Genomic DNA, 70646 nt, shown 5'->3' with positions numbered 1-70646 from the left:
GGACGAACCCCAATCTCCATTTCCGCCGGCGTCATTTATTCAAATCACCTTCTCATCTCAAGTCACCTTTCCTCTTGGAAGGTTCTCCACCGCTACTCACTTCATCACAGGTTTTCTTCCTCTTCAATTTTTTTCGACGGAGGGGGCGACCATGGCTTTTCCCAGCCAACCCTTAGGACATATTCGACCCTCTTGGACGCCGGGATCCGCCACCGGCACACAACTATCCTTTCTCGGCAGAGCTTTTTGGATGGGGCAGAAGCGTGGAGGTTCAGGTTCCGGAAGGGTGCTATTTTGATGATCAAGGAAATTAATTAATTAACGTTTTCTTCAAATGTACTCATGTGTTAGCTTTATTGAACTTAGAGTATATTGTTACCGTTCAACCCCAATATTAAAATATGAAATATTACTCTTGTAGCACAGTAGCAGTATAGCTACTGTAATTACTAGTACTCCCTCCGTCTCACATAATTTGGGACACTTTCACCGGGCACGGGTTTTAAGAAATGTAATGAAAAGTGAATTGAAAAAGTTAGTGGAATGTGGGTCCTACTTTTATATATTAGTTTTATAATTAAATGTGAGTATAAATGAGTTAGTGGAATGTGAGATTCACTACTAAAAATGGTAAAAGTGAAATGGGTTAAATTAGGTGGGACGGCCCAAAATGGAAAACTGAGTCAAATTATGTGGGACGGAGAGAATATTATTCTTGGTGGTAGCGGTGATGTGCAGAATTGGAGTAAAATTATTACAAATGTGGTGAATATATTAAGGGGTAATTTGGTCAATTTGTAAATATTGTGGGAGAAATAATAACAAAAAGGAAGATAAAAAAGATAAAAAATTGAAATCCCTAATTCTGATATATTCGTATGTCACGATCCCATATTCCTAAAGGTCAGTGAATTTAATCCCAAATTCTGAAAAACTTGCTAATTGTTCCTTTTTTTGAATTTAATCTGAAATTCCGAAAGACCCGTGAATGGTCCCTTTTTTTAAAATCTCTCTGGTTCTTGTTAGGGACAATTTTATATTTTTTGATAAAACCATAAAAAATTAAAGAGCTGATTCAACCGGTCACTGGTTTCCGGTCCAACCTGGCGGTTTACCCATTCCAAAACAGCCCGACTATCTACTGGTTTAATAGCACAAACCGGACCGGACAAGGCACCGGTTCATGGATAAACCGGTTGGACCGACTGATCCGGTTTTTAAAACAATAGTCGGCATCATAAAAATCAAAAGGTCTAACTTCAAGTACGACCAATTGATTTTTATAAGTAAAATATTGATTTGATTTTGTTTTAAGAAATTGTCAAACTGCTAATTTTTGGATCATAATTGCCAATATTGTGAGAGAAAAAAACGGCGGTTTTGAATTAGAACCGGAACTGGCTAAGCCCTTGTTGGGTCAGTTATGGTTCCACCATTGTGAAACTGGATTCGGATGTTTTTGTACTATGGGCTTCATATTAAGTCATTGTATGCGGCAAGTGCAATGAGGTTAGAACTTTGTCCTTTCTTGGTTAGAGATTCATGCATCTCTATTTTACCAATTCCAATTGTGTCGTTATTTAAGTGCATCATTTACAATTCATCTACTATAGACGGTCTATTATTTACTCCCTCCATCTCATAATAGTTGAGTCATATTTTTCTTCTGGTTGTCCCACTATAATTGAATCATTTCAAATTTTTTTAGTAAAAACAAAACTAAAAATTTATTTTACTTGGTTAGGTCTACTTTATTCTTTCTCTTCATTTAATTCATAAAATATCATTTTCTAATCATGTATTCCAAAAAAATGCCTAGTAGCGCAATGGGAGTATGAACTTCATCAAAACAATTCTAGTGCACCTACTTTATTTTCTCCCTACTTAATTCATGAAATATTATTTTCTTAAATCATGTAACAAAAGAAATGTCTAGTGGGATGGAGTGAGTAACAACTTCATCAAGCACTTGCCGTTTGAGTCTGGTTGTCGCGCTTTTCCGTTTCCTCGTGCAGCAGCTCCTCCTCCCGTTAAGAATTGTGAAATCTTGTTGGCCGTAGGCGGGTTGTAAGATGATCAAGCTTGGGGCGTCCTCAATGCCGAACCTTGTGTTCAAAGATCTCTTCGTCTCCAAGTCGGAAAATGGAATGGCGAGCCATGGCATCAAAGCACGGTGCTAATCAAAAGCGGGCAAGTCTTCATCACACGACACGAACACTACCTCAAAGCCAGGCCCACGGTCCTTGAGCTGCTTGTAAGCGTTGGCGAGTAATGGGGTGAAGTTACAGCACCAATTTGCAGAGAAGTAAATGTGCCTATGGGGACATAGGGAGTAGTTGATAATAAAATATGAGAGAAGTGAGGCTACTTACTATTTAGATTTTAAAGTAAAAAATGAAAATTGATGATAAATGGGAGACGGACGAAAAGTGCAAAAGTGGACTAAAAATGAGGGACGGATAGAGCAGTTGTTATGATAGAAATTGCAATAAGGCAGTAGAAAAATGCATTCTAAACCACAACTACTAAAATTCCAACTTCAAGATACAAGAGTTATGAACTGCACCTTAATAGAAATTCCAAAACATTGACCAAAATTAGTGCAATCACCTAATACATAAACACACCATATATAGTCAAGAATGAAAAAGTCAGCACACAAGTTGTAGTCTATCATCAAGATTGAGAGAGAGAAGAGGGGGAGAGAATAGATTACCCTTGTTCCAGTGGGGAGGGAGAGCAAAAAGTCACGATCTTTGGAGGCCAGGAGAGAAAAGAGTTTTGAAGAAGTCATTTCAGCAATACCCTTCTCTTCTCTTCTCTTCTCTTCTCTAAAAATATCTGTCTCTGCCCCACAAACACCAAAGTAGAGTGTTGTGTGTAATAAATGAAGAAGGAACTACAAAAGAGTAGTCGTACTGTCATGGATTTGCTGGTTCAGTAGAGAAGCAACACGCTGCATTAATGTGGCGTGTGAAGTCAACAAAGCTCCCCTGCTTTCATTTTTAATCTATGTAATGTGATGAGTAAGTGGGAATAATTATGCCCTGTTTTATAGTTTACCATTTTATATTCAAACTATGCCCTCTATTTTTAAAACAATTATACCCTGTACATTTCATTTCTATTTTTTATATAGCTCGTTCTTTTATTATTATTCATCTATATCTCTCGTTCTTCTATATTTTTTAGATTCATAGTCATACTAACACTTACTTATTTCGCTCTACTTGAACAAACTTCGTCAAAATTAGTTTGGTATACAATTGAATTATGGGGATATCATGTTGCTAATATGGCATTATTTTACATGGATTTTAATTGGCTCAATATTTAGACAAACATGTAAAGCAATACATATAATTTTGAATTCTGAAACGGCTTTGATTAAAATATTTAGATTATAAGCTTTTTTTTTGCAATTAGTTGAGAGTAATAAAAAAATTACAACCACCTCGAATTGAAAGATTTCGAAATGAATTTGGGGGGAGTATATGCGGATAACTAAACAGTGGAATGTTTTGATGCTATTTAAAAAGTTTAAAATTCTGTGTCTAAATTAGAGTTTAGGTAAAGCTTGTGATTTAATTTACATTAAATACCGTTTTATTATATTAGGTGTATCGATCGAGAAACATACATCCACTACACACATAATACATTATGGTGCATTATGTGTGCGCTAAGCAACGAATCCACGTGACATATTTCAAATAATTAGTTTCCATCATCATTTGCTTTAATGAAAATTGCGATTTAGATCATAAAAACCATTGTTCATTTAACAAAAATACATTATTAAAAAATCATGTTGCAAAAATATTTTAATTTAAAATGTACTACCTCCGTCCCACATTAAATATCACATTTTGTCATTTCGGTTCGTCCCACAATAAGTGTCACATTTCACTTTTACCATAAATGGTAAGTAGACCCCACATTCCACCAACCAATTTTATCGCATTTTATTATAAAATAAATATATATTAGTGGGACCCATAGACCATAGTCAACTAACTTATTCAACCGACTTTTCTTTACATTTTTTAAAATTTACACTCACACTTAATGTGGGACGGAGGTATTAATGTATAATTGGTAAAGTAAGAAAGAGAGGAAAATGTAATCAAATGAGCGTCATTGGATTGTAAGTTCATATAATAAATGATCTCTATGATTATTATTTTTTAAAAATATTTATATTTAAACTTGGTCTATTTTTTTGGGCGGCCTAAAATGGTAAACTAATTTCTTTTTAGTAAAGAGGAAATAGAATATTTTTGTTATTAATGAGCAGATACCCACTCAATAAACACATTTGCCATGTGTTAATAGTTTTAATAAAATATTAAAAACTATTTGGACGAATAAAATATCTCTTAACTATTACTCCAAAATGTATCTTTTGTTTTAAAAGAAATAAATATGTAGATCATATTTTGCTGGAATAATATATATTGAGTAATTAAGTGAAAATGATTAAGTTGTGGAAATTAAATGATATAAGTAGTTAATGCTTACTTGTCGAGCACACGCCAAAATGTTGCTTGCTCTTATAATTTAGCATAACTTTTTTGTGCTAGGGAATTTTTTTGTCGAGCATACGCTACCCCCTAAAAAACGATTTTTTCCTTGTGTTTTAATAGTTTAATTAAAATACAAGGACTATTTGAAATAATAAAAATACCTAAAGTATTTATTATAATTTATAAGTACAATAATGTACCCAAACTATTTAAATTCTACCAAAAATATTCCGTAGTTTGATTTCTAGGTGTTGTTCAAGACTAAAAACTCGACTTCATTAAATATTCCATGCCATAAAATACTATACTAGCATTTAATTTCGACACTGGAGACCAGTGAAATAATACATCAGAAATTCACTGGCTTAATTTGAGCAACAAAGTATTTTTGTTAATTTTCGTTAAGTATGGTCCATTATATTTAAATTTCGAAATTTAACAAGAACATCGATTTATATATAAATTGGGCATGACACGTTGCTTCATTATTTGGGTAACAAATTGTGCAGGTTAAATACTCGTCGGGTCGGGTCAATCTGATAAAAACAACTCAACCTAATAAGGTCTAAATCAAGCTCGACTTGTTAAAGGTTGATTTGTTATCAGGTTAATCTAATAACGACCCAACCGAATAAGACATAACACGTACCTTTTCACGAATTGGTTAATGGCTCGTTATAATATTGGTTGACACGACACAAATCTGATTTACATGATTACTAATATTAAACGGTTAAAATATGATACTACTATTACACAACAAAACATGATTTACCCGATTAAAATCTGACATTACACGATAAAATGTGATTTTATAAACCTATTTTACACTATATAAAATCCAACATACGTAATTTAAACCTAATTTACACAAATTAAGAGAATAAAATTGAAGTATTTTTAAAAAAATATCGTGACGTCTTAACTCCAATATCATTAATAACATTAAGAGAGGTAAAAGTAAGACGTAATCGTAGATTACAAACAAGATTTCCCAAATAAAAATGTTGGTTAAATGCTCCTATCTCCAGAGGCTAATTATGTCAACCAAAATGCAATTTCTCACGCAACCAAATTTGCCAGCTGCTTTACAATTCAATTCCACCTTTCTCATTTTCCATCAACCACAACCAATTAATGAATGAAACTCATAAACAAATAATAAAACTGATTGAGTAACTTGTTAATAGCAATTCTATTCCACTCGATCAAAAATTGGTACAAAATCGGAAAACGAATGAATCGATTGATTCAGCAGGGGCTGATTTGATCGGGATTGAAGAGGTGAGGGCCGAGCTTAGCTCTGCAGACAGGGCAAACGGAGTTTTTAGAGAGCCACGCGTCGGCGCATTCTAGATGGAAGCCGTGGTTGCAAGCGGGGACCATCCTGGCGGGATGCTCGGGCTCGATTTCGTCTAAGCAGATGGCGCAGTCGGTGTCCATGACCAGATCTTTGCCGGTCACCTTGGGGAGTTTCTGGAGATCGGAGGCGGAGAGGCCTGTGTTTTGGGAGGGCTTTACCGGCGCGCGGAAATGGTGCACGTGGCTGCTTCCTCGCGCAGAGTAGCAAAGCAAGCAGATGTAGATGAGGAAAATGACGGTCATTCCGGCGCATGGTAGAAACAGAGCAAGGAATATTGATAACAGCATTTCCGGAATTGTTTTTGGAATGGAAATGTGGTCTAGGCAGGTTGGAGAGTGAGGGAGACCATGATTTTTAGGGTGGCAATCAATGGAGTAACAAAACACTGGGATTTATATAGGAGGTGGACAAGGGTTTTAGGGGGTTTATATAGAGAAGCTAATTAGGATGACAATATTTTATTATATTGCATTAAATAATTTTATTTGTTTGATTGTGGTTTATATTAAGAAAGAAAGAGATGTAATAGAGATTTAAGACGTCGCCATGAAATTTTAAGAAAATTGATATTAATTGAGTTAAGCGAAAATAATAAAGTAAGAGATAGGATAAAGTAAAAGAGATAAAAGAGAGGGTAAAGTATGATGAAGAATTAAGTAATAGTGATTACTGATTAGATGTTTTATTGTTAGCTAAAAATGTAAATAAATAACTTATAGACATGGTTGGAACAAAAAATGGAAAATAGTCACATATAGTGGGACAGATCGTTTCACTGTCTATCGTTAATTGGGATTGGCGTCTCTTTTCTGTGACCAATATCTGATCGAGAAATGAGTTGATGATAGTATTGTGAAAGTAAGTCATATCAAGTCATGTTATCGTAGGAATTTTGATTGGTTGCCGAATAAAAAATTTAATAGTTTTGTAATTTACATGTATATTTTAAAGTTAATATGCAAAACCTTATTTTAGTGGAAGTTCGTCGATTTATAAATAAATATCCTTATTTTTTATATTAATATGCAAAATCAGAATTTAATAAAAGTTTATGACTTTACAAGCACATATATTTATTTTTATGTTATAATCTCTGCATCCACTACTAAATATCTCATATTTTCATTTATAATTCCATCATTATGGATCCCAATTTACTAATAGATCTCATATTTAATTAACTAATTTCACTCTTCTACATGTCATTAGCTTCTTTTTACCTATTTTCTTTACATTTTTAAAAAATTCGGTGAGTCAAACTGTGACCTTTATTCTTTAAAGGGCCCTGTATAAATTCAAATATTTTAATACCATTCATTAACAAACTATTAGTAGGTAAACACACTTAATTCGCCTTTTTCTTGTTTTAGGGTAACGATGTGAAATCAGATGGGACAAATATAGTAACACAAAAATTGTTTATTGTTTATTGTTGGGGAAAGGTGGTTATTGTGTAGTGGAAATCAATAAAATAGAAAGTATAAATGCAAATGATGCAATGGCAAAGTGATATTATTGATAGACCTGGGGCAGGCGCTTTCTTTCTAAAGAAAAAGCAGCCAAACATCTTTTTATGGGAGGGAAAAAAACATTGAATACTACATTTGTTAAATCAAAAAAAATTTATTCATGTATTCCATTCCAAGGAAAAACAAAAAAAAAAGTATCCTAGATTTTATAGCACTTGCTGTGGATTCAAATTGTGTGCGGAAAATATCTTTTGTTTTACCAGAAATAAATTTGGAGATCATTTTTGGTGGTATAACTATGTTGAGTAATTAATTGAAAAGTAGTGAATTTGTTGGTGCTTAGTTGTCTACATATTGTGACTGCAAGTTTTAAATGAATCAACTCTATGGGCACTTTGCCGTTGAATTTGTAGGATTTTACTCCGTTACTGATTTTCATAATTACATTCATTTATTCGAGCATTCTAGACGAATTTCGAAAATTCTACAATTTCTAGGGAGCTTTTTTTCCCTCAAGGAATCGAGATTTTTTATTTTTTTTATTTGGTGAGAATTTTGGCAAATATATTTTTGAAGAGATCATTTATTGTAAATTACATGACAATTATTCCTAGTTAAGAAAATTAAATGGCGAAGGTACGTAAATTAAATAACTAATAACAGAATCAGATTTTAGAATTTTACATTTACGAATATAAGATGAATAAAAAGTTGGTGTTTGTTTTAAAAATTTGTGAGAGTTATTTAGGGCTATTTACCAAATTAAATTGAATTTTAGCATTATTTTTTGATTTTTTTAATATAAATAAGCGAATTAATTAATTTTCTGATTTATCTCAACTACGAGCAATTGATATAATTTATGAGTATTATTTATTTTAATATTGTATCATTGCCACTAGCACTAAATTAAATAGTGAGCATAATTTAATTTGATTTTATTTTTTATGGTTTGAATATGACGAGTTTATTAAAATATAATGTGACGTAGTGTAAATGAATGTAACTGAATATTAGTATTTGAATTGCAATAAAATACAAATTATTTGTGGTTGAAGAATAAGTTAAATATTGGATTATTATTTGAATTATTTGCGAAACAATAGTTTTTTTTGTTTAACCACAGGTGTACCGAATCCACTTTTTGGCGGAGTCCAACTAATCCTGCTCGACCGGGCTTACGGATTATGGCCGAAAGTCTCTCAGCGGGTGGTGGGATTTGAACCCGTGGCCTCAAGGTCACCACAGCTCCACGCCGAAACAATAGTTTTTGAACAGTTATTATTCCCATTGGAGATATGCATATCATGGTTTCAGTTTAATTTTATTAATCTATTTAAAATTGTCAAATAATTGATAATGTCATAACTAAGGTGCTATGCCAAGCATAGGTTATATATCATCAATATTGAAATTGAAATATATGGATTTGAGTTAATATATAAACTTAAAATTCTTATTATATTAATCTTGAATATCCAAATTGTTGAAAGTTTGCATAGTTGTAAAATAAAATCGTCTTTGTTAGGTAAAGAACATACTAATAGCATAATATTAAATATTACAAAATGTTTACTCCCCATTTAGCATTTTTTTGCCAGAGAATAATATGAACATGTATATTTTTTTTATTAAATTAATATCGAATATGAAAGATATTTTCATTTGCACAAAGAATTTATTTTGTAAAAATTGGCTAATTATTAGTTATATACTTTACCTGACATAATTGCTCAACCGTTACTGAATCACTTAATCCCTTCAGTCTTCACCATCTTTCTAAATCACTTAAGCCCATCAAATTCACTTTAATTAAGGTCAAAATTCTTTGGTGTCCAACCTAAAATAAACACATGAAATATGGGCCGATCCATGTGAAGAGCCTATGGACTTAAAGCCCCTAATAAATGTAATTTTAATTGTTTTTCAAAGTGTTTTTAAAATTAAATTTATTTAAAATTATGTAAAGTGGAATGCCAAAGTCCCTACTCCCTATTAATAATATAAATTATTTAAAAATATAATTTTTGTACATTACTCTTACTATTATTATTCAAATTTTTGAATATTTATTCAAAATTTAAGAATGAAGTAGCCTTAAATTATTAGATCGTTATTCCCATCTTCAAAATGCTTATAAATCAGTATGCAAAATAATTATTAAATCTGCATGTAAATATCTTAGCCTAATAACTAACAAAAGAAGATAAAATTATTAAATGGGAATTACAAATCGGTCGTAGCGCAGTTGACAACACGGAGCTGTGGTAACCTTGAGGCTACGGATTCAAACCTCATCATCTGCTGAGAGACTTTCGGCCTTAATCTGCAAACCCGATCGAACTGGATTAGTTAGATTCCGCCATAGATGAGTTTGGTATACTATGGTCAAATTAAAAAAAATTAAATGGGCATTAAGAGCCGACATATCACAGTTATTACTGACTAGTGCAGAATGGACTAATGGTTCACATTGTAACCCTTGGTTAGACTTTAATCTTTTTTATAACGTTTTCAAAACTAGTACTCCCTCCGTCCATAGTAATAGAGTCATTTTATCATTTTGGTACGTTCCATAGTAATATAGTTATTTTCTTTTTTAGTAAAAGTCAACACATTTCTCCAAACCTATTTTACTCTCTCTTCATCTCTCTACCTTTTTCATTTTCCACTTTATTCTCCCTTTACTTACCTCACCTAACACAATTTTCTTAATCTCCGTGCCGAAAAAAATGCTTCCATTACTATGGAACGGAGGGATTACTATTAATTATTCTAATATCCACGTGTACGTCCTCAATCAATGCTGCATGTTGCACCGTCCAAAATTTCCTACACACAAGGTTAATTTTACGAGAAGTAGAACCACAAAAATGGCTCATAGACTTGCCGTTTGTACGTATCATCTATCATGTACGCGATCTTTAAAATTTTAAAATATTATTTGCTGATCTGAATTTTGATGTTTGCATGTTTTTGGTCTTTTTACATTTTTTTCAATTTTTTTTGAGCTGAAATGTCCTATAAGTCATGACATTTTTATACTCTCTCTTTCTCTCTTTTGCATTAAAATATATTAATTTTCTACATTTTATTAGTACTATTTTAGTACTAATATATTTATTTTGTATTATAAATTGAGTCTTTAATATCCTTTATTTTTTACTTTGATTCATTATGTGTAATAGTATTATAAATGTGTTAAAACGTGCTTAGTCAAATTTAGATTATCGTGCCAGGAACAATTATTTATTTATGAAAATATTAATTTAAAAAACTCATCTAAAAGGGGGAAATTATAGCCAGCTGAAATTGTTACAACTAATATTATCTCTCTCGGAACCGACATTTTTGAACGTCCATATTCATATATCTATAGCTTATTGGTAAATTATTGGTATATTAGTTTACAAAGATTTGTAGAAATATCATTGTCTGTTTTATTATATAGACACAATTGTGAGGGCAAACAATTCCCATATTGGAGAATGAACAAAAGTTGCAAGCATATATAAAGGGCTACCCCAACTCCATTAGTATGAGGCATTTTGGAGATTATCCCAAGAGCAAAACCGTGAAGGCTTTGCCCAAAGCGGATTCAATTCCATTAGTATGAGGCCCTATCCCATTACACTGGAGAACAAGAGTTGCAAGTAGAGTTGTCAACTGGGCCGGGCTAGCCCAGCTCGGCCCAGGCCCGACGAGGCCCGAGGGTGTTGAGGCCCAGCTTGGCCCAGGACCAGGGTCTGAAACGAGCTGTGCCGGGCCGGGCTTATTTTCATATATCTCAACCCAGCCCAGCCCAGACCCACTTGGTCAGTGGGCCGAGCTGGGCCGGGCCGAGCTGGGTTGGGCCGGTCTGAGTTAGAATCTCTCTTCCACTCTCTTTATCACACGCACACGAACTCACGAAACGGGATACTGAAAAGGGATGAGTTTGATTATGGCTGAAGCCGACGGAGGAGGGGACGCGAAAGCACTGTTAAGCTCTTCCATCCCTTCCGGAAAGGACACCGTCTGGTTTGATGTCTCGTCTCTCTTACAGCGCCTGCCACAGTCCGTTCCTCTCCATATCTCTTTCTCAATTGCGATCACTATATTTATAAATTGGACTAACAGGGTTGCCCCAGCCTTACTCCGTTTAATACATTCGCTGATTTCTTAATGTATGTAGTTAATTCTTTTCAATTGCTGTATGGATTCCCGTTTTCCGGTGTAAACGATGTATTTTCTTAGGGAATATTTCTATGTATGTATGTTTTTCCGATGCAGCAAAACTAAGCTGGAGTTTCCATAGGGAATACAATTACATGTATTTATAGGAGTGGGTTGAAGCTGGGCTGGGCTGGGCTGGGCCTGGGCTCGGGCTGGGCTGGGCTGGGCCTGGGCTGCTAGCGGGCCTGGTCCTGGGCCGGTCCTGGGTTTACAAATAGGCCCAAATAGAGCCCGTTACACTCAACAAGCCCAGCCCGAGCCCGTTCCATTTCTCTAACGAGCCGGGCCTGGGCCGGCCCATATCGGGCCTGGGCCGAGCTGGGCTGGGCCAGCCCAGCCCAGTTGACAACTCTAGTTGCAAGCATATATAAAGGGTTACTTCAATTCCATTAGTACGAGGCCCTATCCAAGAGCAAAACTGTGAAGGCTTAGCCCAAAGTGGACAATATCATAATAATTTGGAGTTCTTGCATGCTTTCTAGCATACTTACTATATTACTTACTGACAGCGCAACTTTCAACATATGATTCCTTCAGACATATAGTCAACGACTTATTAAGGTAAATTATTACAGAAATTAATACATAAATCTACCATACTACAAAACTGAAGCAAACAAAAACGAAAGCGACGATGATAATATACACAAACAAGAAACATCACAGCTAAAAACAGGGCATAATTAATCATTTATAGACAACTTCGTTTTTGCGCCTTTGGAAAATTAAGTATGCAGTCTTAGCCATGTTTACGCTTTGCCGCAGCATAGCGATGGATCAACACAAGCGCGTTGCTGGTGACCTGCTTACAATCCATGACCCTTTTCATCACAGAAATCTTCACATCTCCAGCCATAAAAGGCGCCGAGAATCCGTCGAGGCACGTCTGCTGGAAGGTCATCGCAGCCCCGATCCACGACTCGACGTTGCTCTGGTGCCAGCTCAGCTTCTCCGACCCGATCCTGCCGAGCTCCTTCGCGGAGAGGCTGAGCTGGTCGACCGCGCCGGCCATGTTGTCGGCACAGTCTTGGATGGCACGGCGCTCCATTGGCTTCAGGCCTCTTACGAGAGCCGCCTTGGAGACGAAGTCCGAGCTGGATTGGGCGCGCGACAGGCCTACCGAGAGGGCGGCCCGGGCGAGCTGCTTGGGGCTTTTTTGGACGGCTTTGGAGAAGGCGGAGAGGGATTGGATGCAGAGGGAGGGGTAGTGAGTGGCGCGGCATTCGGCTTCGATGAAGCCGGTGGCGGCGTTAGGGTTTGGAGTTGAGGCGGCGGCGGAGAGGAGGAAGTGTGAGGAAAATAGGAGCGCTAATAGAATCTTGGTTTTTGACATTTTGTTACTATTGTTTTGTGTTTTGATAGTGAGACATGTGTTAGCTTGCTTTTTATAGAGGCGTATTTGATTTAATTGGTGGAAGTAAATTATAGTATAGCCAGTAAAATTTTGAACATTGCACTAAATTCGAAGTTTTGAAGATACCTTACTAAGAAGGAAGGGTTATTTAATTATGGGAATATGTTTATAAAATATTAGTGTGGTTACTTGGATTCATGTGATTTTGGCACTCTTGTTTGGTAGTAATCCATTGGGTGAGTGGGGAAGTTTCCTTGTTACTATTATGCCTCGTGGTGGTTGGGAGACCTCGTCAGCAATTAGATAGAGATGTAGTAATATTAAAATAAATTTATGGTGTCAATTATGAGAGGCTTCGACCTTAATGAGTGCCCAATTATGAAGTGTTACAGTATCTTAGTAATGGAGTACTCCCGCCGTTCGCCATTTAAAGAGTAATTTTGATTTTGTACGAGTTTTAAGAAATTGTTTGATTTTGTAAAGAAAAGTAAAGAGAGAAAGTGAGTAGAATGTAGGACCCATTTAAAGTATTAGTTTTATACTCCATCCGTCCACAAAAAATAGGGCACTTCAATTTTCTGTACTCGTTTTGAAAAAATAAAAAATAAATAGTTAAAATGGAGGGAAGAAAAGTAAGAAAGAAAGTAATATAGACAAGAGACTTCTCTACATTATTATCTCTCATACTTTACTTTTTCTCCACTTTTCAAAACAAGTGTAGAAAATAAAAGTGCCTTATTTTTGGTGGAGGGGGGAGTATTAGATTGTGAGTGTAAAACGTTGGTGGGACGTGAGATCCACGTATTAAAAGTGACATAAAGTAAATAATTCTATAAATCGTGGACAAATCAAAATGGCAAATGGGTTTTTTAAAATAAATGAGTAGGAGGCACTTGCTGACGGTTTCTCATCGATCTTTCTGTCAAAATTTAACCCGGATATTAAGGAATACCCACGGGTTATGTAATATGTTGTAGTTTTTTTGCTTTGGCACGTGGCCACCATAATTACAATTAAGGACTATTATTAGTGTAGTGAGTGATTAAGATATGTTATTTGGATTTGAATTTAATCAGAGTTTAATTCAATTTAGTTAAAGATAGCTTAAATAGTAGTATGACTCAGTTCAACTTCACTATGAGTTCTATTCTGATCTAACATAACTCTATAAATATGTGACTAGACGTGAAACAAAAACTCCTATTGATAAGTTTCATATTCGCAATTTTTGAGATCCTCCTATTGATAATATTCAAAATTTTGTTTTATTTTAAAGTAAAGTTATGTCACTCTTCTAGTCTAGTCCTTGAATTATTCGATAAGTTTTGTCCATACAAAAATCGAATAAGAGTTTGGGAAACAAATCGGAAAAATTTGCAGTGAAATACAATGATCCTCAAATTAATTGATACATCATTATCCTCAAGTAGTAAAATTGAGATATTATATACTCCATATATGTGTGAGTTGGTCTAGATCACCTCTTAACTTACATATTGCGCATAATTATAGAGCGCCGAACATTAATATTACAATTAGTTAGTCTAAAGACGTTATCTACTAGTCTCTACTGTGCAATAAAATAATAAAGAAAAACAATAATAGATGTTCAATTAGTTTATGAAAATAATCGTGTGATGTAGTGTGGTGTTCAATTAGTTTATCTTAGGAGAATAATAGTGTGATTTAAACACATATGAAAAGTGAGACATTTTTATGATCGACACTTTACAGTTGTACTCTTACTTTAATATTAGCGATATTTTATTCAAATTGGTGAGCACATATACATTGAAGCACAAACTCTAAAATTACAGTTCAACATACACCATTCATTTATTTCTAGGATAATTTTGTATATAAATCGAGACTTTTTTGTTGTCCTACGATAATCTCATAACTTTTTCAAATATAAGTATGAAATTATAAATTTTAATTATTTTCAATAAAAAAAGTTTATATAATAAATTAAATATGATATGACAATTAAATCACGTCATTTTAGATATATTAATATAAAACTCAACATATAATGAATTTTTTTGTTATTATAATATGTATTTGATTTTGTCATGTTAGTTTCAATTTTGAGAAAAACTTAAGAGTTACGATTTTATATTTCAGTTTTAAAAGTCACGAAATTCGACCAAATGTCAGCGAAAGTTATTATTTAAATGACAGTTATTCCTTCGCTTTTCATATTTTTCTGGTTCTTGTTTACAAATTATTTACTTTTAATAATTTTAACTTATTTACCAATAAAAAATTAAAAATTTATTACAAACTATAGAATTGAAATAAAAAAAATAACACAATTGAAACAAATGAAAATTTATATAATTAGATCCTAAAATAAAAAAGGTAAAACTAGGCAATAATTGTTTTGTTTAAATGAAAAATATGGATGCAAATAAAAAATAAAATTCAAATTCAAATTTTTTGAATTATAAAAAAAACCGAAATGAACATCACATAACGGAGCTCCGGTTGCTCAGCACCTGCAAAATGTGTGGCGCCGGCGGCCAATACGTCCGGTTGGCCTTAAATATAATGAAGAAGAAAAGGCAAAGCATCTTTTCCTTCCCCGATATAATCAATCCCTTTCGATAAAAACGTACTCATCTACCTACGTCACGTCGAATAAAATGACGTAGTCCACTCAACAACTTCATCTCTGTATTACTCTCTGTTTTGCTCTGTTCTGTTCATTCTCAACTAATTGAAAACGAAGCTGGAGAGATGAATTTTAAGTGTACATCTCTGGGGTTAGTGACGCTATGGTGTTTGTTGTGGCCGATTGTGAGCCAGCCACCGATGCCGGATGGATTCTGGTACGGCGAGGCAGCGGAGGAGGAGAAGGTGTTGATCGAAGCGTTTTTCGACCCGGTTTGCCCCGACAGCCGCGATTCGTGGCCGCCGCTTAAGCAGGTCGTTCACGAGTTCGCCTCTCGCGTTAGGCTCGTCGTCCACACCTTTCCTTTGCCGTAAGTAATTAAATCTTCTCAATTCATTTTCAATCAGATCATAAATTTGTTTGGCTTGTAAAGTTTCTTGCACAGTTTTGTGTTGTGTATGTAATAAGGGATGCCAATGTAGCCCGTAACCCGTGGACTGACCCGAATAGTCCGCCAAATTTATAGGGTTATGGATGGAAATTTCTAACCAGATAAAATCAAAACCCGATTAAAACCAAAAATGAGAATGGTTTTAATGTATTTGTGAAAAGTTAGCTTTCTGTATAGTTGATTACAATTATATGACAATTTTTAAAATCGTTAATTTCAAAATATTGAAGCGGATATTTATGTTATGATAACTAGGTTAATACAAATAAGTAATGAAGTTGGACCACTTACCCGTTTCAAAAATTAATCTGGCCAAAGAAAATCACAATACAAAGTTATAAATATAAATTATTTCCTTCTTCCCAAAATTTCCTGCGATCGCACCACTATCGCCGCCCCAGCCCCGGTTCCTTCTTCAAAACAAGCCTTACATTTCAGACGACCACGATCGCTTTGTATGCCTTCTCTCATTGCTCTTCTCTAACTTATTCATATAATGTTGAAAATTGCTGCCGCGCTTTTTCCTAAACCCTAGGTGTATGTTTTCAATTTCAGACAATTTGATTGAGTTCAATCTTTTACTGTTACTTCTGCAAAATATACACTATGAGAGATCCCAACAATCGAACGTTAGAAGCCATGATCGTCTATGTGAGAAGAGAAAGAATGTGAGAAGAGAAAGAAATAAAAGAGTTATTGTGGGTGATGACCCTAATACTTCCTCAATTCTATACACTATGAGGGATCCCAATAACCGTGGTGGTGAGATGAAAAGAACGAAGGTGAATGATGTAACAAACATCTCTGAAAAATTGAACAACCGTGATACGAGCATGCAGCGCGAGGACGAAGAGGAGCCGACGGACAACGCAGGGGAGCCGGAGCCCGTGGAGGCAGACGCGCAGCATCAGACGAAGAAGCCGGCAGCACAGTCCACACGAACGTTGAGGCCGAGGGACCGCATCAAGCCTCCACGGAAGTTCGCAAGCTAGTCGTCAAGCCGACGGATTTTTCCTTATTTTTTCTTATTCTTATTTTTGGTTTATTTTCGTTAACTTTAGAAATCCCTTTATTATTTTAATTGTTGTTGGGTCGGGCAAAGTATAAGCCCCGTTCGGGTTTTCTTAGTTGGTTCTTTCCCGAACGTATTAGGATTAGGTCGAACCAACCCTAGGGTTTAGTATAAATAGAGCCTTCGGTCATCTTTGATCCATATATGAAATTATTAAACATTGGCTCAATTGACTTGTGCATCAAGAAACTCTACAAACGCTGCCGACGAGACGCAATCTCGCGCTCAGCATCCTTCATCGGGAATCATCGCCGACCCAAACCTATTGGGCGCTCGACGATTTCGGATCCGTTTCTTGTTCGTGGACGAATCGATTCTATTAAGGGACTCATCCCTTAACAACTGGTGTCTTTCATTGTGTACTCAACATGGAGAACGTCGACGATCGCGCTCCGCCAGCCGGCCTCCTCACTGGCGGCAACGCTCAAATTTTGATCGGCGACTCCTCGCGCCGTGTTCCGACGGTCAACCGCGCGGGGGATGGCGCCCCACGCATACCTCGGCGTGAATCGCCGGACGGCGGCAATCCCAGCGACGCCATGTCGCTAGGGTTTGAGAAGATTTTGGCTCGCTTTGATGATTTTGAATTAAGGTTGGGAATATTGGAGACGAGCCGCAGTATCGAACCGGATCCACCGTATGCTTCGGACGATCCGGACATCAACGACTGTCGACGTGATGGTGGTCCGCCAGACGACGATCTCCCCTGGACCTTCAACCACGGCCGGCGGGACCGTGGTGGGGACATCCGTCGCCGGCGTGGGGCGATCCGCGAGTCGCTAAATCGCGGGGGGCGTGCACCGCAGTTCGACCAAGGGGGCGCTCCTTGTCGCATGCGGACAGAGGCTCCGCGACGTACTAATTGGGATAGACCAGTCGATCGGTTCCCACGGGACCGCGATAGGGATATTCGGGGCTATCGGCACCCCACGGCATGGGATCCGCCAGTCGCTCGTTATGATAATCACATGGCGAGAAACGAGCGACCAAAAGATCTGACCATGAAGGCACCCCGGTTTGATGGTTCTGATGCCACAAATTGGATTTCTCGGGTGGAGTATTATTTCGATCACCTGCATATGCCAGACTCGGAACGTCTTCATTATGTGGTTATGCTGTTTCAACCTCCGGCTGCGGAATGGATTTTTAATTATCGGGAGAACAATCCTATGGTGACGTGGCTCGAATTCTTGGAGGATGTGCGCCACAGGTTTGACCCTCAGAGTTTTCGTAACAGCATCGGACCTCTATCGAAGTTGGTTCAGACAGGGTCAGTAACCGAGTACCATGATGCTTTCGAGCGCTACCTGAACAGGGTGAAAGGCCTTTTTGACGAGGCATTAATTCCCATATTTATAACCGGCCTTAAAGAACCGATCCAGGAAAAGGTGGAATTACAACAGCCGGACTCGTTGGCCGAGGCTATGGCTTTGGCTTTGCGCCTCGGCGCATCTCACGAGGACCGTTATCAGTCGTCCGGCCGCGGCAAGTGGTCCAACAGGGACTCTAGATTTTCGGCGCCCGCCGGGCAATCATCTTCGGGCCATACCGATTCGGCAGGGAAGGAGCCCGCGAAACCGGTCTTCAAACCTATCAGGGTCTCCAACGCAGAGAAGGCGGAGCGTTCACGGAAGGGCATGTGCTATCACTGCCCGGAAAAGTGGGTACCCGGACATGTGTGCAAGCAGAAAATGTTGTCATACATCGGCGAGGATGAGGCTGACCTTCCGAACGACGAGTCAGAGGGTAGTGAGGGAGGCGATACTATTATTACAGCCGATTTATCACATCTCCATGCTCTGGCAGGCGGGCCTAAAGGTAGACCGTTCAACGTAATGGGTTCGATCGCGCAAACAGTAGTGAGCATTCTAATTGATACGGGGAGCACTCACGATTTCTTACATCCGCGAGTGGCGAACAAACTTCAATTAGCCCTATCGCCTATTCGGCCGTTTAGGGTGTACGTGGGCAATGTAGCGTCTTTAATATGCTCACACATAGCCCGTCGAACCAAGTTGTGTATCCAGGGCATCGACTTCCTCATTGATCTACACATTATGGAGATTCACGGCCCCGATATTGTGTTAGGGATGGAATGGCTAGAGTCGTTGGGCAAGATATCAGCTGACTTCGTGGGCAAAACTCTAGAGTTCAGTCGGGAGGGAGTCCGCCTATCACTGCGGGGCGTCCTACCGTCTCCGCGCCGCATATCCTTACAGTCATTGGCGTCATTAACAGCGGGCTCGTCGACCCATGAGTTTTACGAGCTTGTCCAAATTGAGGCGGCAAGCGACGAGGTCACGCATGGAGCAGAGGAAACATTCCCTCCGGATATCCCTCCGGAAATCCACCAAATCTTAGAAGGGTTTCGGTCAGTGTTCTCCCTACCGACGGGCATGCCGCCACACCGGGAATTTGACCACCGCATCCATTTGTTACCAAACGCGAAGCCAGTCAATGTTCGCCCGTACCGCTACCCCTACTTCCAAAAAAATGAGATTGAAAGGCAGGTCAAGGACATGCTCGAGCAGGGAATTATACAACGAAGCCACAGTCCGTTCTCTTCCCCGGTCCTGCTCATACGGAAAAAGGACGGGACGTTCAGATTTTGCATCGATTACAGAGCCTTGAACGTGGCCACTATCCCGGACCAGTTTCTGATCCCGACAGCGGACTAATTGTTTGACGAGTTAGGCCGCGCGAAGTTTTTCACTAAATTAGACCTTCGTTCAGGCTACCACCAGATACGGATGCATGACGCGGATATCTTCAAAACGGCTTTCCGGACGCACGACGGGCATTTCGAATTCTTGGTTATGCCGTTTGGTCTTACAAACGCCCCATCCACCTTTCAGGCCGCGATGAATTCTATTTTTCGGCCATTATTACGGAGGTGTGTGATTGTGTTCTTTGATGACATCCTGGTTTACAGTCCTACCTTGGAGGACCATGGTTCGCATTTGGCAGAAGTGTTGACGTTATTGCAGAAACACGAGTTCTTTGTGAAGCTGTCCAAATGCTCTTTTTGCGGGACGACGGTGGAATACTTGGGTCACTTGGTGTCTGACGGGGTCCTTAAGGCCGATCCTGCAAAGATAGTGGCCATGTCGGCGTGGCCGGTTCCAAAAACGGTCAAGCAGCTACGGGGATTTTTGGGTTTGACAGGTTATTATCGGAGGTTCGTGGCCAACTATGCCATGATAGCAGCCCCACTCACTGATCTCCTTAAAAAGGAAGCGTTTTCTTGGTCCGGGGACGCGGACACGGCTTTCGCAGCATTGAAAGCCGCGATGACTTCAGCGCCGGTTCTCAGCTTGCCGGATTTTGATAAACCATTCTGCATTGAGACAGACGCATCCGACGTGGGCATTGGAGCGGTGTTGATCCAGGACAAGCACCCAATTGCATATTTCAGCAAGAAATTGGGCCCACGTAGACGCGTGGCATCAACCTATCACAAGGAGCTATACGCTATTGTGGAGGCAGTTCAGAAGTGGCGTCAGTATCTCTTAGGGCGAGAATTTGTTATACGGAGCGATCAGAAAAGTTTGAAGGATCTTTTACAACAGGTGGTACAGACCCCGGATCAACATCTTTATGTGCGGAAGCTAATGGGTTATCGCTTCACAATTGAGTATAAGACTGGACGCTCAAACAGAGCAGCAGATGCTCTCTCTCGGCGGGACGACTCAGCCGGTATTCCAGCCGATGGCGGATCAGACGGCGTGCCCGACGCTCGGAACACCGTCGAACAGCTGGATGCGTCGGCCACGGCCGGTTTTTTCGCGATAGTAGCCCCGATCCCCGATATAGTAGACCGACTTCGCCAAGAAGCAACTCAGCTTCCCGACATCCGCGACTTGGTCGCCCAGATTGCCGCGGGAAAGGCACCGCCACATCTCTCGGTCGCCGACGGCCTTGTTTATTTCAAGCGTCGGATCCTGCTCAGTCCCGATTCAAAACTTAAGCGGCTGTTATTGCAGGAACATCACTGTACACCGATAGCGGGTCATCCCGGCCATGAGCGGACTTTCCGCCTCCTATCAGCGGGCTTTTATTGGCCACGGATGCGCGCGGAAGTCAAGAAATTTGTGGAATCCTGCATCGTTTGCCAATCGACCAAGTACTCCACCCAAAAGCCGGCAGGACTACTCCAACCCCTGCCGATTCCCTCGCAAGTTTGGGAAGACGTTTCCATGGACTTCATCACGGGTCTTCCGCCTTCGAGGGGGTACACGGCCATCATGGTGGTGGTCGACCGCCTTTCAAAATATGCTCATTTCTCCCCGTTACCAACTCGATTTGACGCATTGCGGGTGGCGCATTTATTCATCAACTCGGTAGTCCGTCATCATGGGTTCCCAAAGACGTTGGTCTCCGATAGGGATCCGGTTTTCTTGAACGCCACTTGGGGAGAAATGCTTCGCCTCAGCGGCACTAAGCTCCATTTCTCTACGGCCTATCATCCACAATCGGACGGCCAGACCGAGGTTCGTAACCGTGGTCTCGAACAGTATCTGCGTGCTTTCGCGTCGGATCGGCCTTCGAGATGGTGTAACTTGTTGCCTTGGGCCGAGCTTTCATTAAATTGCTTTCACAATGCCGCACTGGGTATGTCCCCCTTCAAGGCACTTTACGGCAGGGAACCACCATTATTAGTGGCCTTCCAACCGTCGGCCGCCACACCTCCGAAGGTGGCAGAATTGATCCAGCAACGAGGCGCCCTTCTCCGAGAGCTGCGCGACAATTTGGCGCGTGCCCAGCAGCGGATGCGAGACTCCGCCAACAAGCATCGCCGACACGTCGAATTTGAGGTAGGGGATCTCGTGTGGCTGAAACTCCAGCCGTATCGCCAACATTCGGTGGCCAAGCCGCTTTCTGCCAAGTTGGCCAAGCGGTACTATGGCCCATTTGAGGTCGTGGAGCAAGTAGGGCCGGTTGAATACCGGCTGCGTCTCCCGGAGGGCAGTCGCATACACGACGTGTTCCACGTCAGCCTTCTGCGAGAATTTGTGGCGGGAGAGGGATCAATGCAGCATGTGCCGCTTCCAAATGACTTTGTAGGTGGCCGCCCAGTCGTGTATCCGGTCGAGTTTTTGGAATCACAGATAATGTGGCACGAGGGTCACGCGGTTGAGCACGTTTTGGTGCGATGGTCGGATGGGACGGATTCTCCGTCATGGGAACCTTTGGAGATGATTCGCAGACGGTTCCCAAATCTTCACCTTGAGGTCAAGGAGCCCGTTAAGCCCGGGGGGGTTGATACGAGCATGCAGCGCGAGGACGAAGAGGAGCCGACGGACAACGCAGGGGAGCCGGAGCCCGTGGAGGCAGACGCGCAGCATCAGACGAAGAAGCCGGCAGCACAGTCCACACGAACGTTGAGGCCGAGGGACCGCATCAAGCCTCCACGGAAGTTCGCAAGCTAGTCGTCAAGCCGACGGATTTTTCCTTATTTTTTCTTATTCTTATTTTTGGTTTATTTTCGTTAACTTTAGAAATCCCTTTATTATTTTAATTGTTGTTGGGTCGGGCAAAGTATAAGCCCCGTTCGGGTTTTCTTAGTTGGTTCTTTCCCGAACGTATTAGGATTAGGTCGAACCAACCCTAGGGTTTAGTATAAATAGAGCCTTCGGTCATCTTTGATCCATATATGAAATTATTAAACATTGGCTCAATTGACTTGTGCATCAAGAAACTCTACAAACGCTGCCGACGAGACGCAATCTCGCGCTCAGCATCCTTCATCGGGAATCATCGCCGACCCAAACCTATTGGGCGCTCGACGATTTCGGATCCGTTTCTTGTTCGTGGGCGAATCGATTCTATTAAGGGACTCATCCCTTAACAAACCACCAGACCGTGATACTTCAAATTTGAATACTCAATCATTTGTGAATATAATTTATCACTTCCCTTGATATGTCCCATTGTATATTTGATTGTTGTGTAGGTAGTAAATGCTCTAGAGTTTGAATGTCACGCGGGTTGCATAACAAGTCACCCGAACAATCACATACACTTAGAGAATGACATGACCCTCCATTTGGTTGTTCAGGAGTTAAAGAACACCACCCCACCAACTATGTTATGTGATGCCATTCAGGCTGTGATCGGTCCTTCTCTGAATCGAGAAGCTTTCAGTTCTTGGAAAGGTACGATCTCTCGTGGTGCACCTATTTTTTCGTTTGTCTACAACTTTTGTACTCCCTCTGTTCCTTGTTAATAGAGGCATTTCTTTTCGGCACAGAGTTTAATAATAGTGTGTTAAATGGATGGTGAGAAGAGTAAGAGAGATGAAGAGAGAAAAAAGTAAAAATGAGAATTACATTTTGCCAAAAGTAGAAATGAATCAATTAACTAGGAACTTTCCAAAATAGAAAAATGACCCTATTAATATGGAACGGAAGGAGTATCTCTTATCCCTTAATCTTCATGTTTCGCTGTATCAGAATCATTTGAAGCAATAATGAGAGTCTGATTAAGGTGTAGTTGAGAAAATTCTCTCTTTTCACTAATTGAACACATCAAATGCCGTTTGTTGATGGACCTGAACTGAGAATTTTAGCGTTGGTAGACCTGGACTTGAGACTTTTAGCATTGGGTAGTAACCACTTTATCACATTACTAACACTCTACACATGTACATTCTTGTTATTATTTAGATTCATCTTTAAATTATCTATATTTGTATTGCATAACTATAAAAAATGTTATGTTCGTCATATAATAATTTTTGGTTTCTCAAGTAGAATCTCTACTATACTAGTTGTATTTGTTTTTTGATAGTCTACTCGTCTACTATTTAATAGAAAGTTAATGAGGTGTAAGTGTTGTTGGATAAAATTGGGAAAATTCACGAGTCATTGACAGGCAGTACTCTAACTATTACAATCGAAGAGCAATACAAATACAAGTGAAATGGAAATTACAAGGAAAATAGAAAATAACCGTACTAACTAAAAGTCGAGTCGAGGAAAGCCCTCTTTTCGCAAGACAAATTACGCCCCGGCTAGTGCTCACGGATTGGCGTAGTGTCCCCAAAGATAAAACGACTTCGTCCTACTGGGTAGAAGCACCTCAAACCCACAAGGCACCGACGAACTTTTGGAATTTCGTGAAAAATGAACGATGCTCCTAAAGTGGCTATATGAGAATGAGAGAACTAGTTTAGAGAGGAAATGGAGATGTTGTGATGTTGATGTTATGAATTTCTCCTTCAACCTCCACACATATATATAGGCTTAGGAAAGGATGAAGTGGTGATCATTTTGGATTTTTCTTGTTTCAAGTAGCTTCCAAATTGATCCTTAAAACTTAAGTGGTCATTTTGGATTTTACCTCTTTCAAGTAGCTTCCAACTTGATCACCAACTTGATCCTTGAGTGATCATTTTGGATTTTACTTCTTCCAAGTAGTTTCCGATTAACTACTATACGAGGATTTGTGGAATTATTAAGACGATCAATTATGTATTCCCAAACCTCTATTACGACAATCCAAATTATTGTTTTATCAGTTATCCGTTCATCTATTATTCACAAAATTTATTTCTTTTATATGTACTAATTTCTATTTATGCATGTTCCTAATTACTCCATCCGTTCTATAAAAGATATCTCACTTTCCTTTTTAGTTTGTCCCATTAAAGATATCACATTTCCATTTTTGTAAAAAGTTCTCTTTCACATTAATATAAATATTATATTTTCTCTTTCCACTTAACACACAAAACAATACTCCCTTCATCCCACGAGAATATGCACTCTTTCCTTTTTAATTCGTCCCACAAGAATATACACTTTCTAATTTTGTAAAGTCTTTTCTCTCTAATGAGATGAGACACATTCTCCACTAACAATACGTTAATTACTTTTTTTCTCTACATCTCTTTTACTTTACCAATTTTACATTAAAACTCGTGTCGAACTCAAAGTGCATATTCTTTAGGAGTACCTCCTAAAATCTCATGCCGTCCTACAAGTGTGACATCTTTTGTGGGAAGGAGGGAGTAGTTATATTAACCATTCTCACTAAATTATTATCAACGATCGATTATGTATTCCAAAAACCACCAATAGGAATAGTATAAGCTATAATAAATGAATTATGGGAAAGAAATATAAGTTGTAATAACTTAATATTTTTTAATTAAATCACTCAACCTTGCGACCTAACATACATCTTAAGTTCGGTTGGTTTTACGAAGAGCTTCACTAGAAAAAATAACATTAATTATCTAACATTTATTTATTTATTTATATGTAGTATGTTCCTTCGATCATATTACATATGCTTCAAAACATGACTTACTTTCAGATGACTAACTACCTTTTTTGGATCGAAAACATTGATAAGAGGACACGGTCTCCATAGCATGCACATGGGCATCATAAAACAAAAACTAGTTGAAATTCATGTCATATTTGGACTGTCCGTTTGGATAAAAAAGCCCAAAATTCCTCTCCGTCTCGGCGCCGGGCTTCAAATTTTCATCAAACAGAGCAAATATGTAGGTCTCTATAGGCCCAGGATGTCTCGGTGTCCCATTATCCACAACACCAAGCAAATTCTCATTAAAAGTTTTCGCATTAACCAAGTTTGCCGATGGGCCACCGCTTGAGGGATGTCCCATCTCCGTCACCACTACTTTCGGCCCTGCCCGACCGCCCCTACTCCCTGCTTTCTTTTCGGATGTACGGTTATGCATACCACCGGTCGTATGTAGCGAAGGATTGACCATCCTGTCAATCGCCGCATAGACAGCATCGACCATCGCATAGTAAAGATTGGCGTAATAGACTCCGTTTATCTGAACACAAAAACTTTAGTGAGGTCGATCGATCTGTTGGTAAATTCTTTTTTAATTAGGGTTACTTGATCCTGTATGATTTACTAATTAGACGATTAAATACTCTAGCTAGTGTATCATAGAAACATATTTTTTAAAATTATTTGAATATTTTTGGATACGGATAAAATTATGATTTAATTAATAACGTAAGTTTGAAAAATTATGACACAATAGTTTAACATTTCCTTCAAATAAATAATTTGCATGTATGGGGCAACCACGGTATCCCTTTAATGTATACTCCCTCCATCCATATAAATAAGTTAATTAGAAATGATATGAGTTTTAATTCACAATTGAAAAGCTAAAAGAAAAAAAAAGTAATTAAAATAGTGTAGTAGATAGTGCGACTCGTAAATGAAAATTAAAAGACAAGGAGAAAATGTTTCTATATCCTTATGGACTATTTTTATGAGACGAAAGTAAAAGGAAATTCAACTTATTTCTATAAGACAGAGAGAGTAATTAATTAACAATCCTTATTAAAATCTGAGCCAAGACTATTTTATATAAGTGGGCCACTCACGTGGGAAAGATTTAATAGATCTTAACATGCCTCTGCACGTGTGGATCAGAATGAACATCGGATTTCCACACGTGGGATAGACAAGACAAGAGATAAGAGATCAGATCCATCATCGAGTGGGGGCTAGAAAGAACATAGGACTTCTACACGTGGGGTAGACAGAACAAGAGATCAGATATATCAAATTATCCACTATGAGACCATACTAAAAATAGAACACTCACACTCTTAAAAGGCTTCATTAGGTGGAGGATATATATTAAAAAATTATATAAATAAGACATGATCATCACCAAGTCGATATATGACAAGATTTAAGAGATTTTAACACTATCTCTTACCTGAATCCCATGACCCGGCTCCAATAGCGCGTATCCGAGATCGATCTGCCCCTTACTATCGACATAGGCAAAGTAAGGATACACATTCACCATGAAAGGCGCGCCGGTGTCCATCATGAACGCCAAAATCGGCCTCAGGTACGGCGCCACGTCGTCACGGAAAGCGCCGTCCTCCGGCGGAAACGACTTGCTGAGGGTGCTCATGCTGACGGTGGTGGAGACCTTGACCTGGCCATCGCGTCGGGCGCTGAAGATGGCTCTATAGACGTTGCACATCGCGGGGAAGACGAAGCGCGCGTAGCGTGACGTGGCGGCGTCGGCGGGGCTGACCTCGTTGCCGACGGAGATGGACTTGAGATTGACGTCGGGGTAGCGGAGGACGTGGTCGCGGACCCAGGCATTGGCGTTGTTGGCATCGTTTGCCAGGCGCTCGATGAATTGGTTGGTGATGGCCACTGTGAGCTCGATGCCGGAGCCGCGGAGGGCGTCGAGGATTGCGCATTTTTTTGATGTTGTGGCGCTTGTAGAGGCTCACCACTTGCGCCGGCGAGAGGAGGTTGTTGCCATTTCTTCCGTAGCAAACTCCAACCTCGGCAACTGCATTGTTGTTGTCCTTGTGTTCAATAGTATGTTTGAATGAGTAAAGATGGTTTTCAAGAAAGATTCATTCCTTCTCTTTTTTTCATTGATAAATTATTATTATTCCCTCTTCTTCTTTCCACAAAAAGAGTCTCATTTGTGGACAACACGAGTTTTAATTAGAAATTGATAAATTAAGAAAGATGGGGAGAAAAAGTGGATAAATGTAAGAGAGATGGGGAGAAAAAAGTAGGTAAAGTAAAGAGGGATGAGAAAAAGTGAAATTAATTTTTCATTTTTATAAATAAGACTATTTTTTTTGTGGACATCTTAAAATGAAAAATAAAACTATTTTTCGTATACAGCAATTCTAAAGAATTGAGACATTTGACTTCAAAGCGTTAATTACTTTCACTAGGTTATAAGGTCAACACATGCATACAAGAGAACTTCAATTCTATGCACAATAAAGATAAGAGTTTAAAAATATTTCATACCGTTATATGGAACACTCAACAACAATATTCAAATCTTAAATATAAATTTAAAATTTAATTTATTTTTTTTTACTACTATCTCCATTCATAAAAAAAGTTTTGGTGTGGATGTTACTGAGTTTTAATGTAAAATTTGTAAAATACAGAAGATGGAAAAATAGTTATTGAAGTATTATTTGTTGAGAATTAGTCATAATTTTATTAGAGGAAAAACCTTATTATAAATAGATAGAAATTGATTTTGGTGAATGACCCAAAATATAAAAACAAGACTATTTTCGTAGACCCAGGTACTTATAGGAGTATAATGAATCTGTTAAAAAATTTAAAATTAAATTAACATAGAAGAAATTAAAATACAAGAAAGAATAGCTATATGTAGCATAGTGTTTCGATAAATATATATGCATAAGAATAATTATTTAAAGATGAAACGAAGGAAATGAGATGCAAATTGACCTGTGAAATCGAGAGAGAGAGAGTTACAAGCAGCCCGAAGATGAGAATTGCAAAGAAGTGATTTGATTTAGTAGCCATGGAGAAAGGAGAGCTCCAAATAAGATGGAATTGTGCAAGTTAATTATATCCTTATAGCCACTTCATTATTTATAGAGGTTAATTTGAGTGCTAATAAATGAGCCAATTATATTTTCTCTGTTTGCCGTCAACATTTTCTTGCTAATATAATCTTTCAACTTGCGCAATATATTGATAGAATATTAACGTTATGAAAAATTAATAACTACAAAGTGGAGAAAGAGAATGAAAATGATAAAAGATCATGGAATTGTGTAGAATGGAACTGGAGACTCAAATTTCAATTCTGCTATGTGGTATCACAAAAAATATATGGAATTAAAATTAAATTATAATTTCAAATTTACCAAATTTACAATTGGAAATCCACAACTTTAATTCATTTCTCAGGTCAAAATGAAGAAAACACGGAACCTAACATTATATTGATCTTGTATGAGAAATTATGGATTCAGATATAATCACATCATTTTTAAAGTGAAACTTAACACTGTATATACTTCATCTGTCCCCAAAGAGTATGAACTATTTCATTTTTCGTCTCTAATTTTAAAAAATTCAAACAACATACTACCCCTACACATCATTTTATTTACAACTTACACAATTACCATTAACGCTTATGCCATCATAATAATGTGGACTCTACTCTACACTAACATTATTTTCACTACATTTTCTCTACATTCACCAAAATTAATTTCCTCTTATTTATTATTTATTTTTTAAGGAATTTCCTCTTATTTATTAAGACTTGAACTCACGCTAAACCCAAAATTCATACTTTTTTGGGACGAAGGGAGTATAAGAGGTCTATTGCACTAAAATAAATTCTCTCTAACAAGTCTTCATGAATTCCAAAGATAACAATTTTCCACATTATCATGTCCACCTTTAGTGCTTGGAGCACTTTGGCCACAAAAAGAAATTTCAAGACATCTTCACTTGATGTGCATCTTCCTTCGAGCCTGGCCTTCCACCGATTACATGCCATTTCCAACCTATAATTCCCTTGGTCCTAACTTAGTGCACAATTTTAAAATTAGACAATCCCCCCTAAATCAACAAACTTAGGCCAATTATTTCTGATTTTCGCAACGAAGATTTTCGGCTAAACAAAGCTAAGAAGACTCTTGCATGTCCGGTTGATTTTACTTTATTACATGTCTTTCAAAATTTAAACAAAAAATCTATGAAATTTCAATTCTCTAATTATTCTATAGACAAAGATCCGGCTAAATCAAAGCTTAGAAATCTTTTACATAAGTATATTAATTAAAACAATGTTCATTTATCCGAAATACTCCCCCGGTCCTACAATAAGAGTCATATTTTGTATGTCTCATAATAAGAGTCTCATTTCACTTTTACCATAAATGGTAAATAAGACTCACCTTCCACCAACTTATTCCTCTCACATTTTATTATAAAACTAGTATATATATATATATATATATATATATATATAAGTGAGACATATATTCCACTAACTTATTCAATTTACATTTCTTTATATTTCTTAAAACCCGTGCTATAACCAAATATGACTCATATTGTGGGACGGAAGGAGTTAGAGCATCCCCATCCATGCTCTTGTCAAAGAGCATGGAAGTGGGTCCGGAGCCACTTTTATTTATTTTTTACTCCCTACTCTTTGGCAAGAGCACAACACCCACATTCATGCTACTCCGCAATAGCATGCTCAAGGGTCCCACCATTCCATTATTCAATTTAAATACTTCAATTACTAAAAACATTTCCACAATATTAAAATGCATTAAAAATACCCGATACCATTAAAAATTACTAAAAATTAAAATTTACATAATTAAAATCCTAAAAATTAAAAGTTACATAATTAAAATCCTAAAAATTGAGATTGAGAGAGTTGGTTGGTAGTGTCATTTTTTGTGTTTGAAATGAGAGTATTTATAGATTAAAGTATGAATTTTGGGGTAACAATAATGAAAAATAAATTAAAAGTGTGAAAAAATGGATATATTTTATTAGGAAGTGGGAAAATATATATTTTTTAAATCTGAATTTTTTCAGATTTTTCAATTTTTTTAAAATAATAATAATAATAAATGATAAACCAACGGTCAACTAGAGCATGCCACGTCGGCTACTAGTGCTCTTGTCGTTGGCACGGACGTGCTCTATGCATCGAGCAGGGCCATGCCGTCAGCAAGAGCATAGCGGCGAGCAGAGTCTGTTCTTGCCGACGGCATGGACGCCGTCCTTGCGCAAGAGCACCCATGGGCATGCTCTTATAACATGATTTGTTGTAATGTCATATTGGATTTTGTTACATTAGTTTTGATTTTGATCTTGATCATGCTGGTCTAATTGCAAATTGCAAAACTGCTTTTTATATTTCAGTTTCAATAGTTATGAAATTGACAAAAATTCAAAAAAAATTGTGATTTAAATAACAATAAAATCTTCGTCTTTGTCTCACGGTTTCATAAGTGTGAGTTTACTAGTTTTGTAACTTCCGAATTCTAACTTGAATTTTTTTTTGAATAATTACTACTCCTACATAATTTAAATTGTGTATTACATGTAATCATATATTGATATATGTCTCAAGTGTTTTTCAATGTAAGTAAATTATACACATAAGTCTTGTGCAAACTTTCTACTTCTTTTTGCAATGTGAATAGTACAAAATAAATTTTGTAGATTATTATTTGAATTTCGTTTATAATGACTCGTCTACTAAGTTAAGAACCCGTTTAGTGGCCTGTCTTTATTTACTTTTGTGTCAACCACTAAATGTTGAAGTTGATGGATTTGGTGGTGATATTTAATTTTCCAACACTAGACATCTTCCAAGAAGATACATAGTAGTAACATTTATTTTATTATATGTCAACCCATATAATATTTTTTGCATGTACGCGTGCTCCATCTAATACTGAATCAACATTATTAAAAATAGTTTATCAAAGGTGGGTGTGATAGAAAAGGATGAAAATGTCAAAATAGTGACGAAATATGCTACAATTATGAAAGGTTTTGAAGCCATATACACGACCATGTTTTACCTATATTCAAATTCAACATATTTAAATATATTTAATTTACAAGAACCGTGGTACCATGAAAACATGTAACCACAGAAGGTCGACTACCGCAAAAAATATGTAAAACATGGGAGTAACAATTTTTCGAGATTAGATATCATAAAGTCAATATTTTATTAGATGCCGTTTATGTTTTCCCTTACAAATGATGGTCTCTGTTTACTTTTGTGTCAATCCCCAAAATGTTGAAGTTGATGGACATAATGGTGACAAATTTCCAACACTATGTAAAATAAAATAAAATTGGCCAATTGTGAAGACCCGTTACAAGAAGATACATAATGCATTAGATTTTTGTATGTGATCCATTATTAATAAAGGTGGGTCTAATAGAAAGAGATTGAAAATTTGAGAATAGTATCGAAACATATGATACAAATGCGAGGTTTTGAAGCCATATATAGTATATATACTCCTCTTTTTCATGGCATTAATTTTAATGCATAATTAATAAAACAAGAAACGAATAGAAAGAAAAAAATTATTAGAGTATGCTAGTTGGGAATGAGACCCACCTTATTAGAGAAAGAATCAAACATAGAAACGAACTATTTTTATGTGACAGACCAAAATAGAAAGAATCTTTATTTTTGTTCAACGGATTTTACCAGACGGCATAACCTTTAAAATATTTAATTTACACACACATGACTGCATGTAACATGCACAGTTTTGGCAGCGATACATTATACACACTACCTTGAGAAAAAATGTGAACATCATAAAAATTACAAAAATGTTCTGAAAATTGCATGGAAATAAAATTGAATGTAAGTTGCGAATAATAAACTCGTTGTTTCCTATGAGACAAAACAAGCCTTTCCAGACAGCTGATGATATATGAACTCTTGCATTCAATAATTAATACACTGTGTAACTATAATTAAGGGTGATTGATTTTTTGGTTATAATTGGTGTCTAATATTACAGAAGTATCGATTTTTTTTTCATAAGTGGCTTTTCGGGTCTAGTTAAATGGCAATTCATCTCCTAGTTCATTTTTATAAGCTGAAATCTATCATCGGTATGAAATTGATATACCGATCAAAGTTCATGATATTATTTATCAAGTTTAAAGTTCGTGAAAAAAATTAAAATTTTCAAAAGTTGCTTAATATTTAAATATTTTTGATATAGCTAGCATTTTCCTTTGCAATTTGAGAGTGGAAATATACGATTGGCTAACTTCACTAAGTAGTGGCAAATACAATTAACACAAGTGGATGGAGACACTTATATCAGTCGCATAGTCAAATGACACTATTACTAGTCTTCTGCAATACTCCCTTCGTCCCATGTTACTTGAAATGTTTCTTTTCGTCACGAGATTTAAGAAAGTTGTGTTTAGTGAGTTAAATAAAGTAGAAGAGAGAATAAAGTAAGAGAGATGAGAGAGGGTAAAGTAAAAGAAAGAATAAAGTAAATGTGATAAAATGTTTTGTTTTTAGCCAAAAAGAGAAATGACTCAAGTAACTTGGGACAACCCAAAATGGAATACGACTCAAGTAACTTAGGATGGAGGGAGTATAATATGTTCATTGTCGACACTATTAGCATGCGCGCAAAAAAAATTGGTTATGCTCACAACTTTATAAATAGCGATCAATACAAGGTCGATCTACCTAGAGATTTTATGGATTGATATATCTTGTTGCCTAAAGATGTTCTCCAAACACCAAAACATAACTAAATGACATTATTGACTCGATCTAGACTTCTAAGTAAAACATGCAAAAGAGAAAAAAATGAGCCCATCAAACCTTAGTATACTAAATTTATTGTATTTTGTTGTAAGGAATAAAATTTTCTCATTGTTTTCTAGATAAAAAATAATAAGAGTATCAAAGATGTTGAACATGAGTCTAACAAGATATTCCATAAGGATTTGACAAAGTAACAATCAACAATAGGAAAAAAAACATGAGTCTAACAAGATATTCCATAAGGATTTGACAAAGTAACAATCAACAATAGGAAAAAAAAACTCCCTACAAGTCCCAAGTAAGCTGAGAACATTTAATTTTCTATAGATCCCAAAGCACTAAAAAGAGATGCAAAACAAAATCAAAACAAAAACACAACTCTCACTAGAAATCAAACCTAAAGGTAGCGTTCACACATATATCCTCTAAATATGGACGTGACTGTGCTATGAGATGTCCTTATAACATGGTAGGAGGTGTTTTGGAATGTCCGTCGGGTTGTCCGCCGGGACATTCGTCCCTATTGTGGATGCTCTTAGCATAAAATATCTTATTCGGCGAATGTGGACATAGATTAAATTTGTAGTAGTGGAGCATAATCAAATTTTGTGGTGATCTTATTTCCAAATTTGACAGCCATTCACCTAATCCACAACATATCATTAATTAGCAAGTCAAGCTTCCCCACTCACAATAGACACTAAATCACATAAACAGAACCTCTCAAAATATCTCAATTAGAATTATTTAGAAATAAATATATCTCGACTTCATCTCATGTAAATACACAGATAATAATGAAGACTAATATCCTTATACTTACCATTTTAACCCTAATCACCTTCACACAAACCTCATGCCGAAAAACCCTCAATCTCACAACCGATCAACACACACTACTCTCTTTCAAACACACCATTTCTTCATCACATCCCAATTCCATCTTGGCCACGAGCTGGTCCACCAACACACCCACATGCCGCTGGCGAGGCGTCTCGTGCGGCGCCAAACACCGCCGCGTCACGGCCCTAAACCTCTCCTCCTTCGGCCTACGTGGAAGCCTCCCTCCACATCTCGGAAACCTAACGTTTCTCCAATTATTAGATCTCAGCTCCAACCGCTTCACCGGCCCCATACCCTCTCACCTCTCTAAACTGCGTCGTTTAAAGATGATCAACTTAGGGTCCAACAACTTCACCGGACAAGTACCGTCGTGGCTCGGAGCCTTTTCCGATCTGCAATACGTGCGGCTGAGCAACAACAGCTTCTCGGGGGAGATACCTTCGTCTCTGTTCAATGCTTCCTCTCTGATTGAGATTAATATGAGATATAATATGCTATCGGGGAAGCTTCCGGATGATATATGCAGTAATAGTCGGAAATTGGAAGCTCTGTTTCTCACCGGGAATCGGCTCAATGGGGAGATTCCGGCGAATATATATAAGTGCAGAGAGCTTCAAGATTTGCGGTTGCCTATTAATAGTTTCAGCGGTAGGATTCCGGTTGAAATTGGGAATTTGAGCATGCTTACGGTTTTATCTCTTGGGATGAACCATTTCGAAGGTGGGGTCTCTTCTTCTTGTTACCTGTTTCGAGTATTTTCCACAAACTTTTTAAACGGTCTTAAAAGTCACAAACTTTTGAAAAATATGCAATTTTCCCAACTCGACCCAAATTGAAAATTTTAGGCAGATTTTGATCATGTGTAGCTAATCGTGAAATATGTGGTTTACTCTGAATTATGCATGAAACGACGTCGTTTTGAGTTAGTGTGTGCCTAATAGGATAAAATATGTGTTTTTTATGTGTTGAGTTTGAAAAATGATCCACTGTGAAAAAATGTACACAACCAATATAAAAGTTTTGTGATTTTTAAGAAAACTTTAAAATTTAGTCAAACGCTTATGATTTTTAAGAATAATATTCATAAATTTAAATATTTTTATCGTAATAATTTCAGGAGGAATACCGGCTGAAATAGGAATGCTTTCTGAATTAGAGAGATTATCCATCCCTAGCGCTTCCCTAACTGGAAATATTCCAAATTCTTTCTTCAACTTTTCGTCTATGATATTGATGGATCTCAGCAACAATAGTTTATCTGGAACTATATCAATAGTCACTTTCCACATCCTCCCTAAAATTCAAGAATTGTATCTTCTATATAACCACTTGACAGGTATATTTTTTAACTCCTACATTTTTTCTTAACATTTTATAAGTATTTTCTAACTGTTATTCTTATTGTATGATGGGAAATTCAGGTGTTGTGCCAAAGGAATTTGGAAACTCAACTTCCTTGACAACTTTGGATCTTGCTTATAACCGATTGACAGGTGCATTTAAAATATTGTGCTACATTTTTTGAGATTCAAAGTATGTCGATACTATATTATATTAGGCTAATTAGCATATTATTTCACGAATAGGATTTATAAAAGAGTAATATTTAACCTTATTAAAAATTCTTAATTGTAAGAAAACGGCATCAAAAATAGCAATTAGCAATCAAATGCACGTAGGAATTAGAGCATCCACAACCGTGCTCTTGCCAGCGGCACGGTTGTGGGCCCGGGCGGTACTATTCATGCCTGCTCTCTGGCAAGAGCACAACACCCACAACTGTGCTCTTCCGCAAGGACGAGCACAATTAATTTAATATTCAATTAAACATAAACATTTCCATAATACTAAAATTCATTAAAAAATCACAATAAATATTACAAAATACAAATAAAATAAAAAAGACATAATTAAAATCCTAAAAATTAAAAATTACATAATTAAAATACTAAAAATTAAAATTTACATAATTATTGGCTAATATTACCCGAGGAAGACTACTCATCCGGCGGCAACAACCCCAATTGTTTTGGAAGACCCACTATCATGCCCTCGTGCGTTTGAAGTTGCGTGGGGGTCATAGTTGACCTATCGGCCATATTGAGTTGGGCCAAAAGGGCCCACAACGAGTTGTTCGGGGGTGGAGGTGGAACATAGGGTGCGGGTTCGGGGGCGGGGGCCGATGGAGTAGCGGAGCGCCGGCGCTCGGCCGCCGCCTTCTTCCTTCCTCGCGGTCGGCGTTGGGAACCGCTTGGTCCGGCGTCGGGGCTACCCAAGTTAGCTCCGGCGAGTTGGCTAGCCACTTCTTCGGAGCCGAAGTCGGATAGGGATACCGACCTTGACCGTTTGGAGGAGCCGCTAGAGGAGGATGTTACGCCTCCCAGATACCTCGGGTGGAACCGCGTTTCCTGCCAAACGTTGAGGTACTTGAACGACTTACCGTTCATGGATTGGTATGTGCTCAGCGCCGCAGTGATGATGTCGACCTCGCTCCGGCCGCTCCTGGCATTCCGCGACTCCTGGAGGAAATAGCCATTGAACTTGCCAATTTCGTCGTTGGCTCGGCCGATGCAGTTGCGCACCATATTCTCGTTGCGCTCGATCGTTCCCGGCGGCCGGTTTGCATTGTACCGGCGAGATACGCGCCACCAAAAGTGATCGCCCGATTGGTTCGTGCCAACCGCCGCATCTTCGGAGATTTCGAAGTACGCCTTGAACAATTTATCCATCTCCGCCGGCGTGTACGGTGTGCGGACACCGCTGCCGCGAGTAGGAGCTTGCGGAGGTTGGGAGGGGGCGGTCTGCCTAGGCTCCGGTGTCCACCCGTATCGTCCTTCGGAGGCACCTTGGTCGTCGATTGGGTATGGACGGTAGCCACCCGGAACGGCCGAATCTTGGGTTTGAGGAGGGGCAGAATATTCCATTTCCGGACTAGGAAACGGTTGTGAACCGAACCATTCGGGGTTCCAACCGTGGGAGCCCGTAGGGTTATCGCCTTGGCCGGACATAGTGATGTTGTAGGGTATGAGAGAATGAAGATGAAAATGGATATGAGAGATTGAAGATGAGAATGGAGATGAGAGAATGATGATGTGAATTGTGTAGTTTGATGTGAATTTTTGGGAGTGAAATTGGGGGTATTTATAGATGAAAGTGTGTATTTTTGGGGTAAAAAAAATTAAAAAAAATTTAAAAAGTGGGAAAAACGGTTATAAACGGATATAATTTTTTGGGAAGTGAATTTTTTTTTATTTTTTATCGGTTTTTTTAATTAAAAACTGATTTTTTTTTAAAAAAAATTTATTTAAACCCAACGGCTATGCCGTTGACGAATGAGGGCGCGCCACGTCAGCTGCTCGCTGGCACGGCGCTGCTCGATGCATCGAGCAGCGCCGTGCCAGCGGCGCGAGCGCAGCGGCGGCGGGTGGCGTCCGTGCCAGCGGCGCGGACGGCGGTGGCGAACAGCGCCACCGTTGCGGATGCTCTTGGTAGTCAAACCCAGGGAGGCAGGCCGTGTGGTAATATTACAAACTACACAGCCGTGTCGTGGCTTGGAAAGCGCACGGTCCATGTGCTCGATTATGGATGGTGATGCGATGCAGACACGAATCGTGTGGTAGGGATTGCGGATCACGCGGTCCATGTGTTGGTTTTTTGGATAGAATTTGGCATATCACAAGGGTTGTATGTTCTATCAACAGACCACATGGTCTATGTGGTTTGTGCATATTTTTTTTTATCAAAACTTGGTCCTTTTTTTTCCTCTCTCTCGAGCCACCACATATAGGATTAAACTAGTAAAATAAGTTTATAAATCACTTTAAACTGCGTAAAACCAAGGGAAAAATTACTATTTACATCATTTATCCCCAAAAATTAGTCTTGCTCGCTCTCGAATAAGATAACATTTAAGCACATAAGTTTCAATAAAAATTGAGACTTAGAGAACATTCCTCCATCTCACATCATTCCGCACAAGTCAAAAGATTACATTTTCCTATAAACACTGCTCCTTAGAACATGAATCATGCACAAACTACTCCTTCAAATCTAGTTACATCAACACATCAATCTATGTCCAAATAGCATCTTTCATGTCTCACACCATCCTTGTTATGTCGTCAATATTATCTCCGTTTGTTTTATATTTTGAAAACTTTTATAATTAATCAACATAAAAATAATATATAATGCATAAATCAAAATTTCTTTCAAATTTGGTTATGTATATTGATATTCAACAAAAAGTAAGGCTTAGAAAGGCCCGAATTGGCTCTTAGGAGTTTATGTAGGATTATGCATGTTAATATTCATCCGTGAGGCTTAAGTCGCAATGCCTTAATCACTTTCATGTATAACCATTACCATAAACATCAACCCATTAAATAAAAATATGCAAATTGGCCCTATAGATTTATTCTGTAAGCCATATCTCAGCACTTTAATGATTTCGATAATGAAATCTAATTCTAGATTTGAATTAATTCAACCAAAATATTTATACTATAAAGTGGGCATAAAATCACGAACCTCCATCCATGCTTTCTAGTCTATGTACAAAATTCGACATACCATATGGGCCATGTGTTCTTTCAAAGACGACACAGTCCGTGTGGTTCTTGTGATTTCTGTTTTTTTTTCCTCTTATTGAAGTTTGTCCTTTTATCCATTTTTTTCTCGAGCCATGACCTATATTATTAGACTAACACCTAAATAAACCTATAACTAGGAAAAAATATTACAGGTTGATCCATATCAATAGGATTGCGACACTTTTTAAATATACATAATATATTTTGTTTATGTATTTTGCTTGATGTCAAATGTTTCCTACTTGGTAGGTGACATGAGATTTTATGGGATGTTGTGTAATGTGTCATGTAGAGAGAAAAAAGTAATTGGATATAATTGGAGTAATAAAGAAGAGAATGAGAGAAATGTAATTGGATACAAAAAAGATGATTTATTTTTTCCAAAAATGAAAACATGACATCTTTTATCTGTTGGTTTCTGGATTACAAGATAAAATAGTAGGGCGTAATACAACCCAAAAGAAGAAGGAATACAAAAGGAGGAACTGAACTCAAAATTACAACGTAAAAACGAAACTACTAAACAGTGAATTAGCCGAGTCGAGGAGTCCTCTTCCCGCAAGACGAGATACGCCCCGGTAGTGCTCTTCGGTTGGCGTGTCGTCCCCAAAGGTAAAACGGCTACGTCTCTATTGATGCAGCACCGCAATCAGTAGAGCTCCGGCGAACGGGATGGAGGAGAGGGCAGAGCTTTCGACAGAAAAACAATGCAGAGAGGGAGAGAGCTTATGATGCAGAGAATGCTTGAGAATAATGTAGTGCAGATGCATGGAGTGGCTAGCCTATTTATAGGCTCAGTCCACTGGTGGGGGTCAACAGCCATGATGGCTGTCATCATTGCAGATTCGTAACCGTCGTCGGTTACAGGCGTGTGACAGGAGTGTGCCTTTCGCGTGTGGAGCGTGTGGATTTCTCACGTGGCAGCCGTGACTGTGCCTCGCTTGACGACATGTCAAGCCACTTGGATTGCTGACTCGGCGGTGGTCTAAAAAGAATAGTTCGGGCCAAGCACCAAGCCCAAAGACCAATTGCCAAGATCCAAGTCCAAGATTGAGATCGGGATCGGGATCGAGCCCGGGCCCGAGGCCCGCGGCCCGCGAGCGCGAGCACGAGCACGTGCACGGGCTCGGGCTCGGGCGGGCGGCGGCGGCGGCGCGTTCGTGTGCGCGTGTGGGCTCTTTCACCCATCTTGGTCCACTATAATTATTAAGTAACATAAAGTCACTTAATTTATACACATTAAAAGATGTGTTAATCCTCCAATGTGGGATAATTAACACTAGTTAATTATTCCCTAAGCTCCAACTCCAAGCTTTAATTAAAAGCTAATTATGCCCAACTTTAATCCACTATGTATCACTCACCGGAAATCGGATTAGAGAAAGTGAATATACTACATTTATCTACGTAAAATGTAGATCGACGCTATATCATTTAATTTTGCAAAATTAAACATCTCGTCACATTTATTATTTCGTCAAAATTCATTGACCGGGCATATTCAATCCATGATTTTTACAATCCCCCACATGAGTGGAAATAGCCGAATGCATATGCATGCAGACACAAGCTCAACCCTCACGAGGTATATAAGCATAAGGATAGGTAGTTGTTGGCTTTGAACCATCCATAGTCAACACCATCGGATACACAGGCGGCTTAGTAGCGCGATGCTTTGAACTAATCCCCCACTACGTGCACCGAGACAATGGTGTTAATGCTTAAACACCTCAACCTCATCCGTTCTCACGTTTTGTGTCCATTGCGGTCTTGGACACCACTTTGGATTCATAAGTGTGTTTTATGAAGCGACCACACTTCGCACTTACAAAGGTGATTCTTAGTCAAGTACCTTGCCATACTTGGTCTCTTTGAGAAGTCCATCTCTTTGAGATCTTTAAGAACCATTAAAAGTTATAGACTTAGCCTTTACCACTATGCAAGTTCTCCAACACTCTATTGCTCTTAGGGAATAGATATAATTGAGTGTTTCTCATGAACTCTCATAGCTTAGTTGTCCCTTTGAACTAAGTTCTTGGGATCTCCAGTCATCATGGTTGGGTTACCACTATGATAATTCTTTAGTTTGTGGATTTCAAACCCATTCCCTCTAGCAACTTATTCATTTGATCACGGTTTAACCCTTTGGTTAGCGGATCCGCTAGATTATCTATTGACTTCACATAGTCAATTGTAATCACCCCTGTTGTGATCAAATGTCTCACGGTGTTATGTCGTCGACGTATATGTCGAGACTTACCGTTATAGAAACCATTGTTTGCCCTTCCAATAGCCGCTTGGCTATCGCAGTGGATCAACACTGGTGGCACTGGCTTAGACCAACATGGAATATCTTCAAGGAAGTTCTTAAGCCACTAGGCTTCCTCACCCGCCTTATCTAAGGCAATGAACTCCGATTCCATTGTTGATCGGGCTATACATGTCTGTTTTGTGGATTTCCACGATACAGCTCCACCCCCAATAGTAAAGACGTATCCACTTGTTGAAAGTGAGTCTCTATTATCGGATATCCAATTGGCATCACAGTACCCTTCAAGTACCGGGGGGTATCTCGAGAAGTGTAGCCCAAGATTTTGAGTATGTTTTAAATATCTCAAAACCCTCACAAGAGCTCTTCAATGCTGTTTGCTTGGATTGCTCGTGTAACGACTCAACTTGTTCACGGCACAAGCAATGTCAGGTCGAGTGCAATTAGTTAAGTACATAATGCACCCGATGACCTGTGCATACTCTTCTTGTGCAACGGGCTCGCCTTTGTTTTTGCTCAAGTGAACGTCGAGTTCAATTGGAGTCTTAACTGGCGCGCCATCATAGGCTTTGAATTTATTCAATATCTTCTCAACATAATGTGATTGTGTTAAGATGATTCCATCAGACGTTCTTAGAATCTTCATTCCAAGAATTACATCGGCTAGACCCATGTCTTTCATGTCAAAGTTTCTCTTTAACATGACCTTTGTATCGTTAATTACTTGAGTGTTACTACCCAAGATTAACATATCATCAACGTATAGACACACTATAACATGGCCGTTATTAGTGCTCTTGATGTAGACACATTTGTCGCACTCGTTGATTTTGAACCCATTCGATAACATCACATTATCAAACTTCAAGTGCCATTGCAATGGCGCTTGTTTCAATCCATATAGAGACTTTACGAGCTTGCATACCTTTTTCTCTTGTCCAGGTACTACAAACCCTTCGGGTTGCTCCATATATATTTCATCTTCTAATTCACCATTTAGAAACGCGGTCTTTACATCCATTTGATGAATCTCAAGATTGTGCAATGCAGCAATAGCGAGAAGCACTCGGATAGATGTAATCCTTGTTACAGGTAAATATGTATCGAATAAGTCATGTCCTTCCTTTTGTTTAAAACCCTTTACTACTAGTCGGGCTTTATACTTATCTACTGTTCCATCGGCCTTAAACTTTCTTTTAAGGACCCATTTGCATCCTAAAGGTTTAGCACCTTCGGGCAAATCAACCAACACCCACGTGTGGTTTAGCAAAATTGAATCAATTTCGCTTTGAACAGCTTCTCTCCAATGTAACCCGTCTGGGCCATCGAATGCTACTTTTATAGATGTCGGTTCTTCATCTAACATAAAAGCAATGTAGTCAGGACAAAATGTTTTTGGTGTTCTGACCCTACTACCACGTCTTAGTGTTGTATCATTTGGATCGGGCCTTGCACGCTTGCGCGATTTAGGTTCCTCATCCGCTGATTTAGAACTAGTGGCTTCTTCTTCCACTGGTTTAGAATTAGTGGCTTCTTCAATTCTTGTCTCAGAATTTGTTGAGACTTTTTCTTTGTCTTTGCAAGGAAATGTATTTTCGAGAAATACAACATTCCTCGACTCAATTGTTGTTCCTACTGTGATAGTCGATATTTCAGACTTGTGAACAACAAAACGATATGCACTACTGTTAAGTGCATATCCAATGAAGATGCAATCAACCGTTTTAGGTCCGATTGTAACTTCTTTGGGTGGAGGAACCATCACCTTTGCCAAACACCCCCACACTTTGAGGTATTTGTAGGATGGCTTCCTTCCCTTCCACAACTCATAAGGAGTAACATCTTTTCCTTTGAGAGGGATCTTATTCAAGATATAGTTGGCTGTCAAAACAGCTTCCCCCCACATGTTATGTGGTAATCCTGAAGTCAAAAGCAGTGCATTCATCATCTCTTTTAGAGTTCGATTTTTGCGTTCTGCAACACCATTAGATTGTGGTGAATATGGTGCAGTCGTTTGATGGATTATACCACTTGCGTTGCATAATTCCTCAAACGGGGCTACATATTCGCCTCCTCTATCGCTTCGAATCGATTTGATTTTACAACCAAGTTGATTCTCAAGTTCGTTCTTATAATTTTTGAACGCTTTTATTGCTTCATCTTTAATTCTTAAAATATAAATATAGCAATACCTTGTGCAATCATCTATGAAAGTGATAAAGTACTTTTTACCACCTCTAGTTTGCACCATCTTTAAATCACATACGTCCGTGTGAATTAATTCAAGGGGTTTTGTGCTTCGTTCAACCGAGTGAAACAGCAACTTAGTCATTTTTGCTTCAAGACAAATTTCACATTTATCTTGGATATCCAATTCATTAGCCTTTAGTAAATCTACATTTACTAATCTTTTAATGGCTTTTGAATTTACATGTCCCAATCTACAATGCCACAAATTTGAACTCTCAGTCAAGTAAGAGGAAGTAGATGCTTTATTTTTATTAGCCAAAGGCTTTGCAACACTGCGAGTTGCCACACTAAGCTTGAAAAGCCCATCGGTTACATAACCTTTTCCGAGGGATTTTTCAAACTTATACAAAGTAAACCTATCAGACTCAAATACAAGTTTAAACCTCTTATTAACTAGTATTGATCCTGACACTAGGTTCTTGTTGATGTCCGGGACATGCAGCACATCCTTCAAAGTGATCGTGACGCCAGACGTCATCATGAGAATCACGTTACCAACGCCGAGGACTTCGGACGATGCTTGATTCCCCATGTTGATCTTCCTCCCTTCAGCAGCAGTGTAGGAGGCAAACTTGCTCCTATCTGAGCAGACATGAGCAGTAGCGCCGGTGTTGATGTACCAGCCACCCTTGTTATCCACAAGGTTAACCTCTTCGGTGACCACTGCAATGAGGTCGTTTTCATCCCAGTCCTTGAACTCCTTCTCAACGACGTGGGCAGCCGGCTTCTTCTTCTTGCTGCGGCAGTCCTTAGCAAAGTGGTCTTGTTTGCCACATTTGTAGCAGTCGCCTTCAAACTTTTTTGAAGGCTGCTTTCCCTTCCCTTTGTCACTTGGACGGTTTGGGCGAGGGCGTTTGTTGGAGGGACCGCCCCGCTCCAACAGATTGGCTTTGGCTTCAAGTGGGGTGAAGCCCTTAGCCTTTTGGTCGCTTTTGCGCACATCTGCCTCAATGCGCAACTTCCTGATCAAGTCTTCAAGGGTCATCTGCTTTCGCTTGTGCTTGAGATAACTCTTGAAGTCCTTCCAACTTGGAGGGAGCTTGTCAATGATCGTGCACCTTAGGAATTTATCGGGCAAGGTCATCCCTTCAGCCACTAATGAGTGGATGATCATTTGGAGCTCTTGGACTTGCTCCATGACGGGTCGAGAATCGACCATCTTGTAGTCCATAAATTTGGAAGCTACAACTTGTTCCGTCCCTGCAGCATTATCTATGCTATACTTCTTTTCTAGGTTTTCCCACATTTGTTTAGATGTGGTTACATTGGAGTATACATTGTAGAGGCTATCATCTAATGCACTTAAAATAAAATTTTTACATAGATAATCCCCTTTTCTCCAAGCTTCATAGTCCGCCATGACTTCGAGCCTAGTCTCTTGGTCGCTTGGCGCGGGCGGCTCGTTTTCAGTGAGAAAGTTGGCGACGCCCAATGTTGTCAAGTAGAACAACATCTTTTGGTACCACCTCTTGAAGTTAGATCCTCCAAACTTAGGTGGTTTCTCGGCAGGTGGCATCATTCTTGGTGCCAAAGGTGCCGCAGTTGGTCCATGGAAGGGACCAATTCCGTTGCCCCCGAAGGAGCCAACAACTTGGTTGGGCATAGAGCCCCCCATGTTCGTGTTGGGCATAGTGCCCCCCACATTCGTGTTGATCCCGGAAGATCCAACACCAGTATTGAGCCCGAAGGCACCAACACTCGATCCATTAAAGGATCCGAAGGAACCACTAAAAGTGGAACCAACCGAACCACCAAAGGTGGAACCAGTGGACGCCCCGAAAGGGTTGTCCCAAACCCAAGGGACAGTGGATGAGGCGGCTGGGAAGCCGGGGGTTGGCATCATCGAGGGAATCGATGAAGTGTTGACCGGTCCAGTGGTCGCCATGGTGGAGGGAATGGCAGGGGCGGAGGTGGCAGCGGCGGTGTTGGAATCAGTCGACATCTCCAGCAAAGGTATTAAGTGTTTCGAAAGTTTTTAGGTTCAGTTTAGAGTCCAAATTCCTTCAAAGGCAAGTTATATCTCGTCTTGCGATTGTTGGTTTCTGGATTACAAGATAAAATAGTAGGGCGTAATACAACCCAAAAGAAGAAGGAATACAAAAGGAGGAACTGAACTCAAAATTACAACGTAAAAACGAAACTACTAAACCGTGAATTAGCCGAGTCGAGGAGTCCTCTTCCCGCAAGATGAGATACGCCCCGGTAGTGCTCTTCGGTTGGCGTGACGTCCCCAAAGGTAAAACGGCTACGTCTCTATTGATGCAGCACCGCAATCAGTAGAGCTCCGGCGAACGACATGGAGGAGAGGGCAGAGCTTTCGACAGAAAAACAATGCAGAGAGGGAGAGAGCTTATGATGCAGAGAATGCTTGAGAATAATGTAGTGCAGATGCATGGAGTGGCTAGCCTATTTATAGGCTCAGTCCACTGGTGGGGGTCAACAGCCATGATGGCTGTCAACATTGCAGATTCGTAACCGTCGTCGGTTACAGGCGTGTGACAGGAGTGTGCCTTTTGCGTGTCGAGCGTGTGGATTTCTCACGTGGCAGCCGTGACTGTGCCTCGCTTGACGACGTGTCAAGCCACTTGGATTGCTAACTCGGCGGTGGTCTAAAAAGAATAGTTTGGGCCAAGCACCAAGCCCAAAGACCACCCAAACACCAATTGCCAAGATCCAACTCCAAGTCCAAGTCCAAGTCCAAGTCCAAGATCGAGATCGAGATCGAGATCGGGCCCGGGCCCAAGGCCCGCGAGCACGGACACGGGCTCGGGCTCGGGCTCGGGCGGGCGGCGGCGGCGGCGGCGCGCGCGTGTGGGCTCTTTCACCCATCTTGGTCCACTATAATTATTAAGTAACATAAAGTCACTTAATTTATACACATTAAAAGATGTGTTAATCCTCCAATGTGGGATAATTAACACTAGTTAATTATTCCCTAAGCTCCAACTCCAAGCTTTAATTAAAAGCTAATTATGCCCAACTTTAATCCACTATTTCTCACTCACCGGAAATCGGATTAGAGAAAGTGAATATACTACATTTATCTACGTAAAATGTAGATCGACGCTATATCATTTAATTTCGCAAAATTAAACGTCTCGTCACATTTATTATTTGGTCAAAATCCATTGACCGGGCATATTCAATCCATGATTTTTACATTATCCTTAAAATAATGTGACATCATTTTGCGGATGTGAGAGTAATACTGATAAGGGTATTTCCCTTATCACGATGCCGGCGACGATAAACAAGAAGTCCCGGGAGGTAGATTCCCGTCGACAACTCAAGCTTTAAACAAAGTGCATAAAATAAAACAGAAAGAAGCGTAAAACAGAAAGAAGCGTAAATTCATATATTCATTCAATGATTGAAAAGAATAACAATGATACATATTTATAATATTAAATACCTTAACTTAAGGAACAAGAAAATATCCTAAACATATATGGAAAAGTAATGACAAATTAGTAATTAACTAATTAATAAATATATGGGGATATGCACGTATCAAATACATATCTATATATGTAGATAACTTTAGCTAGTAAATGCATGAATCAATGTCAAATATAAAAATGACTGTTCACATACTATACACGGATGGAAGGATAGATGCATGAACAATGAATCGATCATTTCACAAATGGTTATGATATTTCATCAAATGTTGTCTATCTATGACAGGTGAATTACCAGAAGAACTTGGTAACCTGGTAAATCTTGAGATGTTTGCAGCTTCCTTCAACGATTTCTTATATGGAACCATACCATCTTCCATATTTAACATTTCATCATTGAAGGTCTTATCTCTTCAGCAGAACAATTTCTCAGGAAACCTCCCTCCATTTATGGGACTCTCCCTCTCCAAACTCCAAGAGCTTTATCTATACTTTAACAAGCTCAGCGGAAAAATCCCAAGCTCCATCACCAACGCTTCTCAACTTATTGTCATAGAATTGAACAGAAATACATTCACTGGCTCCATCCCAGACTTTGGTAATTTAAGACTCTTGAAAGCACTTCGACTTTGGGAAAACAATTTGACAGGAGCTGAATCTCCCCATCAAGTGATAAGATTTCTCTCTTCATTAGCTAACTGTCGCGATTTACAATACTTGGAAATATCAGACAATCCACAAATGAATGGGATCCTCCCGGCCTCCATTGGGAATTTATCTACTGATCTTGTCACTTTTGCAGCATCAAACTGTAATATAAAAGGTTCTATTCCTCACGGGATTGTAAACTTAAGTAGTTTGCATGGTTTGTATCTTCACCAAAATCATCTCACAGGAGATGTTCCAATACATATAGGAAACTTGAAGCAACTTGAAGGTATAAACCTTGGTACAAATCATCTTCAGGGGTTCATCCCTCATGGTCTTTGCCAAATGAGAATTCTCAACTTGTTGAACTTGAGTGAGAATATTTTCACAGGTGATGTGCCTGGATGTTTGGGAAGGATTAGAACCTTAAGGGAGGTGTATTTGGATTCAAACAAGTTGAATTCCACCATACCTCTTGAATTATGGAATCTCGCAGATCTTACGAGTCTAAACTTGTCCTCAAACTATTTGAATGGTGAATTATCATCTCAAGTTGGTCGCTTGAAGGCTATCAATGAGCTAGACTTGTCTTGCAACCAATTTTCAGGTGATATTCCTAGCTTGATTGCGGGGTGCACTTCTTTGGAGTTCTTGTCTTTGTCGAATAATACGTTTGGAGGATCTATACCCCAATCTTTCGAGAATATGAGATCATTGAACGAGTTATATCTATCTCATAACAATCTCTCTGGTGTTATACCAAAGAATTTGGCTAACCTGGACCTCATGTATCTTGATGTATCTTACAACAAGTTGGAAGGGGAGATTCCAAATGGAGGGTGTTTCATTAACTTCAATGCTGAATCGTTTGCTCAGAACTATGCTCTTTGTGGTGTTGAAAGATTTGGGGTACTAACTTGTGCGAAAAAACATGCTAAATCAAGACTGAAGAGTGTTGCTGAGTTGTTGAAGTATATTTTGCCACCTGTGCTTTCAGCTTTGATATTGGTAGCTTTTGCAGTTATGGTAATAAGGCGATGCAGGCCAAAAAAATTACCATATCAAGATGATACTTCAGTAGGTGATGCTTGGAGGAGAGTTTCGTACTTAGAGCTTGTGCGTGGAACTAATTCTTTCAGTGAAACGAGTCTGCTTGGACGAGGAAGCTTTGGTTCAGTATTCAAAGCGATGCTTTCTGATGATTTGGATGTTGCGGTGAAGGTCTTTGATATGCAATCGGAAGGATCTATGAAGAGTTTTGAGACTGAGAGCCGGATACTAAGTAACATTCGACATAGGAACTTGCTTGGGATAATTGGTTGTTGTAGTAACGTTGAGTTCAAAGCGTTGATTCTTGAGTACATGCCTAATGGGAGTTTGGAGAATTGGCTACATTCTGAAAATTGTTGGTTGGATTTACTGCAGAGGGTGAATATAGCAATTGATGTAGCACTGGCCTTGGAGTATCTGCATCATGGCTATACATTCCCCATTGTTCATTGTGATATAAAGCCGAACAATGTGTTGCTTGATAAGGATATGACTGCTCGTGTTGGTGATTTTGGTATTTCCAAGCTTTTTGATGAAGGGCAGACTGAGGTTCTGACTAAAACATTGGCAACTATCGGATATGCAGCACCAGGTGATGTTTATATGTACTTTGAGATTTATTTTTATGTTTCATTTTGGGTTATTATCAACTCGGGAAAATTTCGTGTGATTAGAGTATGGATCGGAAGGAAAGGTATCCACGAACGGAGACGTGTATAGTTATGGTATAATGCTCTTAGAGATGTTGACCGGGAAGAAGCCCACGGATGATATATTCACTGGAGAAATGAGCTTCAAAGAGTGGATTGGCGAAGCAATACAAGAAAATGCAGTAAGTGAAGTTACAGAACATGGGTTGCTAGCAAGAGAAGATAGGCATTTCAATGAAAAAGAGGGATGTGTGTCATCTATTTTTCATGTTGCAATCAAATGTTTAGTCATTTCACCACATGAAAGAATCAACATGATTGAAGCAGCAGCAACTCTCAAGAAAGTAAGAGCCACACTTTTAGCAGGAACCACAAGGCGTTAGTAATCTCAAAGTGTCTCTTTTTTAAAGTCTGTGCATAAATTCCTCCAGATCTTACTTAAAATTTGGAATACAATGCATAGTCAACACTTGTAGCTGATTTTATTCCTATTTATTTTTTGCTGAATTTATTCATCAAATAATTATAAAGAAAAATATAATCGAAAGCTTCACAAGAACAAGAAAGATGGAGAGAAAAATGAGAGGAATCTTATTGAATCTGAATTGGAATGCTTCGTTGATTACACTCTAACATGAGCCCTTATTTTTAGCTAAGAAGAATTAAAACTAGTCATCAACTAACTTGTTGATCTAACGGTCACAATGAAATCTATCAACTATACAAATCTACGGACAGGATTAAACTCTCATTTAAAACATTCCCTCTATTCTCTAAGTGTTGGGCTGAGTTGATCAAGTTGGGCTGCATTGAGCATACTCCACAATAATCAATTTTTTTACTTCCAATCGTCTTTATTCTATGCATGGTGATTGATATTAATTGCCTCTCGGAGGAAAACAACCTTGTCCCCAAGGCTGAATGCCGAGATCCTCGACATCGTCCACCCCTGCCTCAAAGCCCTCGTTCATGATCTTTGAGGACAATGACTGGGAGACTTTTGGACGGACATTGATGCGTTGGACTGTACTTGAGGCCACATTGAAAACATGGTCTTCGGCCACATGTGTCTGGTAGTCCTCCCGAGACATATTTCTATAAACGACGATTAGGAAGAGACACTGCAGAATGTGCCTGCAAGGGATGACACGAATGTTGCATTGAGGAACGATGAGGAAAGGAGTTACTGGAGTCGTTAGGACTGGTCAAAGGCGTCGAAAAAACTCCATACGTTTGGTCATCTGAACTAGTCACTACAAAAAAAAGCGCTCAATAGTGATGGCGGCCTATAGCTAAACAACTATTGACGGATGAATAACTGAAAAGCGTCAGTCACCAATTAGCGACGGACTAATCCGTCACTAAAGCGAAGCAGCCGCCTATGTTTTCCGTCTTTGGGTGGATTAATAACTTAAGTGACAGACAAATCCGTCACTAAAGTTTTTTATTGACAAGTTTATTAATGACATATCTATCGAAACTTACCCTGTCACTGATCTGTTAAATGAAGAAATTTCACTTGCTTGTGACGGAATTATCCGTCACTAGGTAGCGATCTTTTTTGTAGTGGCATGCGAACAAATCGCAATTCCATAATCAGTCAACTGTCGGCAATGTGGTTTGAGTTTTGCTAAATAGAAACCTAGAAATTGGTGGTAAGATTGGGCAAATGCGACTCAAATGCATCAATGTAATCCGCCAATGACCCATCATAATAGCTAGAAGCTAGGTCTTCATAATCATCGCGAGCCGAATAATAGACAAACCAAATGAAGAGTTCATGCCAAATTTCGGATCAAGAAAGGCCAAATTATCCTTCACGGAAGCCTACGGTTTACATTGATAATTGATCTTTTTCTGATACATTCTTCAAAACCTACATACTACAGATAGGAGTTTACAATAAAAGAATCACAACCATACTTGCACCTAATTGATTCAAATTAATTCTCAATTGATTCACATTCATTCTAATTTATTCAAATACTTACACGAAATAAGAATATAACGCATAACAATATTTATTTCTTAGCTTGATTACGTGTCTAGACTTTGATACACACCGTATTAAATTGGGTAAACAACTCTTATATTTTATCTCATTTATATTTGTGGTTATCCGTGTTTATTTTTCAATATTCGCTACATGGGATGTATTATGGCCCTACTGCCTCTTTAGTGTTAAGCATCAAACAAATCACAGCCATTGGATCTTTAGATTGGATGGTTGGGATAAGCTACATTATTAGACTAAGATGTTACATTATTAGCCGAGCTACATTATTAGACTAAAATGCTACATTATTTTACTAAACTAGTACATTATTAGCCAAACTACATTATTAGATGACGCGTGACATTAATCTAACCGTTAGATCACAAGATCCAATGGACTACAAGTGTTTTGATTTTGAATACTATTTAGCTTATGAATATGAATACATCCATTCGCTACGTTGCATTATATATGGTTCCTTCATTTATTTTATCTTCGATCGCAGCGACAACTTATATCTTTCAACTCATATCATCTAGAATTTTCCTTTTCTTACAAGTAATCCATGATGAGTAGGGTCCCAAATATGCTCACTCCAAAGTGGAAGGTGGTTAGAGTGCCGGCAGACCTAAATGAAATTGTTGTAATTACCCTTGTTTTTTTCCCTTCACTATCTTATAAAACATCGAACACACATATTAGTTATTTATGAGAAGGAATGGGAATCATGAGATAGTTGATTTTTCTTTTCTCAAAGAAGAATCTGATTACGTCTGTTATGGATATACCTAACGCACATTACTATTACACTAAAATTACATGCCACCAACTTTAATTATGTTATAATAATTAAAATGACTTTTCTCTGTCATTGTTGTGGAATTATTTGGCAGGTGGTATGAATATGATGATAATTAGCACGGGTTTGAAAATGGTGAATGTCATTACCAGGTTTATGCACAAAAATTAAGAATTTTTGTGCTATAAGTAAGTGTATTTAACTGTACTGGTTTGTATTTATCACACACTAGAAAGGGATCGATTCTTTTTAAATACTTTATCTTTATTTCGAACTTTGACAAGTGGATCAACCAAAATCATGAGACAAGTTAGTACAATTGAATACTTAGAGCTGCACTATTTAATTACGTGAACTCATGCACATACAAATGCACTACTACTAATATTAAATTATGGATAATAATAAAATGCAAACTCTAAATATGAAACAAACTCCAAACTATGGTCTGAACTGTTAAAAAATGCCAATAAATGACAAAATTTATCAACAGAAAATGTCAACACATTTTCAACATATCATCAATCATTGACACTATATTGACATTTTCTGTTGATGTAATTTTGTAATCATTGATGTAATTTTGTCATCGGTTGACATTTTCTAACGGTCCAGATCATAGTTTGGAGTTTGTACAATATTTAGAGTTTGTATTTGATTACTCCCTCCGTCTCACTATAGGAGTCACTCTTATTGTGGGCACGAGTTTTAATAAATGTAAGGAATAGTGAGTTGATAAAGTTAGTGGAATATGTGACCCACTTTTTTATATTGATTTTATAATAAAATGTGAGTGAAGTGAGTTAGTAGCATGTGACATCTACTTACCATTTATAGTAAAAATGAAATATAATTCTTATTGCGGGACGGACTAAAATAACAAAGTGTGGTATTATTATAGGGAGAAGGGTGTACATTCCATTAAATTATTAAGTGAACTACCTAACCTGCACATTGCACATTTAAGATACTTTTGCATTTCGTTGATTTTATTTTCAAACCACACAGCCCTCAACCACTTAAGGGCATTTCAGTTCATATAATTTTTTTTTTACTTTCTCTCTCATGACATTAATCTATATAGTATATACTATGTTCTACGTTCAAATATTGTTCTCTCTCCACCCTTTTATTACTTTCTCTCTTACTATTAGAGGAGAGAGAAGATAGATGATCGACCTGGAATGTGTTGCGTAATACTTCAGATATCTAAAACGATATTTTTATATCACGTTATAAATACCTAATATGATACTACTAAAATTCAATTACTTAGGTATTTTGTTGTGATTTCATATTTTGATTTCTTGCTTTGGAGAGAGAGAAAACGATAATAAACAATAAAAAAAATGGAGAACAACAAATGAATATGTAACATGAATTAATGTTAGATGATAGAGAGTAAAAATATACTATATATGAAGTGAAATGCCCTTACGAGATTAAGGGGAGTTTGGTCTGAAAATTTCAAAAAGGTGTAAAAGCATCTCAAACATTTAGTGTAAAGTTGAGAGACCTCTCATAATACTATATTTTTTTGAGCAACCGTGGAATATGCAACCATGTGAATAGGTCCCTTTTATATAGTTCACTCTAAATTATTTAGTGAATAGTGTATGACGAAGTTGCCTTCTATAAAAAAAAGACAAAGCAAAAATGGTATTTTAACGAGATAGTTGAAAGGAATATATAGAATAGATTCGATGTCTATGAGATTTTGTTAGTTTTGAAATCAGTCATATTTTACACCTAATTACACTTGAATAGGTATAATTGTTTTGGCACCTTTTACAATTTAGTTCAATAGAAAGCGTTACAGAATTTGTACTGTGGCTAAACATAATTCAATCAGCATAATAATTGGAGGCATATGCAAATGTGCTCATTGTTAGCACTTTTTTACACCAAATTTCAAAGGATTAATAATTAAAGACAACAACTCAAAGTGGTACTAGCTCAACAAAACATACCAAAAAGGAACATGGTGTGGGGGTAGGGGCATGTTGTTAATCCTATAAATACAACTTACAATACCCTAATTCCTCATCAAGTCAACCCACACAAGCCCAATTAATACACCACAACAATGCCTACCACACTTGTTCATTTACTAAGTATTATTTTTTGTTTGATTATCAAGTCTTCAAATGCATTAACTCCTGATTACTATCTTCAAACATGCCCCAATGCTGAGGCCACCATCACCAAGGCTGTGAGGAGAGCCATAATCAAAGACAAAACAGCTCCAGCAGCTCTACTCAGACTTCACTTCCATGACTGCTTCATTAGGGTAACCTCTCTTTATTTCTTATAGTAATTATATATTTAAATTCTTGCAATATTTGAGATTAATGTGAGTTATATTATTTTCGAAGGGTTGCGATGCCTCGGTGCTGCTGGACTCCAAGGGAAACAACAAGGCAGAAAAAGATGGACCTCCAAACATTTCCTTACATGCATTTTATGTGATTGACAATGCTAAGAAGGAGCTCGAAAAGATGTGCCCCGGTGTCGTCTCATGTGCTGACATTTTGGCTGTTGCTGCTAGGGATGCTGTTGCACTTGTAATTCCTCTACTACTTCCATCATAATACTAAGATTCTTTTCATATAGTTATAGTTTCTATAATTTTTTGAATTTTTGCTTAATTTTTCATGTCACAAGTCTGGAGGTCCAACATGGGATGTCCCTAAAGGGAGGAAAGATGGCAGAGTTTCAAAGGCTAATGATACATTGCAATTACCATTTCCCACTTTCAACATTTCTCAATTGCAACAAAGCTTCTCAAAAAGAGGCCTCTCTTTGGATGATTTAGTTGTACTCTCAGGTAATGGGCCTAGTGACTGAGGTGGGCCTCAGCCCCTTCCAAAAAATATAGTACTACTACATTTTTTTGCTCCTTCCAATATATGAAATTCGGAATTAAAATTTCCTGACTCCGCCACTGCTGCTACAGGAGGACACACACTTGGTTTCTCGCATTGTTCGTCCTTCCAGAACAGAATTCACAGCTTCAGCAACGCAACGGAAGTGGATCCATCGATGAACCCGGGGTTTGCAGCCAGTCTGAGGCGGATTTGCCACGTGCACAACAAGGTGAAGAATGCTGGGGCCAATCTGGACTTTACACCAAATGCATTTGACAATGTTTATTACAAGTTGCTGCTAAAAGGGAAGAGCATATTTTCGTCGGACCAGGCACTTCTTGCTACTTCCAGGACAAAGGCATTGGTCGGGAAATTCGCCACCTATGAGAAGGAGTTCTTTGATGCATTTGGCAAGTCTATGATCAAGATGAGCAGCATCAACGGCGGTGGAACTGAGATCAGACTTAACTGTGGATTAGTTAACTGATTTGCAATTGGATTGTTAGTTCTGTCTTCCTAGGATATGTTTTGTTGTTTCTCATGGTTTTCATTTTGCAGTGCAGAATATTAAGTGCATTTGTAACTTCATTTTATTGTACTAGTAATTGTTTTCATTTCCCCTTGACTAAGTGTAAAAGAAAACACACAAAGTGAATTTATAGTATATTAAAATTAATAACATAAATAAATAAAAGATTTAAAGAATAATCTTCATCTAAATCATAACTTTTAATTGATTTCTAATTAAGCATGTAACCTTTCAAAAAGTATAGTAAGTTAAACCCTAGTTTGTTTTGTTCGCATACTAATAATATTATGATAAAATTTATTGTGACTTTCGTATCTTTTGTCATTATATCTTCAGATTGGATTTCCTATTATGCTCAATTGTACAGCAGGTTTTCTCTTAAAAATTAAAATACTGAGAAAAACAGAGACTTGATTGCTGCATTTTATGACTCAGATGCTCTGTTTTAGTGCACAGCATCATGGCCTGCTGTGCAATAGAGTACAGCGGAGGATCTCAACCCTATAACAAAGTAGAACAATGAACAATTAAAATGTAGAACAATGTCAAATTTGTCCAAAATTCAATCAAAAGTTATACTCCCCCGTCTCAAGGTTCCTTTTAGTTTTTTTCATAAAAGATGTCACATTTTTTTAAATGTTTATCTCACGTTAATGTACTAAAATATATTTTCTCTCTACCGTTATTCAAGTGTGATATCTATTTTAGGACGAAGGGGTATTAATGAACATGATAAATTTCCTTAAAATTTATTTTTTATTCCTTTCGTGTTTTCATTAGATGTCTCATATTCTCTTATTTGGATTGTCCTCATTAAATGTAACATTCACTTTCACTATTTTTAGTAAGCGGATCCACATTCGGACATTCCACTAACTTATTTGTTTACAATTATTATAAAAATAATAACCCTCCCCATTCCCACATAGTTGAGGCGGAATTTTTTGACACGGAATTTAAGAAATGGATGTTTAATGTGTTAAGTTGATAGATAAAAAAAAGTATTTAGGGGAAAAGGTAGAATTAAGAGATTACAAAGTGAATAAAACATAGGGAATAAAGTAAGAGAGAGTAAACTAAGAGCGAGAAAATTATCATACTATGTATAGAAATGATTCAACTATGAGAAAACTTCCTAAAATGAAAAAATGACTTAACTATGAGGGATCGGAGGGAGTATATAAAAATTGGTTTCACGATCCACTAACATTTTTTCAATCAGCTTGGTTTAACAAAGTTAAACAATTTATTAAACATAAAACAAATATAATATATACATGGATTAATTTTATTGGTGCTTCCAATGCAATTTTTGAGGTAATTACGTGTTATATACACAATGTTTCACCATTTTTTCAATTTAGTACAAAATGTTTTAAATTTACAAATTTCGTACAAAAATTTACTTAATATTCCAAATTCATACATTCTGTCAAATTCCTCTAACACCGTAATTTTTTTCTTTTTTTTCTTTTTGTTCACTCCAAAATTAATTTACCGTAAATTATCACTGTGATGAGCAAGAAGAAAGAAGGTTAACTGTGTACTGGTAGAAATCACTCTTCTCTCACTAGATTCGTGGATCTTCCCTTTCTTTATATTGCGCATCATTCGTCAATGCATAGTTAGAGCATCCACAATGGTCTAGGACCTCCCATAGCCCTCACATAGCCTCCATACTGCCACATCATCAGCACTAAAATTCTCCTGCCACATCACCTTGCCACATCAACTGGATATCAAATAGCCCTCACATAGCCTATCCACATCACTAATAACAATTATATAAATTTAATTTACAATTGTAGCAACATACGGAATTTAATTTACGAGATAAATACACGAAAATTGAATAATACTATTAAAATTTCAAAAAGTACAATAATTTAAAAAAAATACATTTAAAAAAACTACATAAATTTAAATAAAAACTAATGCCTTCTAATCCTCCGCGCCCACAACTCTTCAATTAAATCCTTTTGGAGTCGAATATGAGCCTCCGTCTGATGCATGTCGGCATGTGCTTGGAGGAGGGCTTCTTCATCGTGTGGTACCCCACCTCGTACGTTGGCGGCGGCGACGCCGTGGCTTGGACCGGCTTCATCATCGTCATTGGCCCAATCAGTCAGTTGTACACCTTCATCTTCGACAATCATGTTGTGCATGATAATACAGGCGTACATTATATCAGCAATGCAGTCGACATGCCACAAACGCGTTGGTCCCTTCACTGCAGCCCATCGCGCCTGAAGCACACCAAATGCGCGTTCCACGTCCTTTCGCGCCGACTCCTGCCGCGTCGCAAAGTAGGCCTTCTTCGCATCTGATGCGCACCTGATCGTCTTCACAAAGACGGGCCACCTAGGGTATAACCCATCCGCCAAGTAGTAGCTCATATCATGCTGGTTGCCGTCGGCGACAAAACTGATGGTCGGACCGACGCCCTGGCACTGCTCGTTGAAAAGGGGCGACGAGTTGAGGACGTTTAGGTCGTTGTTCGAACCGGCTATCCCAAAATACGCATGCCAAATCCACAGCCGGTAATCAGCTACGGCCTCGAGGATCATCGTGGGATTCTTTCCCTTGTAGCCGGTCGTGTAGAACCTCTTCCAGGCAGCGGGACAGTTCTTCCACTCCCAATGCATACAATCTATGCTGCCTAACATTCCCGGGAACCCATGCTACTCCCCGTGCATCCGCAGCAGATCCCGGCAATCTTCGGGGGTAAGCTTTCGGAGATACTGATCACCGAATACTTCAATCACGCCCTGACAGAAATACTTCATACATTCGAGGGCAGTCGTCTCACCGATGTGGAGGTATTCGTCCCACATGTCTGCCAAAGTGCCGTAGGCCAACTGCCTGATTGCCGCAGTGCACTTTTGAATAGGGGTGTGGCCGGGTTTGCCAGCCGCATCATGCCTGAAGCGGAAATACAGATATCGCTACTCCAAACCGTTAACAATACGCATAAACAAGTCTCGCCTCATCCTAAAACGACGCCTGAAATGGTTGGCGTTAAAACGCGGCTCCTCTACGAAGTAATCTGTGAACAGGCTCTGATGTGCAGCTACATGATCACGATCAACCACTTGTCGACGGCGGACAACTGGTCGTGGGCGAGGTACCGGCGGCTGCATATAACTCTGCATCCATCGATCAACCTCACGGCTCGTATAGGCATCTAGCTCTTCGTTCAGCATACGCTCGTACTCATCAACATCCCCATCACTACCACCACCACCACTACCACCGGCATTACTCATTTCTTAAATTGATCTTGTACAGAAAGAAAGATAGAGAGAGTACTCGTTAAAACAAGTGGTGCGAATGAAAATAACGTCCAAAGCGCGTATATATAGTGTTTTCGAAAAAACAAAAAAAAATTTAAATTCTGACGTCGGTCTGGCGCCGATCCTGGGTCTATAATGGCGCCGTGAGGATCGGCGTTAGAACCGGCGTCACCACACGAATCGGCATGGATACGCCGAAATTGACGCCTATTTCTCCGACGCTGGTCGCAATGGTTCGACGTCAGAACCGGCGTCGGCGAAAAATCGGCGTCGCGGTTTTGACGCCTCCATTGCTGATGCTCTTATAAAACTTTTACAAAAGCTTTGCAAAAAGTTAATTGGGTGTGATAAATAATTTTGTCGGGAAGAAAGAGAGAGATAATAGAGATTGGTGAGCTGCTTTGTATGTTTGTAAGCAAGAAAGGAAGAAGTAATTGTCCTAGTGGCAAGGAGTTTAGACATTATTGCATGAGGTGCCGAGTTCGAGCCCTCTTGAGATTAGTTGTAATTTCCTCCTATCTATAGTATAGAAGTTTATTTGTAATTTCAGTATATGGGTATATTTGTAAATTCCCCTTTATATAGGAGATAATTTTAAAAAAATTAGATATAAAATATTTAAAATTTACAAATTTCATACAAAAAAAATACAAAAGAAATATTAAGTTCAACAATTTTATGCTTATGGTCTTGTGTCTTTCTTGTATATAGATAAAAGATGAGAGGAGATTTGGGGAATTTTGATTCTCAGGTATTAAAATGGACGGAAATTTTGGAGTGTGAACAGAAAGAAAAAAAAAGAGGAGAATTAACAGTGTTAGAGGAGTCGAAGAGAATCTCCTGCTTAAAAACTCCAACTTTATTTCTACTCCAACACTGACTGACTTTATTTCTACTCCAACATTTACTGACACAATAAAATAATATTGAGATTTGCATTGGAAATCAGAATTTGTTGGAATATATAATTGAGTAAAGGCTAAAATTGGTCCTAAACATATAGTCATTTTACGATTTTGGTCCTAAATATTATCTTTTGGATTTTTTGGTCCTGAACATATGGACATTTGATCATTTTGGTCCTGCACATATGGAAATTTGATCATTTTGATCCTCCGTCAACATTTTCGTTAAAAACTAACGGTCAACATTATCTTTTGGATTTTTTGGTCCTGCACATATGGATATTTGATCATTTTGGTCCTGCACATATGGAATTTTGATCATTTTGGTCCTCCGTCAACATTTCGTTAAAAACTAACGGTCAACGGCCGATTTTTTACTAAAACAATGGGTTGGGTCGGGTCGTGTTTGGGTCGGGTTTGGGTTACACGTTAAGAAAAAAAATAATTATTTTTTATTAATTAAAAAATTATAAAACTTTAATTTTTAGTTATTTTTGTTGAATAATCAAAATTAAAGTATACTAATATTAAATCTATATAATATAATTAAAAAGTATTTTTAATAAAATCTAAGCATAATATTTTCTTCAAATTCATGAAAAAATTAATTAAAAAATACTATACTTTAATTTTATTAATTAAAAAATATTAATTAATTTTTTAAGAATATTATGCTTAGATTTTAATGAAAATATTATGCTTAGATTTTAAGAAAAATATTATTTTTTTCTTAACGTGTAACCCAAACCCGACCCAAACACGACCCGACCCAACCCATTGTTGTAGTCAAAAATCGGTCGTTGACCGTTAGTTTTTAACGAAAATGTTGACGGAGGACCAAAATTATCAAAATTCCATATGTGCAGGACCAAAATGATCAAATGTCCATATGTGCAGGACCAAAAAATCCAAAAGATAATGTTGACCGTTAGTTTTTAACGGAAATATTGACGGAGGACCAAAATGATCAAATGTCCATATGTGCAGGACCAAAAAATCCAAAAGATAATGTTTAGGACCAAAATCGTAAAATGACTATATGTTCAGGACCAATTTTGGCCTTTACTCTATATAATTTGGAAAATTAACTCAACTTTTTGGAAGAAACGTCTAACCTGCACTTTTTGTACAATATCTTCGAAACGTTTTGCATTTACTACATGATTACCCCCAATTATCCAATCCAGCAGCAATTAAGATCAAATTTGAAGTGTTAAAGTTAGGGTTCAATTGTCATTTAATCACATTTGTATTACAAATCGACTAATTCAGTGCAATTCAAACAGCAATGACAGCAGCAGACGATGAGCAACACAACTCCCATCTAAATCCCCAAATTTCTGAACAGACAAGCGACATTTCTGAGATTGAGCAAAAGCAACCGAAACAAGAAGATAAAGAATTGCGACGGCTTTTGTTGCCTAATGTGGACGAATTGCCGCAAGTTCCCCCTTCCTCTATTGAAGCCAATTTCACAACTTTTTTCGCTACAGGTATGCTTCAAATCCTAATTTCAATATTTTTCTGTAGAGAAAGGAGAACATACATAATAGTGTCACCGTAACCCTTTATATTGTGATATGCATATGTTATCAGTTTTCTCTTTATTTAGCCCTTTTTTTCTAGATTTGATGGAGCTTGGACATGATCAATATGTTCATCGTCATGCCAATGGGTATGTTCTTTCTATTAGCCTTGTGCTCATTGGTATCATAGTAGAACATGTGTATTATACATACTTGTAGATATGTTTTGTATATGAATTCGGTTTATTCTGATTAATAGGCTGTGTGTAATTGGTTTGGCTCCACACCACTTGGCATTGAAGGAGAAAGGGGGATTGTTTCCGTTGATTTTAACGTTGGGAAATCGGACCGGAGTGGAATTAAAGTCACTGGAAAACGCAAGAAGGTTGAATCTCTGTCACTTTCTCATCGTGTAATTGTGCAAATATTTCGGTCCAGGCTTCAAGTCATAGATTGTTTGTTGTTATATCATGTTTATGTATTTGGATATGAAGATATAGTGGAATGGGGATAGTAACTTTGTGGATGTATTTATGCCAACTCTGTTTGCCAAGTGTTTTTGAAGTAGTTATAGAGAAATGATCCATTTTGTGCTTATTGTGTGCTAGATTTTGCTTCAGTTCATCAGCTGTTGATGCTCAGCAGTGTTAATATATGAGTGTTATTTGACTCCTATCAATTGAGAGTGAAAGCTTAGGCGATATAAATTCTCTTAACCTTCACAAATTCGTTACTATCCATGTTCAAATGATGGTAATCTTTATCTAATTCAGGACCAATTGCTAATTGTGCGTGATGTAATTGTATTTCATCTGACCTTTGCAACACATCTGTTAGAAAATTCTCCTATTGAAAATTGTGCGGAAACTTTGTTGCTTTTTGTTGTCAAAGAAATTATGGTTTAGACATAATACACAGAGTCCATCTGAAGTCGGTATTCAGTGAAGTAACATACACAAAGCTAGCTAATCAGGAGGCTTTAAGTTACACATGTCAATAAGCTTAGATGTGTCTTACATGCAAGGATCCATAGGTATTAATTTTTTTTATTTCCTAGAAGTTTAAGTTGATCCTTTTTAGTGTAGATCTTTCGTCTTTCATGTTTGCATCTTTGGAAGGGTTGCAGAAATATATTAGTACTAGTACTTATTAGCGAAATAGCTATTTCACAATTGAAGGTCAAGTCTCATTATATATCTGATATATTGGAGTTTATAATCATGTTTTTTTTGCAGAATGCACAGCGTTTTGAATCCAACACGGCTTTATGCAAAGTGTTCACTGCTGAGGGTTCTTACATAGTGAGGTTAAATTTGTCTTATTCTTACTTCTAAATCATGTTGTTCTTGATTAATCAGATCTCACATTTCTCTTTCAGATGTTGGTTAAAAGGGTCTCTATTGGAAGTGAATGATAGGCTAATCAAGCAACCGGAATTGCTTAACACGATGGTAGGTGAATTTGTGTCATCTTCAATGGCTATCCATTCTCTCAAGCTACACTTGTGTTTGTGATCATTTTTAAAGTTCTTGGTTCCAATCTCCTAGAAGCTTTTGAATTGTCCATAAAAGTTGAACTGTTAGCTTATAACTAGAGAACATTTAACAACTTGAGCAAAAAAAAAAGTATGTTGTACAACATAATGGAGTTCTGCGTTGCTTGCTGCATTAGGGTTGGAAAATGGAAATGGTAAGGGATAGGCATGCTTGATTCTTAAAAACCTAATAATGGGTATTGCTTCTTTAGATCTCCAAGATCAGTAAGTGTATTTAGTGAAATTCTGTTTATTTTTCAATCCATCCATGCTCACCTGATCATTGATTAGTAACACTATAATCTGTGACTGTAGCTAGAGAGTGGGGTATGTTGCAATTATGATGCCAATACCTGCAGATTGGCTCACAGCCAAGGCTTCTCTGCTGGACTTTGAAAGCTATCAGAAGCTGAGAACGAAGCAGTGAGTCGATTTATGCTCGCCAATGCTTGCTTCTTACGCTGTGAGTCATGAGGGGCTGTTGCAACAAACTGCATTGTCAGCCTTTCGAAAACGTTGATGGATAGAAATAGTGATCAAACATTATCATTCTTTTCTAGTTTATTTGTTTAACTTTGTAACTTTTATCTCTAACTTTAATGCTATCTCATTAAAGGGACTTCAACAGATATATGCATTACTTCTTGTACACAATAAAATCACAGTTCTCAACTATTGGTAAGCAGTAGATTGTAGATATATTTGACCTTTTTTTTATTTAAGGGTTATTAGTGCCTAAGATCATGTTACTATTCAAAATATTAATGTTTTCCATAAACTTGAAATTTGGTAAACTAGACTCTAGTTTGATGTGGTACTTCAAAATATGTTGACTTGGCCAGCATTTCATGAAACGACATTGTTTTAGTAAGTACTATTAACATCTAATACTACACAACTTTACGAAATATTAATATTTTCCACGAACTTCAAAGTTGCTATAGTATCTCAAACTTCAAAGTTGCCATACATGAATCAGAATTTGCACGTGACATGTCATTTTGTATAAATGTATATATTCTCCCTTCATTTCTCCTTAAATTAAATCATCTATTTTCCAAGCCCAGTCCGAACCAGTCGATCCAGAGAAACTCACAAGACCAAGTGATTTTGTGCCTGAAACTCACTCGGTCCGAGTGGAGCTGAGAAGACAGAGCGACTGACAGGATTGTGATCCAAACATCACTTGGACCGAGTGAGGCCGACAGATTATTAGTAGAGCAAACATTCACTGAATAAATAAAACATAAAAGGTGTCTGAGCAAAATCAAACACGAGGGGCGGAAAAGATGCATCAAGAATATGAGACTCAAATTATTTTTGTTCCACACTTAGCAGTGATAGTTGCTTTTAGTTTAGAGCATTTGGAGATGTTTTATCCAGCTGCATTTTGACAGGCATAGAAATATTCTCAAAAAGTTTATTAACAGAGGGGCAAATATACTTATATAATATGGATAGGACGAGTTCGGTTAAAATGTATAACCGTACAAAATAAAGTTAGAGAAACGAAGAAAATTGTCTAAAAGCAGCCCTAGCAGAAGCAACCTTACAGACCATCATGACTCAAATGAGCCACTGGATCTTCTCTTTGCACCAATCAAGCTTTTATTGGCAGCTTTAGATATTCTATTTGCGCTTGCTCTATTCAAAAGCCCACGGGTACTCTCGCCGGATTTCCTCTTCTACCTCTGCTGTGAAGTCATTCTTGATGTTGAAGGTCTTCAAGATCTCCTCTGGAGTTTTTACCTTGATCTTGTCGGCGACTGCCTGGCAAGTCAGGTCCAGAAGGGTTTTGATATTCAAGTAATTAGCAGCCTGATGTGAACAAATGCAAAAACAGTTGTGTAAATCACAATGAAATGCACATAAAACACCAACATTCATCTCTGGTTGGTAACTACAGAAACAAGAGTTTTAAAGCAATGATCAGAAGAAGTCACTCTCATCAGCCAGCCTTCAAGATCCAATTTCAAGGATCGGATTACTCATAAATGGTTAGCAATTTTACATTATCAGAGAAACTATCCAAAACAAGTCATTCTCAACTTGCAGCTAAACTACAAGATTCAATTCCAAAAACCATATCTTGTATGCAAATCCCGAGGTTCAGTCGTTAACCATCATTATCATCATAGAGAATTAGAAAATATCAGCAAGAACCGCACAAACATATTATGGTGAGTTATTTTGCTAAAACAAAGGTACCATGACTCGCAGTTTTACAGGACTTAAAATTTATATCAGCAAGCAGAGTCATTATTGAAACCACTCAAATAAAAGCATCACACCGTGCACGTGCATTATTACAATCACTACCTCTAACCAAGTAGACGATGTAAATTTGGCGGGTAACAATCAACTACGGTGTCGCTCGGAATAACAATCTAGGATTAAGTTGTGAGATTATTTTAGTTGGAACGAGTGGCTATGACTCATTATTATACGATTATACATCTAAGACTAAAAACCAAGCATAATACATATTCAATCACGAGATATAATCTTTCAAACCGAATAGACCCTAAATATTATGAAATGGGGGCAGAGTTCGCAGATATGGACCTCTAAACAGCTGAAAAAGCAACAAGAGGAAAATCACAAGGATGAAGGAAAAATAGAGTAGTGCCAAACAATTCTCTGGATCTAAAAACAACAGTTATTGGAGTTAAAAAAAACAGAGCAACCAACATAAACAGGAAACCCTAACGCACAATTCACAACACAACAAAATCTAGGGGCACAAAATCAAATAAAACCGAGATTTATACCAAAATAAGGTCGACGAGCGTGGCTTCATCGACCCTGACGAAATCATCGTCGAAGGCCTTGAGCTCCTCATCGGAGACGGCGGAGGCGAGCTTGTCCTCGGAATTGGTGGCGGAAGCGGCGGCATCGACGTGTCGCTTGCAGTATTCGATGACTTTGGATAGGATTTTACCGGTGACGTTAGGAAGGGGGATGACGCCGTCGGCGCAATCAACCTCGATCATGTGCTTGATGATCTGCGGCTCCCGGGCAACCGACTCGTCCACCTCAAACACCTCGCCGTCAGAACTGCGCAGGGTGATCTTCTTGCTTCCGTTCTCATCCGTGGACGACGACATCGTCTCCAAATTGAATATCGAATTTGAGCCAAGGAGACTTAGAGAGAGATGATCACAAGATAACGATAAGATAATTGGGGAATGGAGTTTTAAAGTACTCCCTCGGTCCCACTTTAGAGTCCCGTTGATCAATTTTTTTGAGCGTGCCGCTTAGAAGTCACGGTTAGGATAAACTAATAAAAAGTAAGTAAAGAGTGTTAAAGGTAGGTCTCAATATCGACTACAACATTTATTTATTACATAATCAATTAATAATGAGTCCCAACATCCACTATAACATTTATTTATTATACACTTAAACACTTTCTTAAAACCTGTGTAGATTACCGGACTCCTAAAGTGGAAAAGAGGGAGCATAAAATAATACTCCCTCCGTCCAGTGTTACTTGCACTTATTTTCTTTCTGGGCGTCCCAAGTTATTTGCACTCTTTCCATTTTTAGTAAAAATTATCACATACAGTCGCAATTGTTGACTTTGCTATACACTCATTCCTTAATCTCCGTGCCGAAAAATCCAAGCCCCTTGGCCTAGTGGTAAAGGGTGCTGGATACCGCGTCCATCCTGGAGGTCTCGAGTTCGAACCCTGGGTGGCGTAATTTGTCTTTCCTCCTTGTTATAGGAGTTGATTTGTAATTTCCTCCTTCATATATATGATATACTACCTCCGTCCGCCAAAATTCGTCCCGGTTTGACAGGGCACGGGTTTTAAGAAATGTAATAGAAAGTGAGTTGAAAAAGTTGGTGCATTGTGGGACCTACTTTTATATATTAGTTTTATAATAAAATGTGAGTAGGAATGAGTTAGTGGAATATGAGGCCCACTACCAAAAATGATAAAAGTGAAATGGGACAAATTTTGGGGGACGGCCGAAAATGGAAAGTTGGGACAAATTTTCAGGGACGGAGGGAGTAAATATAAGAATCAAGCATGCCTATCCCTTACCATTTCCATTTTCCAACCCTAATGCAGCAAGCAACGCAGAACTCCATTATGTTGTTCAACATACTGTTTTTTTGCTCAAGTTGTTAAATGTTCTTTAGCTATAAGCTAACAGTTCAACTTTTATGGACAATTCAAAAGCTTCTACGAGATAGGAACCAAGAACTTTAAGAATGATCACAAACACAAGTGTAGCTTGAGAGAATGGATAGCCATTGAAGATGACACAAATTCACCTACCATCGTGTGAAGCAATTCCGGTTGCTTGATTAGCCTATCATTCACTTCCAATATAGACCCTTTTACACAACAGATGTGTTGCAAAGGTCAGATGAAATACAATTACATCACGCACAATTAGCAACTGATCCTGAATTAGATGAAAGATTACCATCATTTGAACATGAAAAGTAACGAATTTGTGAAGGTTAAGAGAATTTATATCGCCTAAGCTTTCACTCTCGATTGATAGGAGTCAAATAACACACTCATATATTAACACTGCTGAGCATCAGCAACTGATGAACTGAAGCAAAATCTAGCACATAATAAGCACAAAATGGATCATTTCTCTATAACTACTTCAAAAACACTTGGCAAACAGAGCTGGCATAATTAATTCTTAATTAAAACTAAAGTTATTTCTGCTAGGCTGTACAGCAATATAATTAGAATGCACTGCTGAAAATTCAGAGGGAAAATTTCCATTGCGGTTCACTTCAAGCATAATAAATTTAGTACGAATCATGAGTGTAAATTGCAGTTCACTTAAGAATTTTCGAAAAATTCTTAATATTAAAAATTCTTAATAAATTATGCAGTTCAAGCATAATATAATTCTTAATTTTTGAAAAATTAAGAATTTAGTTTTAATTAAAAAAATTACTTTTAAATATTAAAAACATAATCAAATCACAATCAAAATTAAATTTTATGAAAATTATTTTATAATTAAATTTATAATTTTGATTTTTATAATTAATATATTTAATAATTTCATAGTACTATTTTTTATTTTTATTTTTAGTGAAAGAGAGAGAGAAGAAATGTTGAAAAAAGTGAAGTGAATAATATCATTTTAGGTGGTTGAAGTGAATAATATCATTTTAGGTACTCAAACTATAAGAAAATATCATATTTAGTACTATATAAAGAAAATATCAAATTCAGTACCTAGATATGAAAGTCCCAAAATGCCCTTCATGCCTTGGGGGCATTTTAGGTGTAAAATTGTGATGAATAGTGAAAAAGTACCAGAAATATGATTACATCTTAGTTCAGGGACTACCCACGATATTTTTAAAGTTCAGGGACCATTGGTGTGCAAAAGGCATAGTTCAGGGACTATTTGCGTAGTTCACTCTAAAGAGAAAGGGAAGATCCACGAATCTAGTGAGAGAAAGTGATTTCTACCAATACACAGTTTACCTTCTTTCTTCTTGCTCATATCACAGTGATAATTTACTGTAAATTAATTTGGGAGTGAACAAAAAGAAAAAAAAGAAGAGACGTAACGGTCTTAGAGGAATTTGACTAAAGGTATGAATTTGGAATATTAAGCAAACTTTTTGTATAAAATTTGTAAATTTAAAACATTTTGTACTAAATTGAAACAATGGTGAAACATTGTGTATATAACACGTAATTACCTCAAAAATTGCATTGGAAGCACCAATAAAATTAATCCATGTATATATTATATTCGTTTTGTGTTTACTAAATTGTTTAACTTTGTTAAACCAAGCTATTGAAAAAATGTTAGTGGATCGTGAAACCAATTGTTATATACTCCATCCGTTCCCTCATAGTTAAGTCATTTTTTCATTTTATGAGGTTTTCTCATAGTTAAATCATTTCTATACATAGTATGATAATTTTCTCACTCTTAGTTTACTCTCTCTTACTTTATTCTCTATGTTTTATTCACTTTGTAATCTATTAATTCTACCTTTTCCCCTCTATTACTTTTTTATCTATCAACTTAGCACATTAAATATCCATTTCTTAAATTCCGTGTCAAAAATTCCGTCCCAACTATGAGGGAACGGGGGAGGGTTATTATTTTTATAATAATTGTAAACAAAATAAGTTAGTGGAATGTCCGAATGTGGATCCGCTTACTAAAAATAGTGAAAGTGAATGTTACATTTAATGAGGACAATCCAAATAAGAGAATACGAGACATCTAATGAAACCACGAATGGAATAAAAAGTAAATTTTAAGGAAATTTATCATGTACATTAATACCCTTTCATCCTAAAATAGATGTCACACGTGAATAACGGTAGAGAGAAAATATATTTTAGTATATTAACGTGAGATAAACATTTAAAAAAATGTGACATCTTTGTCACTTCACTTACTGCATTTCAAAAGAAAAGATCTCCTTGAATTCTTGTTGCGGCTCGTTGCAGTGATAGGGAAGGGAATGGATCCTCTACTATCTCTTTTTTTTGGGATGAGTAAACTTTGGTGGAGGGATGAGACAGGTGAAAGTGACGGTATTTAGGTATGAGGAAAAGCAAGTGAACTGACAAAATCCTATGTCAAATATTCTCATGATCCTATCTCAAATATTCTCCTATGTCAGGAGATATTTCTCATGATCCTATCTCAAATATTCTCCTTTGTAAGAAGATATGATTGCCTGCTATAAGTAAATGCAGCATTTAATGCTATGTGGAAAAATTAGTCGTAGTATTAAATGCTTTGTGGAAAAAAAATTAATCTCATTTGTGAGGAGATATGATTGCCTGCTATAAGTAAATGCAGCATTTAATGCTATGTGGAAAAATTAGTCGTAGTATTAAATGCTTTGTGGAAAAAAAAATTAATCTCCTTTGTCAGGAGATATGATTGCCTGCAATAAGTAAATGCAGCATTTAATGCTGTGTGAAAAAATTAGTCGTAGTATTAAATGCTTTGTGGAAAAAAAAATTAATCTCCTTTGTCAGGAGATATGATTGCCTGCTATAAGTAAATGCTGCATTTAATGCTGTGTGGAAAAATTAGTCGTAGTATTAAATGCTTTGTGGAAAAAAAATTAAACTCCTTTGTCAGGAGATATGATTGCCTGCTATAAGTAAATGCTGCATTTAATGCTGTGTGGAAAAATTAGTCGTAGTATTAAATGCTTTGTGGAAAAAAAAATTAATCTCCTTTGTGAGGAGATATGATTGCCTGCTATAAGTAAATGCAGCATTTAATGTCGTGTGGAAAAATTAGTCGTAGTATTAAATGCTTTGTGGAAAAAAAATTAATCTCCTTTATCAAGAGATATGATTGCCTGCTATAAGTAAATGCAGCATTTAATGCTGTGTGGAAAAATTAGTCGTAGTATTAAATGTTTTGTGGAAAAAAAAATTAATCTCCTTTGTCAGGAGATATGATTGCCTACTATAAGTAAATGCTGCATTTAATGCTGTGTGGAAAAATTAGTCGTAGTATTAAATGCTTTGTGGAAAAAAAATTAAACTCCTTTGTCAGGAGATATGATTGCCTGCTATAAGTAATGCAGCATTTAATGCTGTGTGGAAAAATTAGTCATAGTATTAAATGCTTTGTGGAAAAAAAATTAATCTCCTTTGTCAGGAGATATGATTGCCTGCTATAAGTAAATGTAGCATTTAATGCTGTGTGGAAAAATTAGTCGTAGTATTAAATGCTTTGTGGAAAAAAAATTAATCTCCTTTGTCAGGAGATATGATTGCCTGCTATAAGTAAATGCAGCATTTAATGCTGTGTGGAAAAATTAGTCGTAGTATTAAATGCTTTGTGGAAAAAAATTAATCTCCTTTGTCAGGAGATATGATTGCCTGCTATAAGTAAATGTTGCATTTAATGCTGTGTAGAAAAATTAGTCGTAGTATTAAATGCTTTGTGGAAAAAAAATTAATCTCCTTTGTCAGGAGATATGATTGCTTGCTATAAGTAAATGCAGCATTTAATGCTGTGTGGAAAAATTAGTCGTAGTATTAAATGCTTTGTGGAAAAAAAATTAATCTCCTTTGTCAGGAGATATGATTGCCTGCTATAAGTAAATGTTGCATTTAATGCTGTGTGGAAAAATTAGTCGTAGTATTAAATGCTTTGTGGAAAAAAAATAAATCTCCTTTGTCAGGAGATATGATTGCCTGCTATAAGTAAATGCAGCATTTAATGCTGTGTGGAAAAATTAGTCGTAGTATTAAATGCTTTGTGGAAAAAAAATTAATCTCCTTTGTCAGGAGATATGATTGCCTGCTGATAAGTCGA

General features: G+C 37.8%; 8 protein-coding genes and 1 pseudogene across 11 annotated transcripts; 4 read left to right on the top strand and 5 right to left on the bottom strand.

Moving 5' to 3' along the window:
* Window positions 1-1899: 1899 nt before the first annotated feature.
* LOC121781909 (probable nucleoredoxin 2) lies at window positions 1900-2990 on the bottom strand. Of its 2 annotated transcripts, XM_042179617.1 has the most exons (3): window positions 2717-2990; window positions 2567-2610; window positions 1900-2315 (listed from the first exon to the last, which is right to left on the bottom strand). In XM_042179617.1, the coding sequence occupies exons 1-3, from the start codon at window positions 2792-2794 to the stop codon at window positions 2177-2179; spliced, it is 261 nt and encodes an 86-aa protein (XP_042035551.1). In that variant the 5' UTR covers window positions 2795-2990; the 3' UTR covers window positions 1900-2176. The 2 variants fall into 2 exon arrangements, 1 of the variants encoding a protein (XP_042035551.1); XR_006046205.1 differs by lacking the exon at window positions 2567-2610.
* A 2712-nt stretch (window positions 2991-5702) lies between these two features.
* On the bottom strand, window positions 5703-6297 carry LOC121781990 (E3 ubiquitin-protein ligase ATL23-like). Its single transcript, XM_042179688.1, has one exon. It carries the CDS (start codon window positions 6174-6176, stop codon window positions 5778-5780), a length of 399 nt encoding a protein of 132 aa, XP_042035622.1. The 5' UTR covers window positions 6177-6297; the 3' UTR covers window positions 5703-5777.
* Window positions 6298-12101: 5804 nt separating this feature from the next.
* Window positions 12102-12949, bottom strand: LOC121781821 (21 kDa protein-like). Its single transcript, XM_042179522.1, has one exon. The coding sequence runs from the start codon at window positions 12904-12906 to the stop codon at window positions 12313-12315; it is 594 nt and encodes a 197-aa protein (XP_042035456.1). The 5' UTR covers window positions 12907-12949; the 3' UTR covers window positions 12102-12312.
* A 4483-nt stretch (window positions 12950-17432) lies between these two features.
* Window positions 17433-19742, top strand: LOC121782726. The gene has a single exon (XM_042180676.1). It carries the CDS (start codon window positions 17433-17435, stop codon window positions 19740-19742), a length of 2310 nt encoding a protein of 769 aa, XP_042036610.1.
* A 5557-nt stretch (window positions 19743-25299) lies between these two features.
* On the bottom strand, window positions 25300-28427 carry LOC121780953 (glucan endo-1,3-beta-glucosidase GV-like). Of its 2 annotated transcripts, XM_042178618.1 has the most exons (3): window positions 28321-28427; window positions 26786-27382; window positions 25300-25876 (listed from the first exon to the last, which is right to left on the bottom strand). In XM_042178618.1, exons 2-3 carry the CDS (start codon window positions 27059-27061, stop codon window positions 25469-25471), a joined length of 684 nt encoding a protein of 227 aa, XP_042034552.1. In that variant the 5' UTR covers window positions 27062-27382; window positions 28321-28427; the 3' UTR covers window positions 25300-25468. The 2 variants fall into 2 exon arrangements, with proteins under 2 accessions (XP_042034552.1, XP_042034553.1); XM_042178619.1 differs by having other exon boundaries at window positions 26786-28420.
* Window positions 28428-33907: 5480 nt separating this feature from the next.
* On the top strand, window positions 33908-49400 carry LOC121780907 (putative receptor-like protein kinase At3g47110). Its single transcript, XM_042178563.1, has 5 exons — window positions 33908-34753; window positions 35151-35369; window positions 35455-35526; window positions 46832-48835; window positions 48918-49400. The coding sequence occupies exons 1-5, from the start codon at window positions 33988-33990 to the stop codon at window positions 49274-49276; spliced, it is 3420 nt and encodes a 1139-aa protein (XP_042034497.1). The 5' UTR covers window positions 33908-33987; the 3' UTR covers window positions 49277-49400.
* A 4330-nt stretch (window positions 49401-53730) lies between these two features.
* Window positions 53731-55148, top strand: LOC121781006 (peroxidase 64-like). The gene is made up of 4 exons (XM_042178683.1): window positions 53731-53978; window positions 54064-54252; window positions 54353-54515; window positions 54645-55148. The coding sequence occupies exons 1-4, from the start codon at window positions 53775-53777 to the stop codon at window positions 55040-55042; spliced, it is 954 nt and encodes a 317-aa protein (XP_042034617.1). The 5' UTR covers window positions 53731-53774; the 3' UTR covers window positions 55043-55148.
* A 5250-nt stretch (window positions 55149-60398) lies between these two features.
* On the top strand, window positions 60399-63014 carry LOC121782990 (annotated as a pseudogene).
* Window positions 63015-63748: 734 nt separating this feature from the next.
* Window positions 63749-65526, bottom strand: LOC121780963 (SKP1-like protein 1A). Of its 2 annotated transcripts, none has more exons than XM_042178629.1 (2): window positions 65114-65526; window positions 63749-64112 (listed from the first exon to the last, which is right to left on the bottom strand). In XM_042178629.1, exons 1-2 carry the CDS (start codon window positions 65447-65449, stop codon window positions 63987-63989), a joined length of 462 nt encoding a protein of 153 aa, XP_042034563.1. In that variant the 5' UTR covers window positions 65450-65526; the 3' UTR covers window positions 63749-63986. The 2 variants fall into 2 exon arrangements, with proteins under 2 accessions (XP_042034563.1, XP_042034562.1); XM_042178628.1 differs by having other exon boundaries at window positions 63749-64160; window positions 65114-65518.
* Between the last annotated feature and the right edge of the window lie 5120 nt (window positions 65527-70646).

This window comes from Salvia splendens, chromosome 20, assembly GCF_004379255.2.
Source record: "Salvia splendens isolate huo1 chromosome 20, SspV2, whole genome shotgun sequence".
NCBI classification, from domain to species: Eukaryota; Viridiplantae; Streptophyta; class Magnoliopsida; order Lamiales; family Lamiaceae; genus Salvia; species Salvia splendens.
This window is presented reverse-complemented; position numbering and strand designations above follow the sequence as displayed.

What these genes read in the sequence shown, in the direction of transcription:
- LOC121781909 (XM_042179617.1), bottom strand. Translation starts at nt 2,794, where the DNA reads ATGACTTCTTCAAAACTCTTTTCTCTCCTGGCCTCCAAAGATCGTGAC. An exon ending in CCCTCCCCACTGGAACAAGG is followed by an intron (nt 2,611 to 2,716) that starts GTAATCTATTCT and finishes TTTATGTATTAG; the next exon opens with GTGATTGCACTAATTTTGGT. An exon ending in GTTTTGGAATTTCTATTAAG is followed by an intron (nt 2,316 to 2,566) that starts GTGCAGTTCATA and finishes ATGTCCCCATAG; the next exon opens with GCACATTTACTTCTCTGCAA.
- LOC121781990 (XM_042179688.1), bottom strand. Translation starts at nt 6,176, where the DNA reads ATGCTGTTATCAATATTCCTTGCTCTGTTTCTACCATGCGCCGGAATG.
- LOC121781821 (XM_042179522.1), bottom strand. Translation starts at nt 12,906, where the DNA reads ATGTCAAAAACCAAGATTCTATTAGCGCTCCTATTTTCCTCACACTTC.
- LOC121782726 (XM_042180676.1), top strand. Translation starts at nt 17,433, where the DNA reads ATGGAGAACGTCGACGATCGCGCTCCGCCAGCCGGCCTCCTCACTGGC.
- LOC121780953 (XM_042178618.1), bottom strand. Translation starts at nt 27,061, where the DNA reads ATGTGCAACGTCTATAGAGCCATCTTCAGCGCCCGACGCGATGGCCAG. An exon ending in AGCCGGGTCATGGGATTCAG is followed by an intron (nt 25,877 to 26,785) that starts GTAAGAGATAGT and finishes TTTTGTGTTCAG; the next exon opens with ATAAACGGAGTCTATTACGC.
- LOC121780907 (XM_042178563.1), top strand. Translation starts at nt 33,988, where the DNA reads ATGAAGACTAATATCCTTATACTTACCATTTTAACCCTAATCACCTTC. An exon ending in TCTATATAACCACTTGACAG is followed by an intron (nt 35,370 to 35,454) that starts GTATATTTTTTA and finishes TGGGAAATTCAG; the next exon opens with GTGTTGTGCCAAAGGAATTT. An exon ending in TGCTTATAACCGATTGACAG is followed by an intron (nt 35,527 to 46,831) that starts GTGCATTTAAAA and finishes TATCTATGACAG; the next exon opens with GTGAATTACCAGAAGAACTT.
- LOC121781006 (XM_042178683.1), top strand. Translation starts at nt 53,775, where the DNA reads ATGCCTACCACACTTGTTCATTTACTAAGTATTATTTTTTGTTTGATT. An exon ending in TCCATGACTGCTTCATTAGG is followed by an intron (nt 53,979 to 54,063) that starts GTAACCTCTCTT and finishes TTATTTTCGAAG; the next exon opens with GGTTGCGATGCCTCGGTGCT. An exon ending in TGATTTAGTTGTACTCTCAG is followed by an intron (nt 54,516 to 54,644) that starts GTAATGGGCCTA and finishes CTGCTGCTACAG; the next exon opens with GAGGACACACACTTGGTTTC.
- LOC121780963 (XM_042178628.1), bottom strand. Translation starts at nt 65,449, where the DNA reads ATGTCGTCGTCCACGGATGAGAACGGAAGCAAGAAGATCACCCTGCGC. An exon ending in CGCTCGTCGACCTTATTTTG is followed by an intron (nt 64,161 to 65,113) that starts GTATAAATCTCG and finishes TGTTCACATCAG; the next exon opens with GCTGCTAATTACTTGAATAT.